General features: G+C 38.0%; 3 protein-coding genes across 8 annotated transcripts; 2 read left to right on the top strand and 1 right to left on the bottom strand.

The window, feature by feature from the left end:
* The first annotated feature begins 18,228 nt into the window (after window positions 1-18,228).
* LOC147849479 (histone H4) lies at window positions 18,229-18,723 on the top strand. Its single transcript, XM_087337485.1, has one exon. It carries the CDS (start codon window positions 18,294-18,296, stop codon window positions 18,603-18,605), a length of 312 nt encoding a protein of 103 aa, XP_087193611.1. The 5' UTR covers window positions 18,229-18,293; the 3' UTR covers window positions 18,606-18,723.
* An 8,477-nt stretch (window positions 18,724-27,200) lies between these two features.
* On the top strand, window positions 27,201-50,567 carry LOC147849478 (UBQ, helicase-c and DEAD-like helicase domain-containing protein). 6 transcript variants are annotated; one of them, XM_087337488.1, is made up of 27 exons: window positions 27,201-27,431; window positions 28,768-29,433; window positions 29,987-30,155; window positions 30,322-30,434; window positions 31,896-32,057; window positions 32,150-32,218; window positions 32,410-32,532; window positions 32,626-32,775; window positions 32,848-32,979; window positions 33,079-33,158; window positions 34,723-34,817; window positions 34,903-34,970; window positions 41,367-41,468; window positions 41,592-41,677; window positions 42,118-42,171; window positions 42,319-42,394; window positions 42,489-42,625; window positions 43,531-43,690; window positions 43,765-43,944; window positions 44,025-44,141; window positions 44,263-44,418; window positions 45,554-45,721; window positions 45,817-45,929; window positions 49,643-49,766; window positions 50,012-50,107; window positions 50,310-50,372; window positions 50,492-50,567. In XM_087337488.1, the coding sequence occupies exons 1-27, from the start codon at window positions 27,255-27,257 to the stop codon at window positions 50,558-50,560; spliced, it is 3,705 nt and encodes a 1,234-aa protein (XP_087193614.1). In that variant the 5' UTR covers window positions 27,201-27,254; the 3' UTR covers window positions 50,561-50,567. The 6 variants fall into 6 exon arrangements, 4 of the variants coding, with proteins under 4 accessions (XP_087193614.1, XP_087193612.1, XP_087193615.1 ...); XM_087337486.1 differs by having other exon boundaries at window positions 42,118-42,225; XM_087337489.1 differs by lacking the exon at window positions 31,896-32,057 and having other exon boundaries at window positions 42,118-42,225.
* A 594-nt stretch (window positions 50,568-51,161) lies between these two features.
* On the bottom strand, window positions 51,162-53,438 carry LOC147849477 (uncharacterized). Its single transcript, XM_087337491.1, has 3 exons — window positions 52,775-53,438; window positions 52,383-52,512; window positions 51,162-52,154 (listed from the first exon to the last, which is right to left on the bottom strand). Exons 1-3 carry the CDS (start codon window positions 52,953-52,955, stop codon window positions 51,236-51,238), a joined length of 1,230 nt encoding a protein of 409 aa, XP_087193617.1. The 5' UTR covers window positions 52,956-53,438; the 3' UTR covers window positions 51,162-51,235.
* Window positions 53,439-72,089: the final 18,651 nt, after the last annotated feature.

The raw sequence follows: 72,089 nt of genomic DNA, 5'->3' as shown, positions 1-72,089 counted from the left end.
TCAAGTATAACCTATGAGACCAAAAATATTACATTTCACATCATATATTTAAAAGTGAGTAGCGACTCTAGATGTTCAAGAACTTTACCAATGAACGTTTCAATAGAGAGTGACACTATTAAGAGAAATTTGTGCAAGGATTGGGTTTGGTCGAAGATGTGTGGAAAGCATAATCAAATGTGATCAAAGGCAGAACATTGTATCGAAGTGTGATACTAATACACCCGAACTTTTTTTAAACAAGTTGCATAGTCGACTTTTTTTAGTAACACTTTTATTACTAGTGGGAAACCTCAAAGTGAGGTGAAAACCCACAAAGAATAAAGAGAAATATACAAGTGTTGATTAGACACTAGAGAGCTTAGAAGCACTCAAAGTAGAGAGTGTAAATTTGTAGTGTGATGTCTGTAAGTTGCAAACAATCAAATAGAGATTGCCTGAGGGATTTCTTAAAGAAGCTAACTTCGTGTAGTTGGTTGCAATCAAAGACCTTATTATTGCGGGCCGTCCAAATGGTCCAGAGTGCCCAAAATCTTGTTCATTGGAGAAAAGAGACATTGTTGGATAGGGTGCACGGAATTTGTCCAAATAGCCAAAAGTGTTTCCCAAAGCTTTGGCCAGAAAATCTGTGAGAAAGAGATGCACTTAGTCTTTGTACAAATGTTGTAGTGAATGAGCAAGTCCATAATAAGTGTGGGATTGTTTCCAATTGTCCACCACATCTTGCAGTATATGGCAAGGCTATCTATCGTTTTTGAAGAATCAACCCTGTCAGGAGCACACCCAATAGGCATCTCCATAGGAATACCCGATGCTTAAGTGGAAGATCATGCTCCATAATCTTGCAAGCCCGTTTTTCCACGAGGATTGTGACTTGTGTAGGTGCCATAATGCAAGTGCATGTTTGTGAAACCACGGGGTTCGTTGCAACAACATATACATTGAATGTGTTGTAACCTTATTCATTGGAATAACAATGTTGCCTTTTTGTAATGTCCAGTCCTGAATCCTACGATCTCCATCTAGAGGTGGCATAGGTACTAAGGAAAGTACGAACTTTGTGACTTGATTCCAGATAACACGATGATGTGGCCCAAGACTATAACGACATGTAACATCCAGTCTTGAATCTTGCGATCTCCATCTAGAGGTGGCATAGGTACTAAGGAAAGTACCAACTCTGTGACTTGATTCCAAATAACACAATGATGTGGTCACAGACTACTACAACATGTCATGTCATTGAAGCCTAATAGGTGACCTTGGTCATTTACCACATCTACAATTGATTTTAGCCCCTTCTTTACTAAAAAATAAGCTATCCCAAGCTCTTGTTCAGCTAGTGACCGTGGGAATATAGCACCCCAATGTAAGCTTTTGAGGCATAAAGAGTTCCCTGATTATGAATTCCTGCCTCTCCATTTTATGTGGTGCAATACTTCCTTCCAATGCTTTAGAAGCTTTGAGCTAAACGGGCAGCCCTTTGATGTGCTCCTCAAGCTTTCCAAACACTACATCCCAATGCCCTAATGCATAGTCAATTACTCTCATCACATGTGCCCCAATGCCCCATCTCACATCGCAATGCATGTAAGCCAAGTTGCATGGAACCAATGGTTCAAATGATAAACAATGGGACAAGCTCTAACATATATTGATGTGTGCAGTTTCCCATTTGTTGAGGTATATGGATTTTATAGTTAGGTGCAACATATGTACCATAATGTCTTAATCGTGAGCCTCCACATTTTTCCCGTGTCATGATACATTGGTTGCAAAAAAACAAGGAAAAATATGTTGTCGAAGAAAATCGAACCCAAGTCATAGGCAGGAATACATACCACTACACTACAATAATGTAATCAAGAATAGAATTTAGACATTAATGATGAGAGAGAGCCCAAATGATGGCATTTAGCACAATGTATGCCATGTAACTTGCCCATTGAAAAATAGAAATCAATTTGGACATATTGGCTCATCTCAAATTTGCATGTGACACCTTATCTCAATACTACTATTTTGCTTCAAGAGTCTCAACTCAAGCTTCGATGCTTACCAATGATGCCCTTATGCCAACTAGTATTACAATAAATTAGAGACATTTTCTTATTATATATCCCCATAGTTGTTGTAGGAACAATGCCATGTCATTAATATATACATTGCATTAAATTGAGTCAGGGAGAGATTTTATGATGATATTTGGAGGTCAAATATGACTAGTGGAACTAAAAGTTGAACATTATGAAGTTAATATATGAGTTTTGACTAGTGGCACTCAATGTCCAAGAATTTTACTAATGAAGATTGCAATTGAAAGTGCACATTATTATTGTGAAAAAATTTGTGGAAGGAGACTACCATATTTAATGGATAAAATGAAAAGTTGAATGTAATTGAAGGTGGAGCGTTATATTTGAATGTAATGCTCATTCAATATACCTACTAACTTGTTCAAGACAAAATATGAAAGCTTATGCCCCAATGCACTACCATCACATCAAAAATAATGTGAGTTCAACTCATATGGAAGCAATGGTGTGGATGATAGTTAAATATATAACATGTATGGGTGAGAGTTATAGTTTGGTGCAACATTTGTAATATAATACATGAAATGTGAGCCTCCATATATTTCCCAAGTTGTGATACATTAAAATCCTCATTCACCAAGGAATATATTGATGTTTCCATCTTCCATACCTTTTCTACATGTCTTGCATCCATCCATAACTTAATATTAAGCTTGCGTTTGTTTTGACGCTTTACTTGCTTCATATTCTGAAATTTTAGGAAGTTGATGTTAGATTTTTTCTAATCTTAGGTGCATATCTAGCAATCCTTTCCATGCCCATGATCTCAATGTGAAGTGATCAAGTCACGAGAGTTGAGAGCATGTATGACATTTGTCTTTTGACTTGAATAGAGAGAGAGAGAGAGAGAGAGAGAGAGAGAGAGAGAGAGATTAACACCTTCTAAGACCAAATTTGGCCCATGAGACCAAAAATGAAACTTTTTTCGTAGTATGTGTGGAATTGAGAGTGATTATCAATATGCAAATATTTTGCTAATGAATATTACAATTGAGACTACAAAATGAATCTTTGTAGGGATTACATTGGATTGACAATGCAACTCAAATGTGGTCAAAAGCAAAACATTGCATCGAAGTGTCATGCTCATGCTCACGAACTTGTTAAGTGGAAAATATGCATAGTCAACATGTGTCTGTCTCTTGTAGACCATTGTGTCGTCCCACATCAAAGAGAATGTCAAGTAAGATGTATTCAGGCAATCATGTGGATGTTGTATAAAGGGATGGACACTAGAATGTCGAAGAAAACAATGATTTCATAGTTTGGTGTAACATGTATAATATAATATGTAAAACAATAGCCTCCACATCTTTAACAAGTTGTGATATGGTTGTATTAGTTGAAAAACCTCCTTCACAATGGAATATATTGATGTATATGAAGCAAGTGTCATGTATCCCATCCTCCAAACCATTTCTTCATATTTTGCATCTATTCAGTATTTTTAATCTTTTTACTTGCTTCCCATGAGATTTTATGAAGTCCATTTAAAGGATCCTTTTTATTCTTAGTCATGTACTCAATAACCCTTTCCATGCCTATGATCTCCATGGAAAGTGATTCAGCCTCGAGAAGTAGAGGCATATACAATATTTGTCTCTTGACTTCCATCAACAGAAAGTCTTTTTGGACATTTTTAAACTCTTTCAAATTGGAGGGTGTTCAACCCCATAGAGGATGGGTTTCATCAAAGTGTCAAAGAGGTACTTATTAAGAAGTGAACTTCAAATTTCTCCTCTATTGCGTATGTTCTCAAATGCAGAATAAGGTTCTTGGTTCCAAGCGTCAAGTTCCACGAGAAGCACGGGACAAAACAATCGTAGCTTTATTAGTCATGTTGTGAAGTGAAGACAAGAAAGTCATTCAACCCCTACATTCCACAATGGCATCTAGTAAACTAAGAAAAATATATAGTCTAATAAGAGGTATGGTAATCAAGCCTCAAAGTCAAGAACTTAAATTGATAGCTAATACCTTACTATTAAGATAACTTAATTACAAAAAAGAAAAGGATAAATAATGTTGGAGCTTAATAAGATGAACATATTTGAGTGAATGTGGTGTGTGTGAATGAATATGCAAACTTCTATCATCAAATGAGTTACTAGGGGTGATTTCATAATGGACCATATTGTTGGAATCACACCAATATTCAATTAAGGAAGTAAAGAATGATATGTATGCATCTATTAGATTGATTCTCATGAATTCTATGGTTTCATAAACTAGATTCACAAGGTTAGCATTTATATCTTTCGAAGAATACCACAAAAAACATTCTAGTGCCATCTTTGTGAATTATCTATAAAATCATCTTATCCTATGGAGATGGGACCTCGATGTCCTCTGAATATTGTATATATTCTTCCAAAGTTATGAAACATAATCTCAAGGACTTTGTAACTCAATGTTTAAAGCCATAATCATGTGTGGGCTTAGTGTACTAAGTGAACATGTGAAGTAATGCATGGTTTTAGGTTCATTTTCCTCAAATCATAGGTAACAAACCGATGTTGGTGTGAAGTGAACTAAGGTATCTGTGTTTCCTATAAAGGGATCTATGATTGTTATTAAGACAATTTTCTTATGAATAATGGAGGGAATATAACTCCATTGTTAATGACCATCTCAAAAGTAAATCTAGGGTTTATATACATTTTGATTTCTTCAAACAAAGGTATTTGATAAGTGCATGTGCAGAAGTATATGTAAGCGCACTCAACTTAGTGGAAGCATGTGTATGTTGCATGCTTAAGTTTTTTCCTATGTGCATTTCATAATTATGCACACAATTATGTGTAATTATGTTGTAGTGGGGTTGCATGCTTGTATAAATGGGAACATGGTCCTTTTCATACATGGAATGAATGCATGTATGTTGTCGATGCACACTCCCATATTTCGTACACTACATGCAAATGTTTTGTTTGGATCCCCTAATGTATGTACACATGTATATAAATTATACATATAGTCATGTGTGTTTGTGATACACACAACACGTAATGAAAACATGATTTAGCGGTAAAGGAACATTATTATCAAAAGACAAAATGGACAAACATATGACAATAATCATTATATGGCCGTGATATATGTGATAAAAAATCAAGATCACGTGGGCTTAGCTAGAGTTAGGAGGCTATTGTAAGAAGACAAAACAATAGAATGGAAATTTCCTATTGGAGAGATAAAGTGTGAGCGTGAATGAGAGAAATTATATTGTTGTTCATCAAAGTCTAGCATAACATGTGGAGTTGTGTCTGCATGTCAAAGAGAAGGCAACTTATTTGAACTTTTGTGTTACTATGTTTTAGTTGTGGTGAGGTAAAGGGGGGTTATGAAATCAATAGTTGAATAATTTTATGAGGCAAATGATTATACGGTGATAAAACATGATGCAAGGTAGTACAAGAATTGAATATGTGCCATGGGTTGGTGTCCAATAAGGTGTTAATATCCAACAAAAACTTAACAAAATTCCTTTGAACACGTTTTGAATTGTCCCAAGAAGCCAATTGCAATATCAAACCTGAATCGTGCAACATTTTAGGTATCAACACAATGCATCAAATCTAAAAGGAAAGGTGGGTTGAGTTAATTGTATCAAATTATGATGACTCAATGTACCACAACAACAAATTGTCATAACTAAAAAGTGAAGGGTTTAGACTACTGGTGTACCTAACCCAAAGGGCATTGTGATGCAATTAAACTTGAATTCGTGGTAGCATATACTTGTGATGGTTAGATGTGACTCATGTTACACTGTTTTTGAATGGATATGGATGAAAAAAAAGAGCCTTGCAAAGTTCTTGAAAGTACTTAAGTAGGTTTCCCAAGAGATATTGTGATGAGATTAGACATCAAATGTAGAAAAAGTTTTCTAAAAAAGACACGGTTCATACTTACAGAAACAATTATCACAAATATTACAGCCACAAGGATATTGATATCACACTATTTCTTCCTCAAAGGTATTTAAATGGGCCTTTTTAATGAGATAACATGCATGAGAGATAACCTAATTTGTCTCAAGCCTAACTGGTTGCTATTCAACTCAATGCGATACATGTATGATGTAATATTGATTCCTCTCCTTTTTTATTTTCTTACATTACTGCCATGAGTGAAGAAATCACTAAAACATTTAACTTGTCAAGCAAAGAGAATAAGATTTTGGAAGAAAAAGTCAAGTTTAGCCATGAGTTGGGTTGCATGGAATCATGTGTGTACCCCCGTTGCATTGAAGGAGAGTAGTCCTACTAAAATTGGAAGATCATATGGTTGCTCAAAGAATTGGCATGTTAAAGAATTCAAGGTTGGTATATAACATCAGAAAACAAGGATTGCTACTTCATGGTGGCATGTTTGTCAACCGTGCTTGGTAATTTAATACTTTGAATTATAGTTTGAGTTGGTCAAGTGGCAACAGTCAAAATGATGACAATATAGTAATATATCTATTGGCGGAGGTACTTGTGTCCATATGACTCCTAATTTACAATGGAAAGGAAATTTTCAAGTCTAAATTCAATTGTGTGACACAAAATGGCTCGATAACCATGCAAATTGTTATTTTAGAATCATATAGGTAGATCCACAACCTGCAAGTCTATATGAAGCAAGTTTCATATACCTCCTTGATATGGTCATATTTGACAAATATTATTTACATTACCAATTCTTGGGGCCTTTGTTCCAAAATAGGTAACAAATGGTCCATGGAAATATTAATTGTTTAAAAGGGCAAAAAGGGAAAAAAACCCACCAATGGCATCCATCATAAGATAATGGAAGGTAAAGAGAGATTAGCAAAGTGGGGAACATTTTGAGTAAAAGGCACATTACTTGTTGTATATGATGGTGGCGTTAGGTTCTTATGCATGATTACTTCTTGTTCTCATCCTCCATTCAGTGCAAAAGTGTTTATTTGGAGCACAATGGGATGGGTTTAAAACATTGACACATTTTAAATAGGACACATTTCGTGTCATACAATGATCGAGGAGAATGGAAAACATAGATTCCTTACATGACTAATTGTTAAAGCCATTCGTGTGGTTGTGTCATAACTTTGGGCATTAGTAATTGGGAAATTTTTATTACCCTTCCCTTTTTGTGGGTTTTTCTTAGCACTTTACCCTCCCCATTTTATAGGTTATGTTTGACTACCTTAAGTAATGGCGATTGTCATATAATTGGAGTATGATAAATGGGTTCTTGTTTTGATGGTCTCCATGGAGTAGCAAAAAAAGCATGTAGGTAAAAAAGAATTTTGTTTTGACAATTTTTGCAACTAAGCATTGTGAGCATCTTGTCATGAGTGGAGTTCCCTTTATGTCACTCAATCTTACAAAACCTTAGAGTTTTTCTTTGTCATAAGATCCTTGCTATTTAGTATTGTAGTAGGGACACGACTTATTCATTTATCACATTAATGTCCATCGTCTAACAATAGGATGATAAGTTGGCGTAATAAACTATTCCATATTGATAATTGACATTACAATCTTTAGCACAATTCCATCAAACTAGTTTGACCTTAAGATTCTTACATGAAAGAGAGATTTTTAACAACACTACTTTGTACATTTCTTAAGTGAGAGAGAGAGAGAGTGATCATTAACATCTACAGGAGATAGACAACCAAAATATGAGGGGGAACACACATAACATTGTATATGAAATTACTTAGACCCAACAATACAAAAAGAACAAATCGATACTTTTTTTCGTTCTCTTCCATTTTTTATTGACCAAACTACCCATTCAATAGAATACACTTTAAAGAAGAATTCCATCCACTCATTCTTTGTTCCTTTGACCCTGGTTTATTCTCGTATAATCGAAACAACAATAAAATTCACCATTTCTTTTGATTTCACAAATTCTCAATTGTCCACCTCGATTGCAACAGTATCTTATAATGAAATGCACGCTTGTCTCTTGTCTTGCAATTTTAATTCTGTTTTGTCTTGTATAGTTGAAATGACTACTTATTCCCAACGTTGTTTCGAAAGGGTGGAAGTGAAAGTAGAAATGGGCTAGCCATAATGAATGCTTTGTCGACCACAAATTGAGTATACATGTATGCCATTCATATCATATTGCATGGCTTGATAGATTATTCTCTTATATCTCATCATATTTAGCGTTCTTAAAGTACCTATCCATAGATTCTTAAACAAATAATTTTACTTTGATTTCACCCTTGCATGCTTTTTTTGGTATGATATACTTTGAAATTACATACATGGGAATCAACAAGGAGTATAGAAGGTTTATCGTACATGGAATTGAAAGTGTCGGATTGTTTCAAATATTTTATAGACTACGCAAACAATCATTAGATCTATTCAACCCTACAAAGTGAGTAAACTTCTCTTGCTTTTCCCCTTTGTGATTATATTCATCCACTAAAGCAACATAATGAAACCCAATAAATACCCCCAATTCTTTGTCATATATTACGAATCACGATCTAGAGAGCACTTGCACATTCAACCAAGAATTCGTGAATAAATAATTTGTATGCAATGTTAAACACTTATCAAACATTTGGGTAATGAAGTGCAACTACTAGGTGAACTACATCGTACACTTAAAACTAGTTATGTTCTTTTAACCATAATGATCAACATTACTTGAACCCACATATATTGAAGCTCACAACTAATTCATCATTTGACTCTAGTTGTCTCTACAACTATCTAACTCTTAAACTCAAGTACCAAATATATTCAGATTGGTAAATATTGATTCTTTTGTTGGCCAAGTATGCCTTTGAACTTAAGAGGATTTCTCTTCGTCGACCTATCCTTAGCAACCTTATTTTTATACTTACCAACAACCCCAAACTTTTTTATTAAGAAGTGCACAAGCATATGCATATTGTATTTCTTCATGCTTAGCATGGAGTAGGATGACCCTACTCGTGTTCCTTATCCAATCAATATGGGGTAGTTGTAGACAGCTCAACACTCTTGATCAATATGGGCTTGCGAAGAAGATATTTAATGTAGCTTCTCCATGATAGAAGCCAAACAGTTCCCAACATATCAACAATAGAGAAATTTTAACCAATAATATAATAAATTTTAATATATGGCAAGAGTAGGAGAGATACCATATGAGAAATGTTGTATATTAAGAAGGATTAAAACGAGAGATTGATATGAGGTTGGCAAAAGATTAATAGAAAGATGAAATGTAGAGTTTAGTTCGCTATATGAGAAACGAGATGATGGGGTACACCGTACCATTATAAGACCCTTAGAGTCTTGATTGTTGATGTACACTACCTTATTGCATGAACTTGTTGATTGCAGCAATACATGATGGACATTTGCAAGGTAAAATGCGTAATCAATACTTCATGGACACCCATTTGTATGCTAACTTTGACATTACAATCACATGGAACCCCCATTGCAATCATTTAGGATTACACCTATATTGTTAAGGGTGTAACAATAGGAATCAACAATTATGAAGCATGAAGGTTAATTTAGGCATTGAATAAAGGATATTGTTGTAGTCTTATGTGATTGTTTAGGATTAAACCTATAATGTTGAGGGTGTGACAATAGGAATAAAAGTCGGCAACGGTTCGGTTTGAACCAAACGGCGAAACCATGGTTTAAACAGTTCGGTTTTAACAGTTAGAAACTGCACTTTAAACGATTTAACGGTTTTTTATTTTTTAATATTAAAAAAAAATTAAACAATCTTTTCATTTTCAAGCCTTATCTCACATTTTAGGAAAATCTTTAAAATTTTAAATAATGAAATATTTTAAAATTTGACCTAAGTTGAAAACTGAAACTGAGCCACAAAATCGCAGTTTTAACGGTTTAATGGTTTAAATATTTGAATTTTTTTTTGCAATTTCGTGATTTGATTTTGTTCAAGTTTCAAAAATTTTAAACGGTTCGGGTTTGACACTGTCAAACTGAACCATTGCCGATTGTTAAATAGGAATCAACAATTATGAAGCATGAAGGTTAATTTAGGCATTGAATAAAGGATATTGTCATTTTCTTATGTGAGAGTTAGAGATTGTTCATGGAAATATCTCATTATATGTAGCTTGCTAGGGGAGAGAGAGAAAGATTTAGCGTCCATAGAGAGACCAATATTGACCCATAGGAAAAAGACATTGTTGTCGGGGATCAAATCCAAGTCACGCATGTGACAAGTGGGAATATTTACCATTATACTGCAACGACTTGATTATTATCATTATTAAAGGTCAATTTTACATAGTTTGTCTGAATTGAGTTGTGACTCTTGATGTTTGAAAATTTGATTGATAAAAGATATGAATAAGAGTTTACATTGATGATGTGGTTTCCATGTTCTAAGAAGAATGTGGTTTTGTAGTTTGATGCAACATACATAATATAATTTGTGAAACAACCTCATATCTTTTCCAAGTTGTGATACATAGGCATCGAAAAAATGCCTCATCTATGGACAAGTCTATTGATGTATCATGAAGTAAATGTTATACATTCCATTTTTCAAACCATTTCTTCAGATCTTCCATAACATGCATACAAAGTCGACATTTTTGCTTTTGCATGTCTTTTGAATATTTTTACTTGCTTTATTATATTTTTGTTAAATCTTTGTACTTGGTTTTTTTTTTTACTTTTTACTTGCTTCTCATTCAATATTAGGTAGTTGATGTGAGAATTTTTTTTAAACCTCTAGTGTGCACTAGATTTTCCATAAGCATGATCTCAATGGGAAGGGATATGGTTTCAAGAAATAGGTGCATGTATGGCGTTTGTGGTTTGTCTTGAAGAAACTCTTTTTAAATAAAGTTTTGGACATTTTCAAACTCTTTCTTAATAGACTTTGGGATGTTACAACCCCGTACTTGATCCTCATAGAGAAGCATTAGTGTTACCAATGTATCAAGTATGTATTTCTTGAAAATCTAGCATTAAATTTCGTCACCATTGGGCATAACCTTTGTTTTGGGATCTATTGACATTCAACTTGCGAAACATACAAAAGTTTTACAATATACTCAAAAGTTTTTGGACATATTCTAAAGCATTTGCAAAAAACGTCATATCATCTACATATTAATAAGCAGGATAACTACATTTTTTATGGTAACTTCTTTAATGCATTCTTACTTCACCATTTTATCAAATTCATCAATTTATGCTCAAACCAAAGAAAGTGGGTGAGAGTGAGCATCCTTACTTAATAGCAATGATGTTAATGAACAATATGAAATTCCATCTCCTATATACACATGGTATATCACATTCCCATAGATTTGAAAAATTGCAAGCATACATTCACTTGGTAGCTTGAATTCTTCCATCTGTCTTAAAGATGCTCACAAGGCACTATCTCAAAAGCTTTCTTGAAGTCTTGCATCAACACTCAAAGAGTGACAAGGTGATTGATAGTGTTGTGTTTCCAAAAACCCACTTGCTATCAACCTCTTATCATTCTTTTTCGTCCATGCACTTTAACTTAGCTTCCATTATGTATGCAAATAACTTTGCCATAAGTTGTTAAGTATCATTTGGACATCTTGAATTCAATGCTCTAAATCAGGGATACAATAAGTACTCTTTGTCGAAGTAGGGTAAGAGAGAGAGAGAGAGAGAGAGAGAGAGAGAGAGAGAGAGAGACTAACATTGTAAATTATATATAAAGGTAATTGTCACAGACATGACACGATTATGTCAAGATTTGAACTCTTGACCTCTTGTATTATAGTCAAGTGTTATATCGTAACCAACATATTGAAGTACATAAATTACATTATATATATCTTCATAGATTATCTATTCACGTTCTAGGAGTTTATAGAAAGTTCTAGAAGGTTCTAGAGGGTTCTAGAATATTCTCCAAAATATTCTCAAGAATATTCTAATGTATGTACTTCAACTCACAATATAAATACTTGTAACCTCCTTGGTCCCTTTCAAGGGATTCAACGCCAGTCACTGACACATCAATCTAGTTTTCCTCGTTTCATTCCATCTTTCATGCACTCATGTTGATCACACCTTCTAGAGTTCCTAGCCTCGTCACTTCTAGCTCCAAGTTCGTAGCCCATCGATCGTAGCCTCGTCATCCATGCTCCGTCGTAGTCCGCGGTTGGTGTGTCTGTGATAGTTTGAATCCCTTCTAACTGGAAGCACCACCCATCTTCGTCATCGCCTTTGCTTCTAGAGTTACCATCATCACCGTCCTTGCTAACGAAGTTACCGTCATCAACATCCTTGTCTTCGACGTCATCATTTTCAACACCTCTTCGCCCAACCATCGTCGTCATCAACACTACTTGTCATCATTTTTAGGTATCGTTTTGCATCACTGTTTTGGTGAGGATTGCTTTCGATTGCTCACCTTCCGAGTTCCGATGGGGTTCACAACCACTCACTTTCCTGGTGGGGATCGGATCATTACTCGCTTGCACTGCATTTTCGTTATAGTTCAAGTCTCGCGGACTTCTGTTGGCGAGGACCGATTTCGATCGCTCACCTTCCCAAATCCGGTGGGGGTCACAACCACTCACTTTCATGTTGGGGATCGCCTGATTTTCTCGCTAGCTCTATCGTTTGTGTCGTGTCTTGGGTCAAACTCGACTATTTACCCTCTCATAATAGAAGAAGTCAAGTTGACTGCTTCACTTGCACTCCTTCGCCCGTTTGTGTTCTAGTTCCCGGTGAGGGCCGCATGGTCGCTCACTCTGGTTTGTGTTCTAGTTCTGATGAGGACCCCGTGGTCGCTCATTCCCATTCATGCTTTAGTTCCCGATGAGGACCCCATGGTCGTTCACTCCCGTTTGTGTTCCAGTTCCTGGTGAGGGCCGCATGGTCGCTCACGCCTGTTCGTGTTTTAGATGAGGACCGCACATGATCGCTCATGTTCCAGTTCTCGATGAGGGCCGCATGGTCTCTCACGACCGCATGTTTTCGATGAGGACCGCATATGGTCACTCACGTTCCGGTTCTCGATGAGGGCCACACATGGTCGCTCACTCCCATTCGTGTTCCAGTCTCCAGTGAGGACTGCACATGGTCACTCACTCCAGTTATTGTTCGTGTTCCAGATCCTGGCGAGGACCGACATGATCGCTCATGGCCGTTGTTGTTCATGTTCAAGTTCCTGGTGAGGACCACACATGGTAGCTCATGCTCGTTGGTGTTCGTGTTCCAGTTCCCGGTGAGGACCACACATGGTAGCTCATGCTCGTTGGTGTTCGTGTTCCAACTCTCAGCGAGGACCGACATGGTCTCTCATGCCCGTTGGTGTTCGTGTTCCCTATGAGGACCGCACATGGTCGCTCACTCCTGCTATTGTTCGTGTTCCAGATCCCGATGAGGACCGATATGGTCACTCATGCCTGTTGTTCTTCATGTTCCAGTTCTCGGTGAGGACCTCACATGGTCACTCACGCCTATTGGTATTCGTGTTCTAGTTCCCAAAGAGGACTCCACATGGTCACTCATGTCAGTTGATGTTCGTGTTTCCAATGAGGACAACACATGGTTTCTCACACCCACCACTTCCCATTCACCCCTACATCGTGCTTTCGAAAAGGCAACCGTAAAAGGGAGGATAATGTAACAGACATGACACAGTTATGTCAAGATTTGAACTCTTGACCTCTTGTATTATAGTCAAGCGTTATATTGTAACCAACATATCCAAGTACATAATCGTGTTATGTATATCTTCATAGATTATCTATTCACATTCTAGGAGTTTTTAGAAAGTTCTAGAAGGTTCTAGAGGGTTCTAGAATATTCTCCAAAATATTCTCAAGAATATTCTAATGCATGTACTTCAACTCACAATATAAATACTTGTAACCTCCTTGGTCCCTTTCAAGGGATTCAACGCCAGTCACTGACACATCAATCTAGTCTTCCTCGTTTCATTCCATCTTGTCTCCTTGATCTTCATATTTGTCTTCATGCACTCATGTTGATCACAATTTCTAGAGTTCCTAGCCTCGTCACTTCTAGCTCCAAGTTTGTAGCCCGTCGATCGTAGCCTCGTGCTCCATGCTCCGTCGTAGTCCACGGTTGGTGTGTCTGTGACAATAATGTATATGAACAAGTGTAAAATGGGTCATAACTATAATTTAGTTAAATGAAGGAAGTATAAAAGTGAAACAATAAACCTTTTGTAGGGTTCATCCTCATTCTAACTCCCTACAACTAAATGTTCCTTGCTTTTTTCATCTAAAGCTTCAAGCCTAATTACTGTAATAAACTTAAAGTTTGTATATAATTAAACAAACATATAAAAGATGGATTGTAATGGTAATTTCTTATTTCTTCTATCAAATCCATGGATTTGTGATAAAGTTTCTTAGTGATTAAATGTTAATGTCTTGTCTTATGAATGTGTTTAGGTCATAGGGCAAAATTCAAGTTTGCTTTAGTGGTTTATTTGAGCATTATTAGCTTGGGAGTGATCAATGCCCTCTCTTACCAGACTTTCCCACAAGGGGTGGATGGTGGTGTGTCCTCGCAAAATGGCCTTGAAATGGTTCTCAAGAAGAACACTTGAGAAAACATAAACTTTCATTACAGATACTTAAAGACATTACATTAGTTCATATTTTACGTCTCCCTCTTTAGGTAAATGTTATATCTAATTTGTACCCCATTTTTTACGCCCTGTCATGTTCAACATGCTCTATAATAGTAAACTTGCTAAGCATTGGGGATTGGTTGATGATCGACATAAACCAACAACCACATTTGACCTAGGAAGTTGTTAACCTTGCCAAATCCTACGCTAGCTTGGATTTATGGGAGCTAGCCTAACTAATTAAGATACACCCTCCATGACTTAACATGGTTTCTTGTTGATATGCAGTTTTGCTTTGTCACTGTTATTTAGAGTTCATGATGGAAGTGTCGAACTGCCAGGGTTATGAACGAGGAGAGTTCATAAAAGAAAGGAAAAGAGACGAGCACAAACAAGAGATGAAGATAATGTAAGATTATAGAAGCAAAACTGAAACAATATATGACAAAAATATGTTCTATTAAATTAAGAATAAAATATTTTATTTGCCAAAGTTACAATATTCAATTAGGAGGGTCAATCATAACACCTCATCTTTGCTAAACTTTGACTTGAATCCATAACTTCAATATTAAGAGATGAGAAACTTTCCCAATATGATATATATTCTAAGGTCTTGATGCTTCAACCCCATCTCCTTAAATAATCTTCAAATAAGAGTGCACATGTGCGCCACGTTGGTTGTTTCTAGCTCACTTACCACCCATACTAGCCATCACTGAAGGGCATTGTTTTTAGCTATAGGTACTTACATTAAGTAGTCAGTCCGAAAGGCATTGTAACTAGTGTCATTTTCTTGAACCTAATCGGAGGGAGATTCCCCGATCTATGTATAAGCCTCCTTGTACAATCTCTTTGTAATAATCCTTCCTAACTAACGGGAAAATAGCTTCATTTTGGAAAGACAAAAATGAGTACACATGTGCGAAAGTGTGTTTTGTTGATCATATGTTAACGTGGGATGCATGATAGCCATGTTGCTCATCTAAGTAAGCATGTATGCAATATTGTGTAACACGTAATTATAATGATGAGAATATGCTTATAGAAATATTTATCCTCATGGTTCACACTTGGTGGTTGATATGTGAGGTTATAGGTTTGAGCCTCGCACATGATACTATAGCACTATTTGAATTTGTTTTCATATTGTGAAGCAATTCTTTCACAACACCACAATTGTTATCTAATGATTAATTAGTTTTGTTCGCCAATCACTTGAATGTGGAATTTGGTTGTCCAAAACATAGTATGAACCATATGTACCATACATGCATTCACATTCGCGTAAGAAAAACACCCTCAGAGAATGATAAATACCATACTTTTGGATTAACTATTTATTATGAAGTAAATAAGCCTAAAAATGAAAAAAAAACATTAAAAAAATGGAGAAAAAACAAAAAAAATAACACAAGAATGTTTGAATAACATTCGCATTCATTTTCCAACGTAGGAAAACGAATGTTATGCTAGATGAACACGAATTTTACGTACTATGGTCCAAAACCATATTTTATCTTTTGACCTACTTGGTTATGCTATCAACAAGGGAATTCATAATATTCATTCTTAACTAATTGATCATTTTATTTTTCCTATTGAGAATAATTTTTACCTCACATTGTTGGGAATGTGTTGCAATTCATCATTTTTGAGCTTTTTGTATGCTTGAAAATATTTCTAGAAAGTTTAGTACCATCACCAACACACTACATGCTTTTATCTTTTATCCTTCATTGGAATTGATACAAAATATTCTCCTCCTTTGACTTATGATCGAAAATTATTGACCACGATTAAAGTGGCATACATCCAACACTTGTATTTTTAAGATCATATATCCTCGTCCATGAAACATGTACCAACAATAAGATACTACTTTTGCTACATTCCAACACTTATATTTCAAAGATCATATTCTTGGTACATGATACATGTCGATTTACTTCCCATTGCCTGCATCAATATAACTCTTTTGCTATATTGATGTGGGCACTGGGCATGTCTCTCATGTTATGATGTCATTGCATGTGCGAATATCTCAACACAAAATGTATAGTACTATGTGTACTATGGGACGCACCTACATCTGTAAGTAGCATAATAGTCTCAACTCAAAGAAAAATGGTACTTGGATCAAGAGTCATCACAATTGAATAGAATATCAAGGTAATCATCCAAACAAGTTGGGATATAAAATACAAATACCTTAATGTCCAATTTGTTCATGCATTGATAACATGGCATTCTCTTCTAAATTAGCACTTAGAAATGAAAGTCAAACAAAGGGAAGAGTCTTTGTACATCATGATGGAATGAAGTTATAGAATACCAATGCACTAAGATCATGTGTTTGCCATTCTTTGCATTTGGCAAGCGTGACATCACCTTCTAAATGATTAATTGGAAAGGAAACAAGTATAAAGAGAAGAGTTTTTGTGTCTTATGAGACAAATGACAAAATAACCAGTCAAAGCATTCATTGACTCTCTTCCCAACAATCCAAAGTTCAAACTATAGGCATCTTCCCTAATGACCTAGCTTTTTCCCAACTAGTAACTTTGGGGGAGGAGGGGTACATATACTCACAAAAGCCATTGTCAATGCATAAACATAATATTGGAATTACCTTAAGCCTTTCATGGTTGCTTAACATTCACAAAAGGTGAACAACATTGGCAAATGGTTGGTTCATTCCATGGAACTTGATACTCTACCACACTGAAACCCTTTGACCTCCCACTTCTTTTCGAGAGGCTTGGATGGAAATGAAAATGGGCCTAGTATAGAGTCATTTCATTTATCGAATATGTTACATCATAACATGTTTTGTACAATACTAGAACTCTTCGAGCTTAAGTTCTATTTTTATTTTTGATGATTGGGTAAATACCCTATTTTTTTGTACACCAATTGTTTCATGGGCCAAATTTGGCCTTAGAAGACTTAAATATATCTTTCTTTTTCTCTCTCCGTCAATCTATATCCAATATCTCTCTCACACCAAAATTTAAAGATAAATCGAGAGGGAAGAACTCAAATGAATATATCTCAATTGGTAACCCATTGAACCCGTATGTTTTGCAATGGGCATCTAGGGAATGGAAGTCCTTTAGGAGTCTCTTGCGAATAGAGACCCAAAGAGACGAGGGGCGAAATTTCGAAACAAGAGGGGTATTTTTCGGGAATTCGAAAACTCAAGGGGTATGTATGTCTCGTTTTTGGTTGTTGAGAGAGGTAGGAAATTTCAAAAGCAAATTTGTTATGTTTTGAAAATGAAACTCGTGACTTTTTTGAAATGGCGCGCGCGTCCCAACGTTTGGGTTTCCCGTAAGGAGCATTCAGGCACCGTTGGATTGACCCTTCAATCGGACGGTTGGGGAGCAGGCAGAGATAGGATCGATCCACTACAATCAACGAGATATTCACCGTTGGATGCTGTTACGAAAATCTACGGTCTCGATGGCTCGCAGAGGTCCTATATAAACGATTTAACGGATGAGTCTGTGTCATTGTCTTCGTCTTCGTCTTCGTCTTCGTCTTCATTCCTTTGGCAGCTATTTTTGAAGAAACAGAGAATACACAGAGAACTTGCTTTCTGTCGCCATGTCTGGACGAGGTAAAGGAGGCAAAGGTCTCGGAAAAGGAGGTGCCAAGCGCCATCGCAAGGTTCTCCGCGACAACATCCAAGGTATCACCAAGCCTGCTATCCGCAGGCTTGCCCGCAGGGGTGGCGTTAAGAGAATCAGTGGTCTCATCTATGAAGAGACTCGAGGTGTGCTCAAGATCTTCCTGGAGAATGTCATCAGAGATGCCGTGACCTATACTGAGCACGCTCGTAGGAAAACCGTGACTGCTATGGATGTTGTTTATGCCCTGAAACGACAGGGAAGAACACTCTATGGTTTTGGCGGCTGATTCTACTTCGCTCTATCTTTGAGTCTCTATGGTGTTTTTCAACACCACCATTGATCTGTTATATGTTCACTCTGTATGATGAATGTAATTGAAAGAAACCGTGGTATGTTTGTATGAATCAGGTATATAGTTGTATGTTCGTTCGATCAAAGAAAGAATGTCGCATTTCTTTGTTTCTCGCAATTTTGTTTAGCGTAAGGGAACGCACAGTTTGGCATTCTCTTTTCAGATGTGCAGGATTAGGGAATACTTCGCGTTGAAAACAAATTGTTGTATCTTCTTGCTAGTAGGATCCAAGGGAAGGAAGTTTTGTAAAACCTACCGTTCCTATTTTCCAATGAATAGGGGGTAGTTAGTGTGAGGAGAGCGCGCCTGAGGGGACAATTTCGGAGATTGGAGCATCATTTGCATTATTTCCATCAACAGAAGATGTGCTTAGAAATTCTTCTGTAAACCCTTCTCCGTAGCCCTCATGAACATACATGCTTATACAAATGACCACATAAGCTTACTAGAACTTATGCAGAACATATTTTTCTGATATTTCAAATACATGAGAAGATCATCCTAACAATAAGAGTGAGAACAAACTCTTAAGAAGATAAAAAACAAAAAGAGGGAAAAAAACTCTTAAAAGAATAAGATAAAAGAATCGCCGCTGCCGGGGATCGAACCCGGGTCACCCGCGTGACAGGCGGGAATACTTACCACTATACTACAACGACTTGATGTTCAGCTTTCCTTAAATACTAATAAATATATTTTATATTTTTTTTACTTTTGATCAGAGATGTCAATCAACACTGGTTGTCTTGTATCTTGTAGTGTCTTCTGGTGATGGTGTTTTGGGTGCCTGTTGCATTGCATATAAATCTTGTTGTTACATCAATGGTTTGTAGATCGCTATGAAGGCATTTACATAAATATCTCATTGTTGCATCAACAATTTATAGATTGCCATGAAGGTAATTTACGTATAAAACTCGTTGTTGCATCAATGATTTATAGATTGTCTTATTGCGGTGGGAGTAGTGTTGAATGTTCATGGCATTGGTGAAAAACCATTGAGAAAAAGAGATCAATAGGTTATAAGAGAACAACTCTTGTCATCGTTTCCTTTGTATTGCAATTCTAGGCTTTTCAAGCTTGAGATTGTGGAAAATAAACCTCTAAAAACCAAATTTATTTATAAGAAAATGGGCCATAACCATTTATGTAACTTTCTCAAACTTGAACATGAGTGTTGAGTTTAATTGTAGGTTGTAGAATGTAAGTGTTACCGCAATATCACATTTAAATTGGCAAATTTTAAAAATTTGCAAGTAATGTCTAAATTGAATGTTTTTTGTTTGGCATGCCAAGATGCATTGGCTTGTTAAATCCATGCTTTCTTATCAAGATTATTATGGTGTTGTAAGGGTGGGCATTTCCAATGTTTCCTTGTGACACATGTTGGCATACATTGTAATGTTTATGATTACTCCTAATATGTAAAGGTGTGTGTAAGTCCAAGGATTGCCTTGTTCGAGATGAACAAAATCGTCAAAAACGGTTTTCTAGCAACACTAATGATGAAGGCTGGATAGAAGGTAGAAGGAAACATGATAGGAAATCCTCGGTGAGGACATCTAGTGGTGTAGGGATAACATCTACCAAAAGATCGCATGCAACGCATGATGATTCACAACTTAACATGACAAATTTACAAATAATTCCTTTTAATAATAATGATATACAACTTGAAAGAGAGGAGGATTACGATATTGTAATTGACTGTGACATTGTCAAATCTATGATGTACAAACCCTTGAAAGGAGGGAATGATCATGAACAAATGACAACCTTTGAGCCTTCCTCATTACAACGTGAGTCTCACATGGAGTTAGCTGTAGTAGAAAAGAATGAAGAGAGTAAAACTGTGATATCTCTTGAGGATGGTCATATGGATGGGTTGTAGTATTCTAGAAGGTTAACTCAGGCTAAAACAAAAGCCTTAACAAGCCATGGTAAGAATGCACATGAACTCATGCTTGGGAAATCGGTTGTGCGGTCATATACTATGGTTATGAATGGAGGTATGATGGTAGAGGGAAAGAATACACTCTCTTCATCAATAAAGAAGGATACATATGCATAAGTTGTGTCTAGGAAATCCTAGAAAGGATTCAAGATTGCCGGGCAAATCAATAAGCCGAAGAAAGCAACGATTGAGGAGAAGAGGATGAAAGGTAAACAACTTTTGTTAGCCTATGGATAATTTTCATATTGTCTCATGGAATGTTCAAGGATTGGGTGGTGCACAAGCACAAAAATTTAAGGCTAGACTTAGGCAAAACTTGCATAAAAGCTTTCTGCGATATGTAGATATGGTTTTTTTTACAAGAACATCATTTGAGTCCATCAAGGGTAGATTCGTATGGATCCTTATTCAGTGGTTCTTGGACCCATTTTTGGAGTCCCGCTATTGACGAATCTTACAATAAAGCTGGTGACTGTATAACATTAGCCCAAAAATGGTCCTCTCATGTGATCGACTATAGGGTTTTAGTGGAAGGAAGAGTGCAAGTTATTATTGTAGAAATCCAAAATCAACAATTGGGTTTTATAAATCTATATGTTCATAATGCATCATCAGATAGGAGGAGGTTGTGGTCTTATCTGTGTGATACTTTGCCACATGTGGATCATTGGTGTATGGTTGGAGATTTTAATATGATTGAGGATAAGATGTATAGAAGTGGAGGTAGCCAAGCTGTTTTATATGGTTCAGAGTTAAGGTTTTGGGAGAGGTTATGCTTTAAGTATGGTTTTCGGGATACTTGGTACCGTTCTTCCTTTACCAAACATGTTGAATCATTGCAATTCTCTAGATCAGATAGACGGTTGTTAGGTACTAATCTAGCTCGGTTAGACAGATTCTATGCTGATGACTTGTTTCTAACATTAGGAGGGTCATTACAGATATTAGCTGGGACAACTTTCTTAGATCGCTCACCTCTTATTGTTACTTTGAAAAAAAGGGGGAAAATGGAAGGCCTTTAGGACACCTATACCTTCCTCGTTGTATGCTGATGTTGTCATTAGACGAGATATCTTAGCAATTTATAAGAATTCATGTGTATCACAAGTGATGGGGTGTATTAGAGTTGCAGATGCAATTGCCAATGTTAGTAAGTGAACTTGTAGTAAAGCAAAGGAAGACCGATCTCAACTAAAAATCAAGATATTGAGTACTAAGTGAGCGATTGTTTCGTTGCAACATTTTTAGCAACGTATGCCGCAGGTAACGTGGGTGATGTCTGAATTGAATAATACAATGGATAAGCTCTCTAAACTACAAGATGCTTGGGCTCAATGCTCTTATAATTCATTTGCTGCAAAGTGGGCACAAGTGGGGGATAAAGTCTCTGCTGATTTTTTCCAAATTGTAAAGGGAAAAAAATCTTGTAATGGGATGAAACAACTTCAAAGGGATGACGGATCCATCACGGAGGATGTTGGGGAAATGAGGGATATTGCTACACAGTTTTATAGCAATCTATTGTCTGCTCAATGTTTTACACTTAATCAATTGGTGACTCGTCAAGGTGTGTGGCAAACCATGCATGCACGGGTTTCACTACATATGGCAATTGTTTTAGTTAAGCCAATTTCAATTTTTGAAGTAAGAGCTGCTCTTGATGCAATTGGCTCCCATGTATGCCCTGGTATTGATGGGCTTTCAACAGATTTTTCTTCGGAATTATTGGGAATTTATTGGGAAGGACATTACTGTTGCATTTCAAGAGGTATTCGATATTGGAAGTATGCCAAGTAAATGGATAGAAGGTATGATATATCTTATTCCTAAGTTGGAAGGGGTAGTGGTTGATATTAGGAAGTGGCGACCTATTACTATATTGAATACTATTTACAAACTATATGCTAAGATGTTGGCTATGAGATTGCAACCCTTTTTAACAGACATCATTCATAACACCCAAACAGGGTTCTTACAAGATAGGAGTATATTGTTAACATTTTCTTATTTTGGGAAGCGGTTGCAAATTCACAAGAAAGGAAAGAGGATTTAGCTATCTTGTTGTTGGACTTTGAAAAGGCTTATGATAGGGTAGATTGGTCTTTTTTGAGGGGCACTATGGAAAAGCTAGGTTTTCCTAATCAATGGTTTGTTTCCACTCTTTACAACTCAGCCATTAGTAGGGTATTAGTAGCTGGAGAGCTAGGCCACGCATTTTCAATTTCAAGGTCAGTGAGACAAGGATGTCCGTTAGCTCCCTTTTTATATTTGATGATTGGAGAAGCTTTTAGTAGTTTTCTTAGAAGTAATGTCGAGAATATAAAAGGACTGCAATGGCCTTGGTTAGAGGAGCAAATTGTGGATTGTCAATTTGCTGATGATACAACCTTGTATTTGCAAGGTTCTCACAATAATTTGTGTAGAGTACAACGAGCTATTGATAGTTTTTGCTATGCTTCAGGAGCTGTTATTAATTGGAATAAGTCAGTGGGATTCTGGGTAAGTACCATAGTAAACCCCTTGTGGTGTCCACAAGAAGGGTTTCAATGGATTCCGCATGGTAAACCTATAAGATACCTAGGATGTCAGATAGGAATTAACCTTGTACCGGAAGATCATATAGCTCCTTTGTTGCTTGCTATAAGGAAGAAATTGTTATATTGTTATATTGCTAAATTGTCATTGGCAGACCGGGTTGTTGTTGCCAATGAAGTATTGTTGGCTTCCATGTGGTACATTTTGTTGGCTTGGTTGTGTGCACGTTCGGCTTTATCACAAGTACAAAGGCTTATTAGAAATTTCCTTTGGGGATCTAAAGATGGTTCATATGTGAGAGCTAAAGTATCTTGGAAAGTCATTACAACTCCAAAGGACGAGGGGGGTCTTGGGTTGATTGATCCTCTATTACAATGTAAGGCTTTTTTGGGAAAATTTATTATAAGAGGCTTGTTGCCAGGTGGGGAGCCCTGGAAAAAAATCTTAAGGGACATAATGGTTAAGGTTATGCCTTCTACAGGTGGCAACTGACAAGGTAGTATTAGATGGTGGTTTTTAAGAGATTTTAATCATTCCATTGATATTTTTCGCCAGGATAAGTTTTTTAGGGGTATCATGAAGGCATGGTGGGATTTGAAACATAACTTGGTCCAATCTCTACCATCATGTATGGAGGAATAGTTGTGACAACCCCCAATAATGAACCCATTATTTCTATCAGAGGAGGGGGCAATGTTAGGGAAAAGAACTAGGTTGAAATGGGTTGATTTTGATAGAGGAGAAGCTAGATCGCGAAGGAATTGGTTGTATTTTTCTTCTTTGACGATTGAAAACAAAACCCAGATTTGTCGCACAATTTGGGGTGGAAACATTATGTATGCAGAAATCGATAGAGTGTTTAAGATGTATTCCTTTCAGGCTTCATTCTATCGTTATGGAAGACGAAGTTGTATCTCAAGGGAGTATGTTGCTTATTCATATATTGTGGAAAAACGATAAAAAATGGATGTTGAATCCACACCCAAATGATATAAACAATTTATCTGAATTGTGGGTCTACGAGAATAAGCCCATTGAAAAACTTTTGTGGGATCCCAATGAACGGAAATGGTGAAGCATATTACCACAAGGAATGTTAGGCAAGCAAATCCCATTTTTTCAGTACGCGGTAAAATTGGGTAGAGAATTGTTAAGGAGGCGTGTGGCTGTTATACCAACAACATGTAAAATTTGGAACTTGGGTAATGTACGTCACTCTTGGTTAAATGCTTATTGGAAATGGCTATGGGCCATGCAAATTCCGAGAAAAGTTGTCTTGTTTAGATGGTTGTTGGTACATTATGGCACCCCTGTGAAGTCATGGATGAAGGGGCATTGCCATGATTTAAAATGTGACAATTGTGGTTTTCCCAATGAAACGGTGCACCATGTTTTATGGGTGTCAGGAATAGTACTAAACAAAGAGAGAATTAGTACTAGAGAAGGGAAGTACTATTAGAACTAAGAGGACGAGATTGCGTAAGACTCCCGAGAGAGGAAGAGAGAAGAGGAGAGAGAGAGAGATAGCGAGGACGAGAGAGAGAGAGAGAGAGAGATGATGATAACAGATTACATATTATTAGAAGAGTAAGTACAAAAGGGCTATGAGGCTAAAGACTAGCGTTGAACCAATTTGGTTCAACATAATGCCGAGTGCCCTCTTTTATAGTGTTCTCAGGAGTAATCCTGAAGCTTCTAGAATGTTCCAGAGAAATATGGAATATACATTAATTTCCTATAATAAAATGTAAATGAAAATAATATCCTACGTATTACAATAGATGATATAATGGTTAAGAGCTCGACCCATATAACCTAAGGTCATGGGTTCGAGTCTTGCCATATCATGACAATGGGTATGTCCTATACCTAGAGCAGTATGGAAAAGAGTGTTGAGAATTTTCCCTATTTATGGTAAACAGGTGTACACATGGGGTTTTGTGAGATGGGGAAGGTTGGTTGAAGAAATACAGAATTATGAAAGGGATTGTGTTGATTTTCTTCTCCTTTCTGATGGAAGACATGTGTTGGAGGCCTCTTATACTACACCAATCCATGGTTTGGTATATTGTGTCTTCTTTAGTAGTTTGGATGTTATGGAAGGCAAGATGTAAGTGTGTATTTCAGAATGTCAAACCGAAATGCGGATGAGTTAGTCAAGGAGATATGGTTGATGCTCCTGCATACTCTAATAGGTCAATATGAGGCAATGCATGGTGAACCTGATGTTGTGTTTCGCAAGCAACAACAATTTCGGGAAATTTGGAAAAAGGCAGAGGTCTTCACCTATTTTGGGGACAGAATAAAATGGAGATATGCTCCACCAAGATGGCTTTTTCCACCCCTTGTCTTGAAAAGACCATGCATGACGGTTTCTGCTACTAGACATGTCGATTCATGTGGGTAGGAGGGTTGTAATAGATTGTATTGATACTTTGTAGCCTTTGGGCATCTTTTCATTAATACCACGGTGAATCTTGGCTTTTAAAAAAGAAAAAGAAAAAGAAAGGTGTGTGTAAGTCAAGAGAAACCTATAATCTCCTACGCCTTGTACGATTTTGTTTGTTTATTTGAATACTTGATAGGGAATGAATAAGACTTGAACTTTGATTGGACAAATAAATTCTTAAGCACGCACACACAAAGATTCTACTAACAACTTTTCAACAAGTTGCACATGATCATTTACTTTGAACATTTTGGTTTTGTTTTAACCATTATATTTGGATGACAAAAACATTAGGTATATATTAATTACAAAAAATCCATTCTTCTTTGTCATCCACATCACTAAATCTATAGTGTTGTGAGTAATATTTTGTTAGTTTATGTGATGTCTAAAGAATCTTTCATTCATATATAAATGCAATGCTTCCACATTTTGTTTGAGCGTGCACTGTGTTGTTTTTCATTGCACCACTATTGATCGTAATTCAACGCCTCCAATGGTTATACAACCATCGATTGAATGACTCAATATTTAAGTTTTCGTAGGTAGATTTTTCTTGAACTAAAGCATTTGTGACCAAAAATCATGCATGACTTCTCCCAATTGAAAGCCTTGCTTTCCATTGCTTTGACCGAATGTTTCCCTATGAAATATACACGTCTACACCATGGATCAAACAATTGAAATAGATAGATAGATATGCTTATATACCATTCATCAATCAAGCAAGTTATGTTGAGAGATGTGCTCCTACACCATTGATGGAATGATAAAGATTGAGGGACTTCTAACTCACAACAACATGAAACGACTTAGATTCATGCTTCTAACATCATTCACTAAAGATTGGACTTCTCACACAACATTGAACAAACCATGTCTATGGAAAAGTTGAGCTTGCAATGCCATCAATGGAATGGCTCCGATCTCGAGCATTGTGCTTCTACATTAGAGATAAACAAGATAGTGCCAATGTTGAATGATGTTCTTCTTACACCATCAAAATGGCTCTCACACCTTTCTGAATAAAAGGATGCTCACGGATCCCTTTGGGACACTTTCAGTGATGCGATGCACGATCATGTTTGAGTTTTTCATTGTTATTCCTGATCTCAATCCCAACTCTTCAATGGGATGACACATTCTACTCAATGAAGTTTCCAGAATGTTGCAGAAGTTTTTCATTGTTATTCTCGATCGAAATCCAGGTGCTTTGACGGGATGACACATTCTATTCGAACAAGGTTTCCAAAATGTTCTAGAAGTTTTCCGTTATTATTCTCGATCGCAATTCGAGAGCTTCAATGCGATGACACATTCGATCAGATGAATCCGGGTGCTTCGATGGGATGACACATTCTATTCGAATGAAGTTTCCAAGATGTTCTAGAAAAGTTTTCTGTTATTATTCTCGATCGCAATCTAGGAGCTTCAATGGGGGTGACACGTTCGATTCGAATGAAGTTTCCAGAATGTTCTAGAAGTTTTCTATTGTTATTCTCGATCGCAATATGGGAGCTTCGATGCGATGACACATTCATTCTATTAGGAAGTTTCCAGAATGTTCTAGACGTTTCGCATGTGGGAGAGAGACCAGAGTGAGAGAGAGGGTTATGCGGAAATCTTCATGTTGTAAGTTGTAACTATGGTGGAGCAGAAGCTGGATGCAGAGACGAAGAAATGTATAGAGGTTCGGAAGGTCGATGGTGAGAGTGTCAGCGTGAGTCTTCGAGCAGAAGATACGGTGGGGGAACTCAGGAAATTGATCCAACAGAAGAAAGATTTTTGTGCACCAAGCCATACTTTCCATCTCTTCCTGAGAGTAGGTTTCTACCCTTTTGTCTCTGCGATTTCTTGCACTAGTCAATATGCAGAATGTACTTTTATGACTGGTAATATCACAAGGGGTCATTTTCTTTGCAAAAGAAGAGAAATGAAACAATATGGACCTACTTGATTAAGTTTGGTAAGAGAAATCACTATTGTTAATTGGACAGGAATTAATCAATTTGTAAATAGTTGATTAGAAAAAGGAAGGCATGTTAATTGGACAGAAAGTAGTGGATGGAAGTTTGGTGGAGAATAGAATTCTTCTGAAACATACATAAATGGAATGGTTTGAGAAAAGAATCACGTTTAATCCGACAGAATGGAACAATATGCAAGAAGTTGATTAGGTTTTGTAAGAGAGAAGTTGTGACGCTAATCGGACAGAATGCAAGGTTTTCTAGAGAAACGAACACACGTTAATTATGATGCAACAAAAGGTAAGTGTATGCTGAATGGTGGCCCCTTTCTTTATCATTGTGAAGTTTGTTAGAGGAAAATACTCATGTTATTTTGACAGAAATAGAACAGTATGCAAATGTATGATGATAATGCAAGGAAGTCCCTCGTAACAAAGCTTTGTAAGCGAATGAAACTGATCTTAATTTCTAATGCAAGTGTAGAAGCTTGTACGCCTAGGTAGTTAATTTCTAAGAGCAATCATATGCTAGTTAATAGCAAATAATAACAGTCGGCTTCTTATTTCTGGATGACCTTTGCAAATGTAATGCTATGCAAGTGGTTGGTAATCAATAAAAGTCTCTATTTGTTCTGGCTAGTCTTCCTTAAGACAAGAGCGCTTGTGTTAATTTGATGGATATAGAACAATATGCAATTGTTTAAGTTTGTAAGGCTAAACATGGACTTTACAACTCTTGTTTATGACTGTGAGAATCATGCTGTTATGCAAATTTAAATTCTAGATGGTAAATTAACCAAATGTAAGTTGTACATGAATTTTATAGCAACAACATATCATGAAATTTTGAAACGTTTCTTCAACCATTTATGCTGTAAAACAGGTTTACCTTTTGCAGGGAAAATGATCAAAATGCTAATCTATTGGTTTAACGGAATTCCTTAAACACCACTCAAGTTTACCAAATTCTCCAAACGGTTCAATTTGTAAAAATGTATTATGTAGCCTGATTGTCTGAAGCCTATTCAATTAGCAAACATAATTATTCTGTGATGTTTTGGGAACTTGAGATAAAATGAATGGCATTTTCTGAAAGATAGTAAATTACAGTTGTGAAATTTGCCCATTAATTGCAAAATTCTATTTCTCATTTGAGCTTTGTTTCCCATTTGTGCTCTAATTTGCTTTGTAGGGATCAAAGCTCAAGTCTGAGAATTCAATTCAATCTCTGGGTTTGAAGGAACATGAATTTATAATATTAGCACCATATGTAAAGAAGACAGAAACGACTTCCATTGCTTACCGAAATGATAGTGATTCATTAGATAACTTCAGATGTAATGATGAACATGTATCTAGTAAAACTGAATTTGAATCAGCAAAGGGCAACGATATCACAACTTTCCAAGAAGCAAATAGGAATCCACAAGAAGGAAGTGTAGCCATGAATTATGCTGATTGTATTTGGGATATGATTGCAGCTGATCTTCCTTTATGGCAAGCTACAATTGACAAAGATGTCAACATTTCTGATGTCAAGAAAGACCTAAAGAGAGAACTAAAGAAAAGGCATTTTTATCAATCGGAAGGTTATTCTAGGGAAGAAGCCATTACTAAGTGCACAAGAGATGGAGCTAGAAAACTGAAGAAAGTTAAGAAGAGCTGGGTTTTCCCATCGGTTTTGGAGAGATATTACCGTATTTTTCAATCTTTGAACCTGGTTTACGGCTTTCTACAAAAGCAACACATACAGGCAACATGGAAAAATATGAAAACAGCAGTTCAACATCTTTATGGAGATGTAGAACAAGAAATCAGTATCTCTGACATAGAGATACTGGCTATACTTTTTCCAAAGGTGATGTTTCTCAAGACTTTTTCTCTCCATCGTTGAGTCTCATAGGCTATTTTGACCTCTTGGAGGCGTATATATCTTTCTTTCTTTCTTTCTTTCTCTCTCTCTCTCTCTCTATATATATATATATATATATATATATATATATATATTTCTCCCTCAAGAATATGGAATACGTATGTGTATACCTTAGCCAAGTGCTTGAAGGATAAACTAGGTATCATAGACAGGTTTACTTATATATTTTTTGATTTGTTCTCCATAGACAACATTTTCAGGTGCAGTCTTGTTAGGTCTCGTAGATCATTTTGGTCTCTTGAATGATTCTATTATATCTTTATTTCTTTCTCCATTATATTTCTATCTAGCTGAATCTGTTTTAACAGTTGTGAATTGCATATGTGGAATGTTAAGTCTCACAGGCCATTGTGGTCTCCATTGGTGGCATAGTCCATTTTAGCCTCTGAAGAGTCGTTAGTTTATCTTTCTTTGCGGCTTTCCTCAATCCAGGTGAAGACTTACTAGCACTTGTGAATGAATGGCATGTGTAAAACAGTTACTTCAAATAAGTAGTCGAGTCGGTGAAGGAGAGTCGGAATCTTTCAATCTCGACTTGTTGGATCCGTCAAATATTCCAGAAGAGGATATTCCTCGGTCCCTCCATGAAGTGATGCCTATCAACCTTCAACAAGGAATTGGTCCATCTGATTTCATGCCAAGTTTAGGTATAGTCTTTATACATAGTGAATAATGACCTGGCCAGAGTAGATGGCAATTTTGATGCATTTTATGCGCAATTAATATAATATAACCCCTGCTTTTGTGTAAAATAAATAAATACATAGCAACAATAATTTATTGATTGTATTGTACAAATTTTGCAACCTAAAGGTGCAGCAGAGATACCTGAAAGCCTCATCAAAAGCTTGGTTCACAGACGCCTTTCTGCATTCGAATCATCAGTGACAACGTTGATGGAACATTTCCAAGAGGAATCTCTAAAGGTTTTCTTCATTTATCTTTGTTAATAGAGAGTTTTCTTGTTGTGCATATGCTTATAATGCATAATCTTATCGTTCCAGAATCCCTGAAAAATTGCAACTCTACATTTTGTTTGAAAGCCTGTAGTGTTTGGATATTGAATTTACCAGCCTAGGATTGTCCTGCTTAAGGTGTGGAAGGAATTTTGATACATTTTTTTGACTTGAGCCTTCAGTGATATATAATATATAACCAATCCAACATTGCAAGCTCCATGATTTAGGAAAAAGAATCTTCAATGCAAATACCAGAAATAATTACAATTTATAGCCCAATATTCAATATAGAATCTGTAATTTCCAAAAATAATTCAAATTCAGAACTAGATCTCTTCTTTGTTCTTTTCGTTTCCAATACTACATGAAAAAGACAAGATAAGCAATGGAGCTCCATAACCTATTACCTATACAATCTGTGTGAGACATAGAAATTAAGCTACCGACTACTCTTGGTTGGGAAGATTCCAACCAATGGATTATTTCTTGGCAATTTTGACGACGGATCCAACTAGATGCTGCGACTTAGTTACATTCCAGTGCACTATTCTGAGTAGGGTTGGTTACTGATATATAACATCATCTATCTTTTGTCAAAAATGTGAACAGCTCATATAATTCTGTATAATTAAGATACATGCTGTGACAGGGAAAGAATATGAACTTGCTAACTGGACATAATCAAATTGTAAATATATGAATTATATAACAAACCCAACCCCTAGGATGAATTGTCCAGGACGTCTTGGCCACACACATGTCAATGTCAACCTCTCATTAGGTCAGCAATGAGGGTGAAGTCAAGCTGGACTTCTAGTATCAGCTTTTTGACCTGCATTAAAGTACAAGTCGGTACAACAGCAGTTCTTGGAATATGCCACAGAATATTCAAACAATAATATTCACTTATAATATGCATCATATGAAAGATTTTAGCTTGTGCCACTACTTTCTTTGTAGTCATCATCTGTATTATGTCATTTCTTTCAGTTTAAAGATTAACAAGATAACTTAATTATGATTATAAAGAGCAACTTGAATTCTGAACCTATTCTTTGCGCTTATACTGGAACATAATGCTTACAAAGTCTCAATTCTCGTCTTGTTTTCTCTATATACTCAACTCTCCTCGCCCCCTTAACACTTGAATGGAAGAATCAAGCTATTGTTAGAAGCCTTAAGCACCCAATCAACCTGAATTATAGGCATACTGTTGTGGAAAAGTTAATAATTAAGGTACTTGGTTTCTCTGAAAAGTGATCCAAATTAAAATTTCAATGTCTCTTTCTTAGTTATCCAATATATAGTTGTTGATTAACCATTTTGGTTGACATCCTGTCATAAGAGATCTGAACTTTCACTTATTTTGTTGAGAAACTTCATTATTGGATGAAGCCATTTTCTTGAAGCACTGAGGCCTTCTTTCAGGAAAAAAAGTCATGCAATGAAGGTGACTTCACATTAGACGATTTGTTGCAGTTTGTAAGTAAGTCACTAAATTCAAACTTGAAGAAGGAGTTGGGTATGGAGCTTCATGATGTGCCATTACCACGACCACCACGTTTGCATAAGAAGTTAATTCGGTGCATGGTCCTGAGTTTATTTTCTAGTGTGGTTTGTGTCAAGTTTTTGATGTGTGTCAAATTTGACTTTTTATCTTACGCATCCTTATGTTTGTACAGGATACGGCAGAGTTTTCTGCTGCAGATATGGTTGAGCATCTAAAACAAGGATTTGGATCCCTTGGCCAGGTATTCTGAGATGTCTATGATTTGTTTTTCATTTTGTCTGGGGGATGGGCTACATGTGATTTATTTTTTAAGGCATTAATCACCTCTTAGGAGGATTTCTATGCAGGAAACAAATGGTGTCTATTTGAGTTGTAGGGTTCTATACTCAATCTGTCTGGCATAGTATCAAAATTTCTAATAATGCATTGCAGATGGTACACTGTGAGGTTATAAAGCAACAAGAAGCAGAGTATGGTCGACTTCTAATTCCATTATCTGATTCTACAGTTGCCGCTCTACAAAGATTGCATATTTCAAAATTTTACACACATCAAGTCAGACCATTCCATATGTTTTCAAATTGAAATTTCTAAGGTTTATGATCAAAATTTAGGCTATGTTCTCTCATTTTGTTCATTGTTTATCAGGCAGAAGCAATAAATGCAGCAATTGGCAAACACAATGTTATAATTGCTACATCCACTTCAAGTGGCAAGTCAATTTGTTATAATGTACCAGTCCTAGAACACTTGCTTGCAAATGCAGAGTCATGTGCACTCTACCTTTTCCCGACAAAGGTACATTAGGTTCTGAAAATTTTTCATTATCTCAAATATTCATGCTTTTTGATTTCTGGATATGGAATGCAGGCATTAGCTCAGGATCAGTACAGGGTTCTGCTTGAAATGACCTCTGCATTGGACGCTATCATCACAATAGGAGTATATGATGGTGATAGTCCGCAGTATCAACGACGACATCTTCGAGATAATGCTCGCCTTGTAAGCATAGAAGTTTACAAGTTTCAATGAACAAAATACTTGGCAAATTAATTTTCCAATTTAGCAATCAATTGATTATTAAGAATTGTGTTAAAACAGCTAATTACAAATCCAGACATGCTGCATATGTCGATTTTGCCATCTCACAAACAATTTGAGCGCATACTTTCCAATCTAAGGTACTTATTGCAATAATTTCTTGCTCCAATTCCTGGGGCGGCCAACTTAGGTTATATGAGAACCATCAGTTAAATGCTGTGATACCTTACAATTTTTGAAGTAGGTAGCCTGTGTGAGGTCTTATAACAAACTTGAGTTAGGCTATGGCTGAGGAGATAAAGGTTTCCCTGCATCATCACTGCTTCACTGTTAAACTAACTTGTCCTGTTGTAGCCTCTAGTTCAGTCTCATAAGACATTGTGGCCATCCTTACATTTCGGATTCTCTGATGTAAACTTCTTCACCAATGATAAAAGTACTAAAAAAATGATGTTTTATTGACTTCCTGAATTTAAGATTTGAGATTTGGTGCATCATAAGTACTACACAAGCAAAGACATTTAATTGACATTCTGAATGTAAGATTAGAGATATTGACATACAATAGTGGATCTTACTTCTAATATAGGAATAGGTGAGGCCTTGGAAAATGTTAGGTTTTCTTATGGAGTATGGCATTATTAAATCTCCAGATAGCTGTATGCTAGGATATATGTTTTGTGAAGCTTTATCATTTTAAATCTTTGTTACGAAAGTTACATAATTGATTTTATTGGACACGTTTTTCAGGAGTCAAGGTATGTGATAGAAATGAAGTGTCCAAATGTTTGGGTGTCCCAATGCATCTGATGTGAGATTTCAATTGGGTGATAGGCCTCTCCATGTTAATATATTATTATTTGAGGTCACATGAATGCTGGATTGCTTTTTAATGTTAGGGGAAACGCCATTTTGGTTTTCATGGTCAGTTATATTCTATTACTTGCATTGAGAAAATGTAGAACAACATCTGAATAGATTAGAGATAGTTTCTAAGATTGACGTTATTACAAATTTTCACCCTACTCCTTCAGTTCTCCTTCCTGACCTGTTGCCAGTTGGATTCATTCAAGATCTTGGTGGAATTAAGAACTGGTTGGATGCCTTTAGAGATGTATGGGTCTGACAACTCATTGCTGTTTTAGTTATTTTCTTAGCATTTCTGGCTTATATTTTCGCATTGTATGCCTGCATATTTGTGAGTATTAATTCTCTGAGTAGGGATTCTGTGTCTTTTTATAGCATGATGAACATCAACGATTTTGCATCTGTGGAGGTGTTCACTCAAGAGATGAGATTATCTGTATAACTTGCAACTTTTTGAACTACTTATAATCTTCTGTTCATGAAATTTATATCTGAATTGAAATTAATTCTTAGAAAAGAACATTCTGTGGCAATGCTGAATCCCATGGAACTTGATGAACATCTTCATGATTACCAACATAAACCACAACATGAACAAATAGTGGAGTCTTATCTGCAAACATAAATAGAACCCATTGCTTAGTGCATATGCACATAGAGGGTAGAAAATGAATGTTTCGGCTATTGCAGCTGCAATTGTCATCTTCGCATAGCACATCTTCCTACATCAGTGCTTTCCTATTAGCCTTCAACATTTTGGCATATATTGTCTTAAATTTAAGATTTAGGCTTTCTGAGGTTTATTGCAGATAACCCGTGTTATATTTGGTACCATAGGTATGTTATAGTTGATGAAGCACATGCTTACAGAGGGGCATTTGGCTGCCACACATCATTGATTCTAAGACGCTTACGTCGACTGTGTTGTCACTGTATGTACGCTTAGTTTTTGAGTAAACTCTTTTTCAAACAGAAGTCTCGTATCCAAAATTGATGAACCATAAATTTCTTGTTCAGTACATGGCGTAGAGCCAACATTCATTGTGAGCAGTGCAACTGTTGCAAATCCTCGTGAGCATGCAATGGTACCATCCTTTTTTTCCACAGTTATTTGTTTAATTTTTCTCTCAAATTCAGGTTTTTTGAATAAAGATGCAGCTTTTAATTCTGGGTCTGATATGCCGAAGTTCAGACTCCATCATATTCACTTGGCTTATTTAATTGCATGGACTTAAATTCTGCTTTGTGGAGTAAAATCAGTTTGAATTTTCTACATTTCTTACAACTGACTCAATTTGACTGCATTGATCCTCAAGAAAGGAAGGAAGGAAGAAAGAAATATATACTAACCTCTTTTACGAGGCCAAACTGGCCGATGAGATCGAATGAGAGATTAAATCTTAAAATGTTTTCTCGTCTTTGAGAACAACAAACCAAAATACATATAACTAAATTCATAGAACTGTCTAAGGTACCAGATCTAGTTAGCTAAGCACTTAGCATTCTGAACTTAGATGGACTGAAAATTCTGCTTGCGAAAGATCTCCAACATGGGCTGATCCAAGATCGAGAGGTCTCCACAGCCAGTGAAATGCTTTCAATGTCAAGTGGTAATGGCCTTTAGATATCGACGACAAGGGTGACAGGTCATGATCTAGATGGATGTAGTCTATGTGCACAAACAATTGCTATTGCCCTATCTATTGTAACCCTTATATTCCATTTTGTTTGGTCTTATAGGCCATTTTGGCCTCTTAAAAGAAGTTAATATATCTTTTCTCTATGGTAAGTCTTGGTAAGTTGTCACTGGAGGTGTGGGCATATGGAAGAAGTCAGCGCTGTGCAATTGTTGCATCCTGCGTGGTTACGTTAATATATCTTTTTTCTATGGTAAGTCTTGGCAAGTTGTCACTGGAGGTGTGGGCCTATGGAGGAAGTCAGTGCTGTGCGATTGTTGCATCCTGCGTGTGTGGTTAATCGAAGGTTTGATTTGCAATGATTTTGATGCTTGAGCAAGTGTTGGCCAAAGTGCTAGGGGTCAGTCTTCTCCATCATCTGTGAATGGTGAAGTCATAGAGGGTGGCATACTTCTTTCTGATGTGCTTATAAGCTTTGCTTTTGTACCAAGATGTTCTTTGGTCTCAATCTCTCCTTCATGTAATTAGCAATCTCTTTTGGCTCTAGATATGTGTAGTTTTCATTCTACGTAGATCTCTGGCTGAATATTTGTGCACCTTTCTAGAGTTCTTTCGAGCCTTAAGAAATGTAGAAGTCTGTTCAACAGGTTGTATTTGGAGCCCTTGATAAGTGCAATCTTTTAATAACTTAGATTCTTGCGTTTTTTTTTGTCTTTACATCATGTTGGTCCTCTATTATTATGGACATAACTGTAGGGACCAATTCTAAATGTTAATTTTAATGCTTTAAGGGTAGGATACGTGAGAAACTGACAATTCTAGGACATGGTACACAGCCTTAAGAACCTGTAACACAAGGGGACATGTGGGAGTTGAGTTATATAAATGAGGCTAGCTATCCCATTTGTTACGATGTTGTAACGTTTATTATTGGTGTGTTGGAATCTCTGGAGTTATGAATAAGGAGAGACAAAGAGAGAAAGAAAGAAAGAGAGAAAGAAAGAAAGAGAGAAAGAAAGAAAGAAAGAAAGAAAGAAAGAAAGAAAGAAAGAAAGATATATTAACGTCTTTTAAGAGGCCAAAATGGCCTATAAGACCAAATAAGAGATTACATCTTAAGTGTTGTCTCGTCTTTGAAAATAAAATAAATATTACACAGTAAATATAAAAGTAAATAACATGAAAAGAAAAGAAATGAGGGAATCTGATTTTTGGCACATGTGAGATCCTCAAGTTAGGTATATTGTAGCTTTTGTCTTCGAAAGATCTCTAGCATAGGTCGATCCAGAATGGAAATTTCTCTGAAGTGAGAGAAGCACCTACGATGGCGGGAGATAATGGCTTTTATCTGTCGATGACAAGGGTGTCGAGGTCGTGGTCCATGGGGCCGAGGCCTACGTGCACGGCAAATTGCCATTGCCCGATCAATTGTAACCCCTTTGTTATGTCCTGGTCTGAAGCCCATTTGTGTATCCCGGGGTTGACTTCTAGCATTAGGAGTGATGGGGCTAAAGAAAGTTGTGATTGTTCTTCGTGGATGAGCTTGTGTGGCTGTATTCTTCAACAACTTTTCCCGATGTCTCTTGAGCTCTAGCAAGAAAAGTCCTAGGCATCGTCGGTCCTCATATTCCATTACCTTGCGTAGTGGGCCAAAGCCTTGTTTAAAGAGGCAATGGTATCTCCCTCTGATTTCATAAAAGACACTACAATGACAAACATAGTGTTCTTCAGATTCCACTCCTTGATGACACAATTGGCAAATTCTCTCTTCTAGAGGTAGTCGTGTATATCTGCCTACCTCAATCTGTAGCTGATGTGATGAAGTTCGCAGCTGCCCTATCACACTACGCAGCACATAGGATAGATGTATGTCCATATAAGGTGGCCTGATGACAAATCCATCCTCCAATGTATGTAAGAAGTGTGTCTTATAGTGGGCCATCTTTGTACCAAGTGGTATTTTGGGGCTGATCCATGTTATCTTGTTTTCCAAGTTAATAATATCAGTTCGGATCACTCTATTCTTTTCCAGTTTGGTCATATTTAGATGGGGACAGTCCAAGCTATATTAGAGAGAAAATGAATTAGATAGATTGAGAGGAATTTGGATGAGAAAGAGATATAGAAAGAAAGAAAGAAAGAAATATTAAGAGGCCAAAATGGCCGAAAAGACCAAACAAGAAATCACATCTTAAAATGTTCTCTTGTGTTTGAAAACAAACCAAATAAAATGTAAGTAGGCAAAAAAGTAAATAGAAAGTGACTAAGAGATGACCAAAGAATCTTGTCATCTATAAATGTAAGATTCTCAAATCAGATAAACTGTAATTTTTGTATTCGAAAAATCTCTATCATAGCACGATGTAGAATGGAGAGGTCTCCAAAGTGAGGAAAGCACTACTAATGGTGGGTGGTAATGGTCTTTATCTGTTGGTTACAATAAAAAATAGTACAATGACAAACATAGTGTTCTTCAGATTCCACTCCTTGATGACACAATTGGCAAATTCTTTCTTCTAGAGGTATTCGTACATATCTGCTACCTCAATCTCTAACTGATGTGAAGAAGTTCACAACTTCCCTATCACATAGAACAACGCAAATCTCTGTCGTACAAGAGGGCCTGATGATGAATCGATCCTCTGATGAGTGTAAAAAGTGTCTTATTATGGGCCATCTTCTTAACAACAGATTTGGGGCTGATCCATGTTATTTTGTTTTCCAAGTTGATAATATCAGTTTGGATCACTCTATTCTTTTCCACTTTGGTCTTGTTTAGATGGGGACAAGCCAAGCTATTTGGGTACTGCATTTATGCTTATGCCATGTGACTCTTGACCATTGTTGCTTTTCAGAATATCTTCGTGTTCAGCAAGTTGTTTTGAGGAAATAAGTGCTATCCTTGAGTACCTTTGTTTAGAGATCTCCCAAAGCCATTGGATATTGGTCCGATGATTATTGGGTCTGCTTTCATGTTTGCTTGGATTATATCATGGGGCACTGATGCTTTGCTTCTTATCATGCAGGCAATCATTGAGACTAAAGGTCTCTCTAAATCTTTCTAGTTATTTTTTCTTGTTAATCTTGGTCCATAGGTTTCCATGCCATAGAGAAGAGTTGATGTGGCAAGTTTACCAAATAGCCACAATTTAGTTCGTGGCTCTTCGTACTGTAAATGTGCACATTGTCATTCAAGAGCACCAAGGGCTGCATATCAATGAGAAAGTCGAGCACAAGCAGCCTCCTGTAAGGAGGATTGAGGCCATGCAAATGTTACTTCTAGGTATGAGTAAGATCATGTGTATGGCACCTTTTCCTCTCCCAATAAGGATTTTGTTACGCCATCACTTTAGTTATATCTATGTCTATTGACAAACTTTTGTCTGTACAAATACCTTTTAAGGCATTTACATGTCTTCGTAGTCCCTCCAGAGTGTTGGAGATGAGCACAATATCATCAGCATACCTGCTAGGCATGCTCCTGAACCTCTGAATCTCTCTATGTAATGTGATACCCCATCTATATAGACACCGAAGAGAGTGGGTGATAGTGAACATCCTTGTTTTACTCCAATTGTGCTAGCCACAGCCTCTGACAACCCATTGGGAGGCCACACCTTTGTTGACATGTATTCACACAGCAGATAAATTCCCCATTGCTGGACATCGAGGGCTTCTAGCCTCTTCATGAGCTGAGTGTATGGTACAGTGTCAAAAGCTTTTTGAAATCCACAAAGCAGCAATAAATCTTCTTATTATGGGCTCCGACATCCTTGATAAGAGTTCAGAGGGTCAATATGTGATCTAAAGTTCTGAATCCCTTTTGAAAGCCTGCTTGTGCAGCTGAACGGCAGCCACTTGTCTCTGCCCACATTCTCAATTTGGACTCTAGGATTGAGCTGTATAGTTTCGCCAAGTAATGGCCAATCATGATTGTCCTATAACTGCTTGGCATCATGGGGTCTCCACTTTTGAAGATTGGTACTATGGTACTGTCCAGCTATTAGGGAAACCTTCACATATGACTATCAAAGATTTGTGCTAGCAATTGGAGCAAGATGTCATGGATATATATAAAGTGCTCACCAACCAATCCATCATGATCTTGGGCCTTCCTGAATTGTAATGGATCAATGGTGTTTCTTACCTTTTCTGGAATAAAAAGGTGGATTCATTTGGCTTCAGCCATGTGGTGTGGGGGTTGCCCAATGATATCATATAACACCTTTTCATATTCATGCCACACCTGAGGTGAGGTCAGTTGTGTGGTAGGTAGACTCTCATTAAACATTTTCCAATGTAAGTAGATAGGTAATGTTAGAAAACAAATGGATTGCGTAGATGCTTAATCGATATGTAAGTACAATATAGGGTACTGAAATCCTAACCCTACATATTCAAAACCTCAAATACAGCTTATAATAGTAGAGTCATAGCTCTTCTTGAACCAGTTGATCGATTTCCCCTTTTTCTGCTCCCTTTACAATTGGCTTGAGAGTGTATATATACCCGCAAACGACTCTTTGCATGTAATTACATGCTGCCACATATTTCGCTGCATGGCATGCATACAAAGTACCAATGTTAAGCATGTAAATTCATGTCCATCGATCTTTCAATAGAGTTTACAAGGGTTCAATGTGGATGTATCATACACATTCAATATCCAATGCTTGTACCACACATTGGAGATTCAAACCTTTGCTCCTATAGAGCTAACTATCTTCAAGTCAAACATTTGTTCTTTTAATTGTAATTTCTATTCATGAAGTAAATGCTTCATGACAACGACATCTCTTAGACATTATTGAGATTCTATTGGTGAGGCAAAGCTCTTATTTTATGACTTGTATTCATCTCAACTATCAAGATATAACATAAGTTTATATTCAGTGGTATGGGATACCAATGGGATTTTATGTTCGTCTCTTGTTCTTTGCTCGGGGATGGTTGGTGCGATTGATCACCCTTAAATACCATTAATTCTCTTAATCATTAGTAATTGATTTATAATATCTATTAGTGCAGGGCAGGCTTTAGCGTAAGTCTTATTCATCTTTCCATTCTGCTGGAGCATTTCTTTTGTACAAATGTGGTAGTACTGAAACAAACGTGGTAACGTTTGGGTGTCAGATTATGTGGGTTCATAAGAGACAATTTGATCACTCGATTTATTCACATACAAGCTAACCTGCAGCCATCAACTTATTCTGTACCATAGCATTGTAGAAGTCTTAGTATGCAAACATTTGTGTCTTATGGAACCTGTCTACTATCTAGCATTCTGTTGTAATTCCACATTTTATATGTTGGTTTGAATTTTTTATGTTTACACTAACTAGCATTTAATGGTATCGAATGTGTCTGTTGACTATGTGTATGCATTAAATCCAAAAGACAAAATGCAAGTACTTCGAAATTTGATCTCAAAAATATTGTGAGATCTTACTGTAACTGGCAGAAACCTTAGCTGTAGAGTGTTCCTGATGTAAATCTTGCTCAATTGCAAGTTTGTAGTTCTTGCACCCAATCGAGATTGCATAAATTTTTTATCACTAGGTAACACATGAGTCTGTCTGGCCTTTGACCCTGATGACATGCACATAGCACAAATTATATACATGGCATATGCTGTGCAATTCTCAAAGCCATAGAGTTTTACCGATGAAAATCTTGCTTAATTCCAAGTTTTGAGGCTCTTGCAGCCTGTCAGTTTGCTTAAAATTATTATACACTAGGGAACAGCCGAAGGTGACGTGTACATAGAATAGAATTTCTGTGCACTTCTCACAGCTGCTACATGATTGTTTTTCTCAAGTATAACATCTACCAGACGTTTCATAGGAATTGATTGGCTTGAAGTCCATACAAGTTGTTGATGAAGATGGAAGTCCTCGTGGATTGAAGTACTTTCTTCTCTGGGATCCTCCACTTTATTACACTTCTGTAAGTCTTGGCCATATATTTGCAATATAGCATGATAAATATTCTGCCAAGAGCTTTTATACATTTAATTGTGAACTTGTATTGTGCAAAGCAACATTATGCAAGCTCAATGTGATTTCTCAGAAAGAACCTCGGAAAGCACAAGATAATGCACAGAAAAATAAATATAAGAAGGGAACAGAAAAACAATTATACCCGAAGCGTTCCAGGTAAGCCACTTTCTGTTTAAGTTGTTTCAATTGTAGATTATGATTAAAATTGGTTTGGAAAAATAGGTTAAAATGTTGCAATATTTCTCTACAACATTTTTGCATCCCTGCATTGTAACAATAGGCAAGATTGAATTTTCCTTTAAATAGCCTTCAGTGAAATATTGCAGTGAAAAGTCCCCCCGTGCAAAGATGTCACATGTAAAGCGGTAAATTGAATAATTTCTTGAATGACGAACTCTCTCTTCTAGGCTTTTCTTGTGCAAAATGTCAACAGCCTATGGTTTGGCTTATTTTATTTACATACTGTTTTCTTGCGCCCTTTTTAGGAAGCCCCAACTGTGTCAAAGTGCTTCATGAACATTGTGCTCACAATGCTTCCACATTTCATCTTACTCTTTTGTATCCTAAGAATTATGACATTACTTTTATTTTTGTAGTTCCATTGTGGAAGTGTCATCACTCTTGTCAGAGATGGTACAACATAACTTGCGGTGCATATCCTTCTGCAACACACGGAAACTCAGTGAACTTATTCTGAATTACACGTTCGACACAATGAATCTTTTTTATGCAACTCTTTGTCTGATGAAGTTTGGGACTTTTCACTTACTAATACTTGTCCATTGATGTTGTTTTAGGCGTGAAACCTTAAAGGAAACATCCCCAGGACTTATTGACTCAATACGGGCATATCGAGCAGGCTATACTGCCCATGTTAGTTTTTTTTCCTTTGTAGAAGTATCTCTCAATCTTGGGAGATCGGGGAAAAGCCACGACTCAAAAGAATCCATTTCTGTTGGTGGATTAGGATAGGAGGAACATTGAGGGTGAACTTTTCTCTGGGAAGTTACGTGCTGTTTCAGCCACAAATGCATTGGAGCTTGGTGTTGATATTGGCAGCATTGATGCAACCATTCATTTAGGTTTTCCTGGAACTATAGCCAGGTACGATTTTGCTGTTTGTTGAATAGTCTTAGAACATTCTTAATTGTTCATTATGATGTTGTGTAAATGCTGCATATGTAATTTAGTGCTACACAAAATATTTGCAATATAATGGTAATACATAGTAGTTAACCATGTTAGAAAATAGAGAATTTTAATGTTAAAATAAAAAGAGAAATTTGAAAAAACAGATTTCTTAGCAAATCTAATATAGTCACTAGATTATTATGATTTATTTGATAGCATCTGGTGCTAATGGTTAAATTGCCTATCTGTAGCTCAGTTTATTACTGCATTAACCGTGAAATCCCAATATTTCTCACATGTACAGATTGGGGTTTGAGACCTCTCAAATTATGTGTTTGTTGCAATCCCACTATTGCTATAGTGGCCACCTTGAAATGACGTTCAAGCCCTAGCTTGATTCAAGGACCCAAAAGAAGACTCTTATTTCAATCAAAATTTCCTGAAACGGACAACTTGCTACAACATTTTGCAGAATGAAACTCAGCTCAAAAAACGAAATTCAGGTCCTGGCCCAAAAAATGTTTTCAGCCGACACAAACACCTTTCTCTATCTTCTTCTTTTTACATAATGTGCTTTGTGCAAATAATGGAAACATTTTATTAAACGGGGTTTGACAATTTGTCGTTGCGTGCCATATATTATCTCAACTGCAATTCTGGTGGCATATCTCTGTTCTGCAACTCAGCCATTGTAGATATGAACTGTTGCATGCTGAATAGTTCGTTATAATTTGTTGTCTTGATTGGTAAACACATGTATTTAGGTTATGCCTGCTCTAATTGATAACATTGTAATGTGATTACCATAATTTTGGTTGTTCATGGTGTCAAATAATGTTGAATATATCTTAAACAAAATGATTAAAATATCTTTATAGCTTGTGGCAGCAAGCTGGAAGGGCAGGAAGAAGGGAAAAGCCATCCTTATCAATTTATGTGGCTTTTGGAGGTCCTCTTGATCAATACTTTATGAAACATCCTCAGAAATTATTTTCTCGAGCCATCGAACATGCGCAAATAGATTCTTCTAATCCTCAGGCAGGCATTTCTTTCTAATAGTACGTTGTACTTTCGGAGTTATCATGTACTAACACTTTCCTGGGATTATGTAGGTATTGGATGAACATCTAGGCTGTGCGGCATTGGAATACCCTTTGGATGTACGATATGATACAGATTTTTTTGGTTCTGGATTGCAAACCAGTATGATGAGGCTTGTGGAGAAGGGGATTTTGGGTCGTGAACCAAGGAGCCATGCCACTAACGATAGTTTATATTATATTGGGCAAGAGGTAAGTGAGACTTTGGCTATCTTGGACATGAAATCAAAATTTTCACACTGATCCTAATGTTATCCCTTGGTTTCCTGCAGAGATCACCAGCACAATCCGTGAGCATTCGAGCAATAGATCCGGAAAAGTATACCATAATAAATCAAGCAACCAATAAAGTAATCGAGGAGGTAGAAGATGGAAAAGCATTCTTTGAGGTGATGTATATATCTCTCTGTTGATTTCACAAACTATATTCCAGTCCTATGATATACAGTGTTTTTCGTATTAGAGCCTGGTTTCTATTATATATGGCATTGAAGTCAGATTTTATCATAGGTATATGAAGGTGCTGTGTATATTAATCAAGGACGAACTTATCTTGTGAAGAAATTGGATCTTGCCGCCAAGGTAGCTGTTTGCCAGGAAGCAGACGTGAAGTACTACACTAAAACCCGTGACTTGACAGATGTACATATCTTGGGTGGCCAATTTGTAAGTCTTGGCTACCTTTCTTATTTAAATGTGTTGATTGATTTAAGGTAACCTATTCATTTGTATTTTCATTAGTATAGGAAAATTTGATTGCTATCAGTAACCTGGGGTTCTTATATTCTTGCACAAAGTATCCAGACTAAAGAGTTTCCTCAATGTAGCGTTGAATCCTAAGAGCCACAATTGATCATAGTAACTGTGAATAATCAAAGGTTTATGAAAAACAAGGGTCCAATGCTAAGATTTTTACAGCAGAAGCTATAGTGATTTTTCAGTAAGCTCCATAGACAATTAGTGAATACAAGGATAGTAACGATGAACTAGTCTCAGTTCCAAGTATTGAAATTGAGATTTGTTTCAACATTCAGAATATGTTTCTATGATAATTGTCCAGATAAGGTTTTAGTTTTTCTTACTTTGCCTTTAAATCCTCAATGCTATCTCTTTAATGATTCAAGCAAGTATGAAAATTAACGAATCAAATTTACAATCCTGGATGTTTGGAAACATTAGTTTATAAGCTTCAAAATAGCATATTGACGTTGTGAAGTTCTCTATTTTGATATTTCTTCCACCATGCATCCTCAAAAAGGAGGGTATGTGGAAATGTGGAGTAAAGTTTCTTGGGTAAATTTTCTTTACTATTATAAAAGAAGTCAACTTTCCTGGAATATCTCAAATAAAGGGCTATGAAATGTACCCATTTAGATAGGTAAAATATATGAACTTAATAGTTATTAAAGTGGCCATGAGTTGTCTAGACACAAGATGTCCACATTATCCACTGCAGAGTTTAATTGCATGCCCACAGAAATTTGGACTGTCTTTTTGAAAATTCATAGTATTTTCCCTGCTCTCTTAGCCTCAATCACAAGTTATTCTGATTGTTGTTGCAAATATACTACCATATATATCTTTCCTCCTGGGATTGTAACTCCACCACAGGTTTCTTGTTAAAAAGAATGAGAGGCACCTTTATTGTACGATATAAATATAAGATTGAACCATCAGACTATAACTGATGAAAGTCATTCATTTGAAAGTATTGCTTCCAAGCTATTTCTTAGACATATTAACTTATGACTAATATCAAAAGGTATGATTCTAAGGCTACTTTGAATGATGATTGTGGTAGGCATATCCGAGGGCAGTTGTCAGCCATAAATCCTTACCAACTACAGCACAAGCTAGCATATGTAGAGTGACAACACAATGGGTTGGGTTCCGTCGTATTTGGCAAGGAACCAATGAAACATTTGATTCTGTTGAACTTTTCCTGCCAAGTTATTCATACGAGTCACAGGTTAGGTATCTATCCTGGCTCTAGTGTGAATGATTGGTGAAATGTTTTTATCTGTTTCGGTTTTCCCTATTTTATTGTGAGTCTTCTATTTATAGGCTGCATGGATAAGAGTACCTCATACGGTTAAGGAAGAGCTTGAAAAGAAGGAACTTCCATTTAGGGCTGGCATTCATGCAGCATCACATGCTCTTTTGAACGTGATACCTTTGTAAGCATGTCTTATTTCTCATGTTGGTGTTTTCATTTATTTCTTAAACATTCATCTATATGCCGATGATGTTTTGTTCTCATATACTTTGATGATATGCAACACTTAATGTGTTGGCCACATTCTGTCTAATCAGTGAGCTGACTGTTGTTAACATGGACAAAAGAAAACATATTGCAATAAAGGCAATCAACAAGACACTACCCTGCTTTTCCATACAAGCGAAAAATGATACAAGTGGTGCAAAGCTTCAAATAGGTGGAATGTATGCTATGAGTCTAGACTTCATTCGGTTTGGAATAGTTATTATATGTTTGAGAATCAATGTGATACTTAAGGATGGGAAGTGAGATTGATGCTATTCAATGCTATGGTGGTATTGCTTTATGGAGTGGAAGTGTGGGGTGGCAAGATCTCATTTAGTGCATGGAATATAATAGAGAAAATCCAAAAATGTTCTTATGTAGACAATTGGGGGTAAAATCCTCAACATCCTATCCTATCATGTGATTGACCCATAGAGAGACTAACCATGCAACGAGTATACAAGTATATCACAAGAGTCGAGGATATGCCTGATTGTAGACGATCAGAACAAGCTCGGAACATAGTATGCTAATAAGAGCAAAATCCTCTCATTTGGTTGGTTGCTTGACATTATGAAATGGTTTAAGAGATGGAGAGTAAAAGATCTATTGGAGCTCTCAGTGTATGCCATGAAGTATATGAATCATTGAGGATAGGTTACTAGAGCCTCTAAGGATAGATTACTAGTGGTAAAGTTCGAAAATTCAAAATTGGATTGTTACACTGCAAACATTAACCCCAAATGTTGGCCTCAATACAAGGTAACAATGTCAGAACTTATTCAATCACATCTCACTACCCCATGAGCTTTGGCTGTTGAAGATGCTCAACACTTCTTTGAACTCGCTCATACAAGTTAAGTGTGGAGGTAGCATCATTGCATCATTACCCAAATAATGAAGATATGCAAGGTATGCATGAAAGCCTAGTGGAGGATGAATATCACCTACTTATTGCATGCTGAGTGTAAAAGGTAAATCGTGAGAAATACAATGACTTATTAGGCGGGTATGATAATGTAACTGTCATACTCAGATGTCCACCAAGAAGGGTGAGCACATATGTGTGTGCATTATATTCTCATAGAGATTTTTTACTGTAGTGTAGTAACCCTCTTTCTTAGGAAGGAGACACACACAATATGTTATGTTGATTCAGTCCCATAGATCAAAATTGGGCTCCCCATGGATGATAAAACATCTACTCTGTTCTATTCTATTCTAGAAGGGAGGTGGTTGAAAATGCATGAAGTATGCAAATTTGTTTCTTTGAATAATGTTGCTGGTTATTAGGATTTGGAACAAACCCATATGGACCTATGACACATGGGAACACATTGTGGTCTGGAAGCCAGTGTTGAGCTATATAAAGGGAACTATCTACCCCCTTAATAATAACATCTCTAGATGCTCTCTACAATATTGATGAGGCCGGGCTTTCTTCTTAGAATTTTTTTATTTAATGGTATTTTATGTTTGTCTTTATATCCTTTGCTCAGAGGTGGTCAGTGTGGTTAAGTGCCCTTCATCCGTTCTTCTTGTTAATCTCTTATTTTGTGCTTACCATTAGTTCGATCTGTAATATTTGGTATCATAAAGTTAACTTATCTTCATTGAATTAAGACCTGATCTTTTTTATCAACTTTAGGGGAAATACCTTGAATGCCAATGTTTTAAAAAAACACTAGATGAGAGCAAAATCTGGTAAAGATGCAACTAAAATCACCATACCCTTAAAGTTTATCTTTCAAATTTCTAAGGTCTACTCTATTGTAATGGGGAGGTTTGTGTTCTAGATCTCCCTCAAGTAAAGAAGAAAATTCCTTCCGAGTATCATGATACACCCTTAGCCGATCACCTTGGAATACATTGAACACTTGTTCTAAACTTTTTCTGGCCTACATGCATAATTATATTATCGAATGTATTCTTAACCATGGTAAAAAAGTCTCCTTACGAGTACCTCCTAATTCTGAAACTTTGGTGTGCGAAATTAGCTCCATGTTGTTATGGAAGTTTCACAATCCTAAAGCATATTGTTCATTTGCATATCGTCTTGATCATCTTGATGGTTTCGATGTTCATCTTGTTTTCTATGTTAAGTCACATCAAAGAACTTATCGGTTTGGATGACAATATAGTAACCATAAAAGATCTGGTAACTCATTAGGATTTATCTTCTAAACCTCATTTGGCAAAAAACAAATTTGATTCTCGAACTAAACAAATTCAAGAATTCAAAATTAAATGGTTGGATCAAATGGTACATGATGCCACTTGGGAGAAAGAGTATGTGCTTAAATCTAACTTGAGCTAACCCATATGGAATTATGACACATAGGAACACGTGGTGATGTAAGAGTCTTAAATGTTGAGCTATATTAAGGGGTCTAACTACCCCCTTCATTATGATAACTTGAGATGCTATTGAGACTCTATTGATGAAGCTAAACTCTCTTCCTCAGATTCATTATTCAACCACCAACGTAGTTTACATCCACCAATCATTATTTCATAAATGACCAAGATCGTCCATTTTCAGTTCATCTTTTAAAACCTTATCGTATTTGTAATATGCTGGATGAGGAAGTAACTAGCTATTTTTTTTTTTGCGTGAGTGGGTGGAGAGCATGGAGATTTCCAGCTCTCCAGCCACGTTCTCCACACACGCATGGCTATACCTATAAGGAAGGCAACTACATCCAATAGGATTCGAACCTATACTTAAGGTTTAGAAGACCTCTCGTCTCCACAGAGAACCTCATCTAGCATATCCTTCCTTTACTACTCACTTAGTGAGAGAAAAGTACTCTACTTCCCTCCGAGGGGGAATCCTAGGCGTATTCCAATGGCTGAATCCTCTCAGTCTCGTCTCTGGATATATCTTCACTAGGGAGTGAATCCCTCACTAAGCAGACCAACTAGTCTGTTTCTGCAACGCAACAATGCGACGAAACCAATCATTATTTCATAAATGACCAAGATCATCCATTTTCAGTTCATCTTTTAAAACCTTATCGTATTTGTAATATTCAGTAATACAATTATTTTGTTGGTTTCGATTAGCTGGAATGCTACTTGATTTAAGACAATCTTTAGTTAGTATGGAAGTTTGTGTTAAGGACTTATATGTTGTATAGGAGCTTGTATTACTAATTAAGGATTTTTTTGGTGAGTGAGGTTTATTAGAGTAGATTAATAATGTCAGTAAGCCATCTTTTCTACACTCTTTTGAAAAGATCAAAGCCATTGATCCTAGCTATGGAATGCATAATTCAGATATTAATACATGCTCTCTTGGCTTCTTCCCCGTCATCATTTGACCTTTTAACTATGTATCTCCAGTGTCTAACTAGTTTAATCAATGATCTCTGGTTCCTGAAAATGCTGATTAAAGGGATTAAAAGATGTTCCAGCAACCCTGTTTCAGTTCAATGTTTACATTTTAGGTCTGTGAATCAAGGGGCACTCATTTCTCGAGCTCCCATAAAACGTTTAGCAAGGAATACTCATTTCTTCTTTTCCTGAGCACATTTTTTAGCTAGGGCTTCTCTATTTCCTAGTTTAATGAAGTTGTTGAGTATATCCTTACCAATTTATTCTTAATATGAATGTTTTTCAACCCAGATATATATTATGCAACTCCTCGGATCTGGGTACAGAATGTGCAAATCCTCATGATACAAGATATTTTCCGGAGCGGCTCCTTGTGTTTGACCGGCATCGAGGAGGTATTGGAATTTCAGCACAGGTAATCCTATTCACGGTTACAATACTTTTCCTTTCTCTTCTAATTGAGGATTTGCACTAAAAAAACTTATAAAAAATGACAACAGTGAGTACATTGTCTAACAGGCTTAAATTTTACTTGTGTAACAAGAAATGCATGCTTTTCCATGCGAGACAACATCAAAGACAAAGGATATTTTCTTTATATTTTAACATGCTTAAATATGCTATAATATTCAAGACCTTGTTAACATCCCAAAAGTACAGGCACAGCTTTTATTTGCAGAACTATTGCAGGCTGCATTAGACCTAATTCTTTCATGTGAATGTGCATTTGATGAGGGCTGTCCATGTTGTGTCCAGGTGCGTTTGTACTCTTTTAACTTAGAGATCTGTATGCATAAATAAAGGTTGAATTTAACGTTGAATTATCTGTTGAAATTGTGTGATCATCATAAAATGATCTCTACATGTAAAAGTCAAAAGCTGAAATTCACATTTTTTATTTGTCAAAATTTTCAATCATCACAAAAAAAAGTAAAAACGTGGCTTTCTGGATTTGCAGTACTTCACATGCAGTGAGTATAATGAGGTATTAAATAAGCCTTCAGCAATAGCAATACTTAAGGTTAGATTGTATAGATAAATCTTATCTCTCACACTGTTAAATCTGAATTTATTGTGATTTCAAAACTGTGATGTTAATCTCAAAATTCATTTATGGTTTCAAATTTTCTCAACTTACAGGGTGTTATTGATTATGAGGATGTGTATCGGCAACAAAAGATTTTGTGCAGAGATGTTCCAAAAGAGTAGCACTTGGGCAATGTTTTCGCAATCTTATTTTTTCAGGAATCCAGAAGGGATGATGTATGTGGGTCTAATTGAAAAGCTACTCGAAGTTACATTATGTCCAGTCCAGCAAAATATATTGGTAGGATATTTGATTTGGAGATTCTACGTGTAAAAAATAAGAATCTTCTCACAGAGTTAATGTTAAACATTCAAAGAAGTTTTCCCACTTGAGAACAATATGATGGTCCATGTATATATTTTTTGTTCCATTGCAGTGTAAAATAATCAGATGAACAATTATTTTCACATGCAAGAATTTTGGCAATTTTTGAAAAAGAAAACCATTTCAACCCAAGAGTTTTTGACTGTGTCTAAAAAACTTGCAAAGTCATACCTGTGGAAAAAGAAAGCCTTGTAATCTGGAAGTCTTTCCAATCCTAAACTGCTAGAATTCTTGTGATAAGGGACGCTTCATCTTTCTTGTTTTGAGAGGTATAGAATTTTCAGTTTTATAATCGTTTGAACGTCATCTAAGATCTATTATAGAACTATGAAAGTTTTGTAGCCGATTGTATATATATTTACGATTAAAATTATGGAACGAGGATTTTCAATCTACACATCCTTAAAAGAACTTATTCTTGACTGATGAAGTACAGTTGGAGATGTAGGGTTTGAATTAAGATGTGTGTTGAATTAAGATTTGCTTGGAGCATGGCTAAGCAGTCTTAGTAAAGTAGCCCAGTAATCTTTAATGTTATCTTCACATGACACTAGGCTAGGTATAAGACTTGACATCAAATCAGAAGCAGCTGGACTATTATCGATTGGCAGTGATTGATTAATACTTTCCTCGCTTCTCATGCTAGTAGTGCATTGATAATCCGGTGTTGTGACTGTACTTGTATTATTATAATTAGTTGAAGTAGAGCCACTGCAGCTATTCATCTGCAACGAATCCATTTCACAGGATTGTTGATTAGGTGCTGGAATTATAGATTGCGTTTGATCATTCGATAGCAATCGGGTGCCACATATATTGTCTAAATCGAATTGATTGTGGTTAATTATATTGTCTGGATCAGATCCTTGAATGGAACGATGAATGATTGATGGGCATAGACCTGTAGGAGATTGTTCGTGACTAATCTCAGAATCCCAAGCGTGGCTAGAATTGTGAGTACTCAAATTTTGTAACACCTGGATTGTCACTGTATTTGAATTTGGATTGGGTGATGCATGGGTGGAGGAGTGATGAAAGATGGGCTCATGCTGCGGTGCCTGATGATGGAGACCTGTTGAGGATTGATGATGATATGGACCATCACTTGTGGTGGAGTTGGCAGTGGATGCCAGCTTGGACTCTGCTTCCAGCCTAACAAGTTCCCATTGGAGCATGTGGCTGATAGCTGAAGGGTCCAGTTGGTTCCTACTCGCTACAATGTTTTCTCGCGTTTGTTGGCACGCAGAAGGCCAAGTTCTCATGCTGCTGATGGGTTTGTGGGTCTCCGGATCAATGCCGGCCCGCAGAAGCCGCTTCTTCAAGTGTGTGTTCCAGTGATTCTTCACATCATTATCTGTTCGCCCCGACAAATGAGAAGCAATGCCGGACCACCTGCTCAAGTTGAATCAATCAATCCTAATAAGATCATGCTTATAAGAATACATGACTAAATCATGACTTTGGCGAAGGAAAGGAATCAAGCATAGGTGGAGTAGTAGGTCAATAATAAAGTAGGAGGAGGTTTTAAGCTATAGCTTATATTAGTTATGAATGCAATGCAAATGCAAATGCATGAATGAATTGGGGGTGAAAATGAGTTGTGTTTCTTTTCTTATGCACCTGTTGCCCAATAAGCTGTGGAGATGGATGATGGTGCGCTCCTCGGCCAACGAGAAGCCGCATCGCCGAATGTCGGGCCTCAGGTAATTGGTCCACCTCAGTCTGCAGCTCTTCCCACATCTCTGCAACCCTACACATTATTCCTATATTCTTGTCATTATAACTATTATTATTATTATATTTGGGATCAATCATCAAATGACTTAGAAATGGAGATTTAGATTGGGATTCAGATGGATTTTTAGAAAAATCAAAGCAATGAATGAGCCTGGTTTATATTCCTATAATTTAGATTGAAGATTGATGGGTTTAATACATACATATAGATAGATATGTATATAGAGATAGATAGATGGATAGATATAAGTTGAATTGAGTAGTAAGTGACATACCAGCTAATTTAGGGAGGGTTTTCCAGGTGCCATGACCATGGTGTTTTTGGATGAAAGAAATGAGCTTCTCATCCTCTTCACTTGTCCAAGCACCCCTTTTCACCATCACCTCCTCCTCCTCTTCTGCTTCAACTACTGCTTTCTTCTTCGTGGATTCACGACTCAATGGAGATCTTCCCATAAATCTTTCCTCTAGATACTCTTTCTTAAATTCTACCTTATACCCCTTATTAGTACACACTCACATATGTATATGATAGACTCTCCACTAACTTAGTAAACCACAAAAAATGTTCTTTGGTTACTAGGAACCATACATCATCAACACCTATAATGACACACACATAAGTTTCATGTACATTCTCATCATCATCCTTGTCCTTGTCCTCATCATCACCATCACAAGCAATTGTATGCCTTTCTTGTTTGTTACATCCTAATGGCGCTTATCCTTACATTTGCCTTGGCCTTTGTGGGCTAGAGCAACATTCCAGATGGAGGGGGTATCTTCAATTTCTATGGGTTGGTCTAGATTCTTCTATGTATTGATCACTTGATTGTTCAATTCACACATTCTCTACTATATCTCTCTCTAGATGCAAATATCCAACCAATGTTTTGGTAAGGTCTATCTAGGTTACTTATCCTCGACAAAATGCACATCTTCTCTTGTAAAGCCCTTTATATAATAATGCATAGATCAAAGTCGGTTCACGCTTGCTCTCACCCTTTTATTTGCATTAAAAGAATATACGTGTCTCATTTAGGTCTTCTATTTATTTTTTCTTGCAATATATGTTACCTTTTCGGAGCACGACATATTTCACTTCTGTACAAGCTGTCCAATTTTCACGAGCCATCTTGTGCCTTTATCATGTTGCTGGCATTGACAAATCGATGCCCTCTCATTCTCACCTCACATGCATCCATAGTACCATAATATACATCGTGATCATACAAAATGTGGCCTTAAGACACTCGATCCATAACGACTATAGATAGCTTGTCCACATTGTGTACTTAAAACTTTAAAGGAAAAAACAAAACTCAAAGAGAAAGTGTGGATTGTTTTTATTTTGTGTCACTGGCATCACAACTTTTTTGAGCATTCATCTTCAATGCCAACAATCATTGCATTTATGAGATGGTCTAGAATCTTGGCTCCCTTGGTCAAGAAAAGTACTTGGCTACTAAGTCTAGATTATAGTCACAATGTACATACACATCTCATTATATTGACATATAGAAAACAAAAAGTTACTAACATTGTAGGTCTAGGTGTGAGAAAAGGCGAGTTATACTGCGAGATCTATGGAAACTATTGAATCATTTTAACCTATTGAATCATTTTAGAGGTTAATGGTGCATAAGTGAAGTAATATAGAAGAAATAAACTCTTACTTACTGTGTGATGTGTGTGGGTCTAGGATGGAACATAAAATATTGCAATTCAACTAGTGTTATATCTGTAGATAAACATGTGTGGCTTCGTGGAGGACAGAATTTGACGTGGATTAGGCAATGTTTAACATTGGTGGCGTTGATTTTCAATCAAGAGAGTTGACCCTACAACAATGATATACAATAAATGGGTAGAGTTGACCCTACATCATTAGCTACCCATAAACAACCACTTTTACGTCTCCCATTATGACATTGTTATGTACTACTTTCTTGGTAGTTTCATGTTAACTAACTTATCTAACAAGATAAATTGTTTAGTTGTCAATAACAACGAGTTTTGGAATTTGTTTCACATTAATATCCTATGCCCATTGTCTGATGATGTGATGATATTGTTTATAAGCTCTTAAATAGAAAATTATACATACATGAAGACTGGAGTCAACTTATTAATACATTATCACAAGAATATTTGAAGACACAACTCAACAAGTTATATGGTTTTACATAAAAACATATCTCAAGTAGTTATTAAGTGGTTTTCTAATAAGGTCTTGTGATCAAAGAACACACGACCATTGTAAATACCCTAATCTAAAACCAAGTGTTTGATCAATGAATGAAACCTTTATAAACCTTCATAAAAATTGCAACGAAATCATTTGTAAGAATTGTTTCATTTTCTTCAAGCCTAACCTAGTTCTTGTGTGCATGCATGTCGATGACATGCATAACCTCAAATAGCAGTGTCAAAAGCATGGGCCAATTGAACATTCCTTTTTGTGAGATATATATAGGAATAGTGGATGTTGAGTGACCTTGTGTTGTAGTTTCATTAATTGAAATAGTTAGATGACTTTATGAATTGACTTGTATAACCCTCAATCACAAATAATTAGAGATTGGTCATGTTATAGGCATGTGCCATGAATGTTTTACAAGCACTATGGGAGCGCCTTTCCTTTACCCTTTGATCTATTCGTTAATTGAATATGCTTAGATATGCATGCATGCTTACAAATCTCACAAGATAATGTTTTTTCTATAATTGATGATAGACCTATGAGTCTATGACATATCTCAAGACTTTAAGTTTTTGACCTTGAACTTAATGTAGCTATGATGTGGATGTGTATGTGTTCGCCTAATCATAAAAATTGATCTCTATAAACATGAATCAAAACTAGGGGGGTATCAAAATTGCTTAAGCTTTGGTCACTTTTGTTTTTTGGTTGGACCACCCTTCTCCCACATGATTAATACTTGCAAGTTGAACACCACTCTTCTAACCAACATGAGCGTCAATCTATGATCACAAAAGAATGATTCCAAGTTGAGGGAGTGGTGATTCAGAAACATCATTACATTATGGTTCTATTCCTCAAGGAAGGATTAATTGAGTGTTCTAATGGGCTGTTTATAACAAGTTGAACAACCCTTGCAAACATATATGCCTATATTGAATAATTGAATCCACAACCCAATGGGTAGAAACCATAACTTGAAAAGTTTTATTTTTTATTTTGTATATATTTTGGAACAAACTTAAATTGTTTTATGAGCTCATTAGTCACTCACTTTTCATCAAACACACTCACCTATATGGTTACATTAAAAGTTAATTCCATTAAGAATTGATGCTCTCACATTGCTCTATCAACACTAGAGAATACACATGAGGGAGAAAGTAGGAATTGTTAACCTTCCATTTGCACCCATTCAGCATCTAGTAGTGAAGAAGAAGGAAAGTATGTGATGCATGACTTCATCTTTGAATGTCATCAATGCAAGTAGGCAACAAAATGAATAATCATGTATTCCATTAGAAAACCACTCGACAATACATGCATTAGGAAGGAAGCCAACATATACAAATATTATGAGAAATTGGCCACTTTACTCACAACTACATTTATATAAAGGTCGAATGAGGAGAGACTAAAGACAACATATGAAACTAAACAAGTAATTCTAGAAGGCAAAACCAAAGCCAAGGAAGATATTCAAGAGTTTAACGAAACTTTAGAAAACAATGTACAAGGAAACATAGAGTAGTCCCCTCTTTCTATCTCTTGGCATATTTTCTCTACAAGTACATTTTGAATGTAGTGACAACTGTTATAAAGCCTTACATAGCCCTTGACTGCGCCAACCATCATAAGAGCCATGTGGAATGACTCACAAGACAAGGTTTACCTATTGTACCTTCAATGTATCTATGGACACAAGTTTTGCGTCATTTGTTCATGTGTATGTTAACTAGTCTTATATTTTCCATTTATAATAACTTTCTTGGAAATAATGTCTCCTCAAACAATAGTCCCGAAGTCAAGCCTAAAGTAGCTCAATGTACATTGTAAAGCCATGCTTTGAAACTAACACACGAACACTACCTTTAACACATATGTTCATCAAATGATGTGGATGGTAGCATTGTAATTTGTGTGGACAACATCGATCCCATATGCAAATATTATTATATGAAGAAGTGAACAATTACAATGATAATTTCTGCACTAGTGTGAAGTAATGATGTGAAATGAATACACATTGACAAGAGGTTTTAAATGCATGTTAACAATATAATGATGGTATTGTTTCATTTTAATGTGTTCTTTTATTGTAATAAAATTATATTATGTGAGCTATGAAAAAGAAGCATTTATATGTGGAACTAATGTTCTTTTTGGTTTATGACAATTTGATAGGCGAAATTTAAGTTGCTTGAAGTAAAATAACAGCATGTGACAACACATAAACTAAATGATTGACATTCATATTCATTGATTATTTGTAAACGATATGAGATTTAAAGCTTGATGTAAAGTAACGACATCCGGTCAATACATAAACTTGGGGATTAAACATGCATCTTTATTTATTATTTGCATACCGACTATTGGATTCCATTGCTTAATATTTATGCCTTTATTTTATTACCATATGTTTGTTACTTCTTCATTAGGTGTCCCTTGCGCAATTGGATTGTTTTCGACCATTTCGACTATGAAAATTATCAAATTATAATGCCATGCTCTAAAAAGAAACTATATGTTTGCAATGCTCCAAGGACTTATGCAAACACGTGAAGTGTATTTGAAACAATAATGAACTTATTTGGTCGGAATCCATGAGTCATGAGTGCAAGGCTACAACCTCTTGGATTACCTCTTCAAACCATTATTTAGAAACGATAAATACTATATTCCACCACCACCTAGTGATTTGTTTTTGGTAAAATGTGCGACATTGTGTCTATGCATCTAGAAATAATCCTTTGCATTAATACATCCAATATAGGAATGCATACTTTCTTGTAGCAATACATATATTATTAGCGGGAAACCTCAATGTGAAGTAAAAACCCACAAAAAATGTACAAACTTTCAATGCACAAAGGAACTCGAAATAATGGTGAAATGTTTGTAGAAGAGAATCTTGCAAATTGAAGACAATCATAAAGCTATTGTCTCAAAGAGAACTTAAAAGAAGCAAGAGCCAACAATAGACAATTGCCCAAATATTATATGATTTGGGTTTCGGCCTACTAAACTGGTCCAAAATGCCCAAAATCTAAGCCAATGGAAAAAAGGGCCTCATCTTGCAACATATTAGGAAGTAACGTTTAGATATGATGATCCAATACCTCTCCTTATTTGCCAATCACAAAACCTATTCAATGCCCCTAGCGATGGCACAATGATATAAATGGTTCTACTTGTTCATAGTTGTTCAGTTATTCTTGATTAGATATTTTGTATGCATGTATATTTGTGTGTGTGAGAGACGATGTAGATTAGATAGATATAGATATGTGTGAGTGTTATTAATTTAGCAAAAAAGCAATGCTCTCACCTTATGCTTTGGCATGCATCTCTTGCTTGCTATGCGTTCAATTTAGGAGAACTCATTTGGCATTAAATGTGTAAGAAATAACATTGGGTGTCTTTTTAGTACATTATTAGCATTTCCTTGTAACATTATATTTTTTATACACACTCTCCATGAATTCAATATTATTGTTGATGTTATTAGTTTATCGTCATCAGAGATAAACAATATGACCTATGAGACTTATTATGACATTTCACGTAACCCACGTGCAAGTGAGTTATGACTCTCAATGTTCAAGAACTTTACCAATGAATGTTACAATCGAGAGTGCACATTGTGATTGTGATAGAAATTCACGTAGGATTGGGAATGCAATGGAGAGTTGTGCATACTCTACAAAATCACAATCAAAGAAGCAAAATCTTTCTCATCAAAATCAAGCTTTCTAAGATGACGATAGAAGGGATAAAAAAAGTAAATAGTGATGATGGCAACATATGAAGGGATCAAATGAGAATAACAAATGATTGAAGGTAAATTTGATTGGTAAACAAGTGAGCAAAGAGCATTGAGCACATACACTTTGAGGAATGCATGGTAGAAGGAAGACACACATCAAGGTCAATTCATAGAAAATCGGCACAATGGATAATGGAAGGGAACATAGAGGTCAAAGGGTGAGATTGGGAGTAAATGAAAAGGTGTTTTCAAGACTTTAATATTTTTCATAGAAAGGGAAAGCGAAGGATAAAAATAAATGGGAGAGATCACGACAAGAGAGAGCTTTTGAGAGATTGGGACTTCAAAAGGTTACCACTTCATAGTGAAAATGGCTCTTTTGAAAAAAGTGGGCGTGTTTGAATGCAGAAATGTCGATTTTATTTAAAAAGCCAAACACAAGGAACCAAAGGTGGACACTCCTGACCTTCACATGTTGATGAAATAAGATGTGTAGACAAGGAGTCGCCCACTCAAAAACCTTTGTTTACACACACACACACTCTCTTTCTCTCTAGATGTGTGTGTGTGTGTACATACACTTTGTGCACTCCTTATGGCAATAAGTGACATTTGCATACAACCTTTAAAGCTCTAATCAGCCATAATGAATTAGAGGTATATTGTTCTGCCACATTGTGGATCAATATATACAAACATAAATCACTTATATTTTATTTGTATTGTTTCTACACAATTGAATGTTAATGTAGCTTGAATGACGTTGGTTGATGGGTGTTTAAGGCTTTTAACGCGCCCAATAGACACCATATAATAATTCTGATGTGGAGGAGCACGTTTGAGTTGTTTGTGCTATACTTAGCTGATGCCTTGCCATAGGTATGTTGCTCTTTGTCTGTGCCTTAGGTTTCTGTCTTGTAAATAGGTGACGAAAACAAATGAACTGGAATAGTGAATTATGCAAAGTATTGATAAGACATTCAAGATTGGTGAATTTTAGATTTTAATAGACCGTTAAAATTGATAGAAATGTACATAGAACTCACACACACATTACTAGAAAGTGACAAACAACGTTCTATACGAAATATGTCAAATGGAAGTATAAATAGAATGGACAAATAATAATGCCCCCCTCCATCCTCCAAACTATGGATGACATCACAAACAATTGTAGATATTCTTCTTCATCAATGGTTACTTCTTGCAATTGGTGGAAACTATGGATATTTGAATAATTGCCGGAAAGTGAGGAACTCATTAGATTGCCGTTTTTTTTTTCCATATTTTTACTTGCATTATGCAAAAATGGCAGAATATTTGGGAATTCTAAAAATAGGAAACACCAACCATTCAATATATATGAGATGAGAAGTATATAGTTAGTGTATTATGATAAATTTTCTGCCATTCTCGGTGTTACTTCAATGTAGATGAAAATTGTACCTTTAATGCATGGCCTTGTTTAAAGTAGACATTGCATATTACACTAAGTTGGCATGAACTTTGTAGTCTCGCCATATTATTTTTAAAACTTGCCCACTAGTTAAAGGAATCTAAATAAGGCTACCTAAAAGTTGGTGGATACATAATGCATTCCATGTGACTGAACCTTCTTTAAACATTTGTGGAGATAAACTATAGGATACACTACTTTAATATAAACCTAAAACGAAGAAATGTATGGAATTCATGTTCCTAAATAAATTTAGGTGAACAAACTAGTAGACAAAAAGAGACATATATTACTAGATGATGGTTGGTGAAACTTGTTTAAGAATTATTTACAAATGGATGCAAGGTGCGATGGGAGGGAAAGCATTTAAAACTTTACTCAGAGACCTTTATTAGAACCCACCTCGACTTAACTAAGCTCAATAAAACCACCTTCTAGAGCTATTTACAAATGGATGGAAGGCGTGATGGGATTATTTGATGCTCAACAAGAGGCATCCATTTGTTTTCCAAGAGAAATAAAGCAATAGGGTTGGCACCACTTAACTTTGTTCAAGCATATTTCATAAACATTGTCCATGTAAATGCAAGATGTATCACAAATATGTTGATTTGTCCAAGTTATGATCCACTAGCTACACACTATCATCTGATGTCATTAGGTAACATATATTATAGGCATGTCATTGAGGTTGGGTATGTCACATGAATATATTAATTACTTTTGTTTCCAGTTCAAGAAATTATTAATAAAGACTCATCGGGCCAAAGAACACTTGAAATCGGGTAGTGAAGAAATTGCATGGCTAGAGTGAAATGGCTTATGGCCAAATGGCCCCTAAACAAGAGCAACCTCATAGGCCCCACATCCGATTGTAAAGTTGTGCCACCTTATAAACTCGCTTTAAAGTCAGGGGTTAGTCCCTCCATAAAGTCACTTAATAAAGTACAAGAGCATGATCAGTTATAGGGATTGGATAGGTGAGTAGATATAGATATTATGAAGACATGAACATTTATATGTGTGATCAGGATTAGTGGGCCTAGATATTTTTGAAGAGTTGAACACATGGCAACATGTAATGAGACTTGCCTTATCCAATTGAACCTCTTTTGCTATAGAATTAAAAAGATCAAATTGGGGGTTGATGGAGAGATAATCATAAGTTTGGATTTTTTTAATAGAAAAGTATGATGAAATTGCTATATTATCTACCATGGTCACTAGAGAGTGCTCTCAAAGCTCCACATGCCCATACCATCCAAATAGTTATACATCTTCCGACTTTGTTACGCCATATGATTGAGACTTGCTTTATTCAAGCAAACATTTTTTATGTGGAGCTCAAAAAGCAAATTATGGGTTAATGGAGACAAATTTCAGCGCTAAGTTTTGGAAAAAAATTTGATGAAATTGTTGTGCTATTGGCGGTAGTTAATGAAGACGAGCTAGATGATTCAAATATTAGCTTTAAATTAGTGCACTTTCCCACACCTTCCAAATAATTGTACCACCTCAAAGCTTGTTTGAGGTTCAAATGATCTCATCATTGTTACCTAGCCAAGAAAGGAAAATCGAGTAAAGCTTCTAATGGTGATTAAGATCCAAAACAAATGAACATGCATATCTTATTCACAATAATGGCAACTTCATGACAATGTGGATGGGGGGTTGTCAAATTATGGTGTCAAGTGTTTGTATGAACAAACTTGGACAACACACTTTGTTTTATAATAACCCTTGCTTTTTGCTCAAAAACCAAATTCATATAGAAAATACAAAGATCCCCATGTCCACATATCCACTAAATGTGTGTCCCAATCCTCTACCCTACATTTTAATTACAAGACTTTCTTTAAAACCAAATGTGTGGCATGTTTTCTACACACTTCTAACATTAAGAAGAGTCGATTATAAGCTAACCACAACGATTTGTCACTTACAAGCTAAATGATGAGAAATGGTTCAACTTATAATGAGAAAGTCTACATGTTTTACTACATTACTAATGTTATGAAAAAATTCCAAAATATCTCCTGGGTTTTGCTTTATCTTCCCAAATGCCTTTGAAATTTCATACTTCCTCATATGCCCTTGGTAAAAGCAGAAGTGGATGAGTTGAGTATATAGCTATCCAATAACACATATACTTGAGAAGAAGGGGATGCATTAAGCACATATTGCTCAAATAACACAAGTAATTACTCTTTCTAGGGTTGACTGAAGGTGTTTGGTAGAATTGTTGGCATAAAAGGCGGACTCCTTCCACTTTGTATCCTTAGTGTGAACACATTCTCAAGTTAGGGCTTGAGTATATAAACCTAACTGTAACATTGTAAAACAGAGAGAGTTTTATAGAAGAGAATAACAGAGCTTCCATTAGAGCTTACATCGTCTATCTTGCTTCTTAGTTCTTGTCTACTATGCATACTCTGTCTTTTTGTCGTGTACATGTTGTTTGCTTGACACATTAACTTGTAGGTCCTCACATCTTGTTCTATATATTATATACAAGTGGTATCAGAGCGACCTTGCTGTTTGGCAGTAATGAATAGTAGAAAGCTGAAAAAGAAGCTATCCGGCTGAGAGAAAGGATTAGGTCAACAACATCTACTTTCAGAAAATGGCGACACAATCCAACATGAATGTGGAAATCCAAAAGTTCAACCGAAAGAACTTTGCCCTTTGGAACGAGATGATACCGGATGTTCTTATCATCCGTCGACAAGTTGAAGCCATACGGCACAATACCAAACCAACTTCAATATATGCTGAAGAATGGTGATCTATGGATGAGATAGCCAGATCGACCATTTAGATGCATCTGGTCGAGAATGTCTATTTCAGCATGGAAAAGGAGACGACACCATTCTCTTTGTGGGACAAACTCTAGGCTATGTATGAGAAAAAGTTCTCCTCATTGAAGCTAATATTGATTCGACAGTTATTCAACATGAAGATGAGAGAGATGGATCCAACGACCTCCCATATGAACACCTTCAACCGGGTGTTGTCTGAACTCTCCTCTCAAGGGATTAACTTCAACGAAGAAGTTAAAGCCCTTGCCCTCCTTTCGAGCTTGCCAATGAGTTGGGAGGTATTTTGCATGACATTTGCCAATAGTTGTCCAAATCTCAATTTGGACGAGACAATCAGACAAGTCCTCACTGAGGAAATTCAACGAAAATTGATGAATAGAAAAAAGCCCACTACTCGATTAAGTCGATTGGACGAACCAACCGATCGAGAGAACAAGCCAAAAGAACCGGTCGAAACACTAGTCGACCGAGAAGGAGGGAAGATCGACAATGATCAAAGTTGAGGAATAGTCGATCAAGTGATTTTTGCACTCATTGCAGGAAGATTGGTCACAAAGTTTTCGACTGTTAGTAGATAAAGAGAAAGGAGAAAGGTTGGCGATTTGATCAAACAGAAGGAGAATCCAACTCGAACCATTCTCTAGTCGGCAACCAAATCAATGTTGTTGACTTTTGATCAGGAGAAATCCTCTCCTTGGAAGACTTGATGATCAATGAAGTCCTTTACAATGTGCAGGACACACGAACGTGGTTGTTGGATTCCGGTGTCACAGTTCACGTGACCCCAAATATCGAAAGGTTTTCGGACTATTCAATCGGAGCCGATGGCACTGGCTGACTCGACAATGGGCAGGAATGCAAAATCGCTGGAATCGGCGAAGTACCAATTCGATTACCAAACGGCAATATGATCGTCCTACACCATGTCTGGCATGTACCCATGCTAAAAAGGAATTTGGTCTCCATCGGCATGCTAGGCGAAGACGAGTACCAAATGACTCTAAATGAATTGACATGGATGATCAACCGGGGGAACGGGAAAATTGGATGCGGATACAAGCACAATAACTTGTACCCACTAATGGCGATCAGTTCAGAAGAGATCGTGAATGTAGCTGAATCGTCAGATTCGAACTTATGGCATGGCCGACTCCAAGGCGGACTAGACCGCCTAATGGCGATCAACTACATCCTGAAACTCCAAACAAAAACGGACTTTCGCGAGCATTGTTGTTACGGTGTTGTGGAAATCTGCTCGCATGAGTTGGATCAAGCGGGACCACCAGGGTCACAGATTGGGGAGAGATGGATATTGGAAGACTGTTTTCTCTGGGGTCGATTACACCAATTGTGGCACCAACCAGGACGATTCCGGAAGTCTGCCGGAAGGAACCTGTTCAAACAGATCCGGATGCGACCGGATGGGTCCGGATGTGTTCCGGAAGCAACCAGAATGAAGATAGGGAGAGCACATGCACACACACCGGCTCATGCACCCTCTTATGTACAGAAATGGAAGAGCAGAAATCACGCGGCCCGAACGGGACCCGATATATACAAGACGACGAGTCTCCAGACTGAAAAGAGGAGACACGCCGCGACATGGAACAACTCATCATACACACATCACAAGCGCATCCGGACATGACGAAAACCCAAAGACACTGACACTGACATATGCACACCAAAGTTTTCTCATATATATTTACAAGGGACACAAGTTACAATGTCGGCCTCAAGCCGGTCCGATTCTAAAGGGGCACAAGGGTTGTCTATAGGCAAGCTCCAGTCGGGGACCACTCCAGGGTTCGCCTACACGAGTGGACGCCTTGCACTGGAGACAGTCCTCATACTAGAACACCACAACTACCTGCCAAGGTACTAGTCAGGGAGCACGCTGCTCGCCGTGCTGAGTGGGGTCTTGCATAGGAGACAAAATTGCGAAACAGAACCCTCAGAATACAGGAACTCTGAACCACGCAACCCTAACAGAAAGGAAACACCGAACCCTAGTATACAAAGCTAACAAGGCTCCACTCAAAAAGGGAAACCCAACCCACATAATGACAAAGAAGAAGACCTAAATGAAATCCTAAAAGAAAGTAAGAAGAAGAGAAACTACCATACCTCAAATGTAGCGGTATACCCTCCTAACTCAAAATGGGCAACCCCTTCATAAGAGACCCCTCCCTCCTTTTATAGTCCAAGGAGGGAAGGACATTACAATGTGGGATAAATATTCCCTATTATTTTATATACATTTCCTAATGTACATGCGCACAAGTTGCACATGGACGACTTTGCCCATTCCGTTCGGTTTTCTCACCGTAGCCGGAAATCATCACGACATCCACCCCCACCAAACCACACATCCACCGGAATGTGCCTAGAAAGGGAAAGAAGGTGAGAGAATTTTGGCAACGGTGATCAATCGGGTTCTCAGCCATTCCGGCACCCGACTACTGTGCCGGCCTCTACCGGTCCCGAACTGTCAATTTTTGGACCGACCTAATCCCCGTCCAAGAGCTCACCTTCATTGTTGTCCTCGACTCTCCACTTCAAGCTCGTCCGGCCTCTCCACCCTAACCACCGGTCCCATCTGATCCACCATGCTCATCGGTGCTCATCGAACCTCTGACACCATCTGAACCGCCACATCCAGTTTCCGGATTTGTCCCTTCCTTCGGTCGGAGCAGATATCCCGAACGCTTGTCTCGACCCGACCCAACTTCCTTCGTTCTCTGTGTGCAGCATGGGTCCTCGTTCTTCCCGACCACATGTCGGATATCGCACCTTCTCTGTGCCTGTTTCGATTCGACTGCTTCCTTGATCCGTCATCGTCGCACGCCGAAATCCTTCCAGCTCCTCATCATTGTTCTCCTTCGTGCTCGTCACTCAGCCCCTACGCGGCCACAATGCACATCCCTCGCTTTGCACTTCTTCTGTGTGTACCCTTTCGGTAGGGTACACTACTACCTCGACATCCGTGTCAACGCACTCCGTTTCGGTGTCCTTTGTAGTGTCTGATATCGTCGCTCCGATCCGAGGAACACCTTTGTTGTCCGATCGGCCCGCATGGCCTTTGTGACACTCTGCCTAACTTCTTCGGTTCCTTCGTTTGCTACGATCTTCGTCCCCTCGCCACCACCTTCCGTATCCTCGGTCTTACGTTGATCTGCAACTGCCGAAGTCTCTAGGTTAGGTGTGGAGGATCCCTCTTGGGTGTTCTTTTCGTGGCCATTGACCTCGCTCAATCCCTTCTCCGCGCTCACCAGTCTTCGCTTCTACGACCCCCAATCCGACCGGTTCGACTCATGTCCGGCTCGGTTATCTGAAACTCGGCATTCCTAGCTCCTCTACCGATCGGCTCGTACTTCCTGTTCGCCTCAGTTCTTGTCTCGGGCCAGTTTCGGTCGAACGATCCATGTCTGGATCGTGCTCCACCCGAATCTGAATGTCAACCGGATCAGCTCCCGGTCGGGTCGATTTTTGACTCCACTTCTTTCGGCTCCGCCTCTCGCCTCTATACTTCGCTCTACTGCAACTTCCTCCTTGGCCTCCTCGCAGGCCATCTTCCATCCATCTTTGTTGGCAACGTACTAGGACTCTTCACTGTTTTCTTCCATCTCTTTGGTCTTACGTTGCCATGTCGGCTGAACTACTGAATGTGGTTTCGTCTTTGGCCGCCTCGCCGGCCTCATCCTCCCTTTCACGCACATTGGCCTCGGGCCATGTCCTCTCACCACCTATTATTTTATTTTATATAGATTTCCTAATGTAGATGTGCACATGTTGCACATCGACGACTTTGCCCATTCCAAATGGTTTTCTCATCGTAGCCGGAAATCTTCACGACAACTCTACACGTACCCGAAGTTGACACTCTCTCCACTACGGGACGGTATGACAACCCCTAAAGCTCATGCACACCGACATTTGTGGGACGATGCTCACGATACTTCATCGCCTTCGTCAATGATTGTACATGGAAGGTCTGGGACTACTCGATTAGGTCGAAAGACGAAGCATTCGAGGTCTTCTCATGTTGGTGGTTAGCCGAAGTTAAAAACCGATTAGGACACTGAGTGAAGAAACTCCGGTCCGACAACGGAGGGGAATACACCTTCCGAGCCTTCACGCAGTACTTGTCCAAAAATGGGATCCGACATCAGAAAATCGTTCCCTATACCCCCATGCAAAAATGGTGTGGTGGAACGGGTCAACTGAACGATCCAAGAGAGGGTGACAACAATGCTCTAACAATCCAGATTGAAGTTGGAATTTTGGGCCGAAGCATTGCAGACGGCAGTATACCTGATAAATCTTTCACCATTGAGAGCAATCCGGCTCATAGTGCCAGATGCAATATGGCTAGGCAAACAACAGACCTAGGATAGACTATGTATATTCGGATGCGAAGCCTACACCTTCATACCCAGGGATTAAAGGACCAAGCTGGCACCCCATGCACTTAAGTGTATATTTCTTGGTTATGGAACCAACGAGGATTTCGGCTATCGGCTATGGAATCTAGAGAACGGGAAATTGATCCGGAGTAGTGACGTAGTCTTCTATGAAGACTCGATTCTCTGTGAACGGAACCAACCGAAAAGGGTTGGCAAAAAGGTCTCCTTCGACATCAATAGAGATATCGTAGAAGGACTGACCCATCAGGCCGAATCGGAGATTCAACATACAACTGAAATCGACTGAGCTAACAACCCCCCCTACCGAACTCGAATTGGTAAGAAGTCCACTAGTCGAAATCGATTCGACTAGAAGATTGACAAGAGCCGAAAAGGATAGAGTTCAATCGATCGACTCGCCAAAACAGACTAAGGTGCCAAAAGGCCGAGCCGAACCAGTCAAGGCACCTATCTCTCTATCAATCAATCCCGAAGAAGGGGAGGATGATTCAAAAACGCCAAATCCCATTGCAGGGGCGAGTCATCCAAAAGGACTCCTGAAGATGGTTCAGGTAATGCCGATCAGACAACAATGTTGATTGAAGGATTTGAACCAATCAAGTCAGCAACTAGAAGATCCAGACGAGTCAAAAGGCCAATAGAGTTTTATCAACCAGGCCTCGACTACGTCAACTACACGGACGCAGACAAACCAAGCTCCTAGGAAGAAGCGATAGGTGCGTCGGATGTCAACACATGGCTACAAGCCATGAGATCCAAGATGGACTCAATACATACGAACAAGAGACGGGAGCTGGTTGAACTACCAGCTAGAAGGAACCCGTTGCCCTGCAAATGGGTCTTCAGATACAAATATGTATCTGATTCGAAGAAGACCAAATATAAATCTTGGCTCATTGCCAAGGGATTCAAACAAGAGTATGGGGTCGACTAACAATCGACAACGGTTCGGTTTGAATGGAACTTAACCACGAAACTGCAACTTAACGACTTAACGGTTTAAACGGTTTGGTTTTAGTTTGGTTTCAACAGTCAGAAACCTTGGTTTAAACGGTTAAACGGTTTTTTATTTTATTTTTTAAATTAAAAAATAAAATAAAATAATAAAAAAAATTTTAAACAATCTTTTTTTTGGACCATATTCTCACATTTTAGGAACATCTTTAAAATTTTAAAAACCGAACCATGAAACCGCGGTTTTAATGGTTCGGTTCAGGTTTTTTAAAATTTAAACAGTTTGGTTCCAAACCGGTTCGTTTTTTACCCTCTCAAACCGAACCGAACCATTGCCGATTGTTATGGTCGACTACGATGAGATCTTCTCACCGGTAGTCAAGATGACCACTCTTTGACTCTTACTCGGGATTGTGGCGATTGAGGACCTCAAGCTCGAGCAACTGGACATAAAGATGACATTCCTACATGGAGATATTGACGAAGACATTTACATGTCTCAACTAGCAAGGTCACCTCGTCTCCAAACTGAAGAAGAGCCTATACATCCTCAAGCAAGCGCCGAGAATGTGGTATCAAAAGTTTGACACCTACATCTAGCAGCTCGACTACAACCGATTCAACTCCGACCCATGTATGTACATTCTACAAATGGCCGATGAGTCCCGAATCTACTTGATCCTGTATGTCGACGATATGATGATTGCAGCGAAGACTAAAGCGGAGCCTTCATGAAAAATTCGCGATGAAGGAACCCAGACAAACCCGGCACATCTTGGGCATGAGGTTCGAGCGACATCGGATGAAGAAGACTCTCCTCTCCGGCTTTCCTAGTCTGATTATATCCGGAAGGTGCTAAAACGGTTTAACATGCAGAACGCAAAGTCAGCACTAACTCCGCTTCCTACGTCGACACGATTGACAAGCAGGGACTCTCCTTCGATCGACAAGGAGAAAGAGCTCAATGGAAAGATACCCTACTCATCGCCTGTAGGAAGTATCATATACGCAATGTGTTATTCTCTTAGCCGGACAAGGCCTAACACAAGGTGTCACGGAGACACTTCACCAAAGGGTGATTACGGCATAGGATTAAGATTCAACGATTACACCGACTTACGTAGGTTACACGATTAGATTGCTTTGGTTAATTACACGCGTAAGATATAACAGTAATTACAGAACGGAAATCAAGACAGAAATACAAACATCATAAGCTCTATTAATTATCCGCTGTCATTACAATGGGGTCCGGGCCTTTAAATAGGTTTCCGGCCCGTATTACAAAACGGTGTCTCTCGCACCTATTCGGGATCCGTCCGGATCTGGAACGGCATACCGTTTCCAGTCCGTCCGTCCACACTATGCTCATTTACAACCATCTAATTAATTCCGTATTTTGGACTCCTTGCCGGCTGGTAACACATGGCACGCCCGTGGGACAGTACCTTGTACGTCGAACCCTTCTCGGCCCCTTCATTGTTCACCCAAATTGTCCAAAATACTTGGTTCAAGAATTTCCGCTTGTTCTTTCGGTTGTGGTTGTTGCGGCTGTGCTTGCTGCTGCTGCTGTGATTGCGGTTGTGACTGAGGTTGCTCCGGCTGCTCTGCTTGCTGCTGGTGCCCCATTTGTTTCTCTGGCTCCGGCATCTCCGTTTGACTGCTTCCGGTCCGGTCTCCTTCCAGTAACGGTTCCTCATCACTGAGGTTGACCGTAACTGGTTCTCGTTCTTTCTCTCCCCGGATCCGGGACCTCTCGTAGCTTTCAAACTGGATCTGCGCCTCCAGCCTGTCGTCGTCCAGCTGAGCTACAAGTTGCCGGACTTGCTCTAATTGGTCTTCTGCCAAGGCTTGAAAGTCTTCGGCCAGCTCATCTCTTATGCCGGTGAAGTCTTCGGAAGTCAGCATATAGCAATCATCTGCCTCCTTCCGCCGGTTCTCTACGTCAGCCCGGAGTAATTGGAGTTCCGCCGCGTTCGTGGCCCACTTGGTCCACCATTTGACTGAACTGTTGTCAATCAAGCTCTTGGTCTGGTTCAACCAGGCCCGCATTATATCTTGGATGCGACTTGCTCCCATCTGTGCTCTGCTTTCCACCACTTGTCGCTCCTCCTTCAACTGCTTGATGAGGTTTGCCGTATCCTCCGCCTGCTCCCTGTAGCGCGTCAGCTGCCCTTGATATGTCGTTTGCAGCCTCTGCAGTACCTCCGCCGCTCTTTCTTTTTCCGCCTGCTGTTGCCTGAGGAGCTCTGTCCGAACCTTCTCCGCCTCTTCCAACCGTCTTCTGTTTTCCGCTTGTTCCTTGGCGAATGCGGTTGCGGTCCGATCAACGGCTTGCCGGAGCTCATCCGTTCGTTCCTTGTGCTCCGTTTGCAACCGTTTATACTCCCGGTGCAATTGCTCAAATTCCTCCGTTTTTTGTTTGAGCTTGCCGTTGATTTGGCGATGGTTCCGGTCCTCCCGGTCCTTTACCTGCCGGAGTTCCTCTTTCAGGCCCTCTACTTCTGTTTCGGCGTTCCTCCGGAGCTTGTCCTTCTCTTGCAGCATTTTCTCCTTTTCCTCCTTGAGCCGGTCGTATGCTTGATGGCCTTTCCGTAAGCTCTCCTCGGCACGGCGTAGATTCTCAGCAGTCTTTTTGAGTTCTGCCTCCGCTGCCGTCTTCAATTCTCTTTCGCGGCTCCTCAGCGCTTCTTGGGCAGCTAGCTCATCCTTTAAATCCGCAAGCTCTTGGGCTTGTGCCGCATTTCTCTCCGGAACGGTTTCCGTTGCCGGGGTCTGATTGCTATGTACAGGTTGATTTGATACTTTATTCTGTACATTGCCCGGAGTCACCGGTGCTTGGACTTGTGTTTCCCTTGTGACCCTGTCCAAGTCTTGTTCAAGGCTCCGGATTCTGGACCGGGCCGTCTCTAGATCTACGGTTGTGACGAGCAACCGTTCCTGGTGCGTTCTCTCTTCCGCCTCTATATACTCCACCACTCCGGCGATTTGCTCGCCTACCCATCGTAGCCACATGCTACTGGTGCCTTGTTGCTGTACTGGCCGGGTCGGCTCATTCCCTGTGGACTTGTCTGGCCTGAGTGCCTGCATATGCCGTTCTGGTTCTACTCCTTGGCCGCCGTGTGTGCTGGCTGTGCTCGCCGGCTGTTGCGTTCCGGTTCCCGCCGTCTCCGCAGCCGTTGGCATGACTTCTTCTATAGAAGTCGCCAAGACCGGTTCCCTATGCACCGGTTCCGGTTCTTCCCTTGTGGTTTGCTCAGGTTGAGTTGGGGGCGTTTCTGCCTCTCGCGGGTACGACCGCTCCCCTCCTGTCTCGGCGGTCCTACTTCTCGACCGTCGTTGGAGGTGCTCTTCTGGCTCCTCCGTTTCCTCTTCCTGTGTCACGGCATGTTTCTGTGCCGTCAAGGGTTCCGGTTCCTTCTGTCCTGGTCTCCGTAAGGTTATCTTGACGGGTCGGACCGGTGACACCTCCTCCGGTTCTGGGACCCGTTTCTTCCCTTTCGTCGCCTTCGACGCCAGCAGCTGCTGTCGTTTGGACGCCGGCTTCGAGGTGCTTCCTTCCGATACTCTTGGCCGCTTCTTTGGCTGGGCGGTCTCGACCGGCGGCACGAGCAATGTTATCCATTGAGCTACGGCGTGCCACAGCTTCCGGCCCTCCTTGCCGTCCTTCCCTCGTACCATGTCGATTGCCATGCACAACCCGTCTGCAATCAACACCGGCCAGTCCACCTTGACCCCTTCATAGGTGGCTATGATCATCCCTGCCCGATTTTTTGGCATGACAGGGGGTCGGGGGTACACGTGACCGTACTCATGGAGCACTCGAGCTATCTCCCTGAATAGCGGATCTTCGCCGCCCTGCGTCCGATAGCCTTTGCCGGCAACAGAGTACTCACCGAAATATCGGGTGAGTTGCTCCGAGGTTGGGTTATCGATCTGAAAGATTCCTCCCTCCGGAAGGC

The sequence above is a fragment of the Azolla caroliniana genome, unplaced genomic scaffold, assembly GCF_043228905.1.
Source record: "Azolla caroliniana isolate FFs.n. ecotype wild unplaced genomic scaffold, voAzoCaro1.0.p SCAF_49, whole genome shotgun sequence".
Lineage (NCBI taxonomy): Eukaryota > Viridiplantae > Streptophyta > Polypodiopsida > Salviniales > Salviniaceae > Azolla > Azolla caroliniana.
The sequence above is the reverse complement of the archived record's forward strand: the minus strand, read 5'-3'. Positions and strand labels throughout refer to the sequence as shown.

Bases quoted from the DNA above. Each gene is read 5' to 3' on its own strand.
- LOC147849479 (XM_087337485.1), top strand. From the start codon at position 18,294: ATGTCTGGACGAGGTAAAGGAGGCAAAGGTCTCGGAAAAGGAGGTGCC.
- LOC147849478 (XM_087337486.1), top strand. From the start codon at position 27,255: ATGGTGGAGCAGAAGCTGGATGCAGAGACGAAGAAATGTATAGAGGTT. The intron at 43,691-43,764 runs GCAGGCATTTCT...GGGATTATGTAG, and splicing joins TAGATTCTTCTAATCCTCAG to GTATTGGATGAACATCTAGG. The intron at 43,945-44,024 runs GTAAGTGAGACT...GGTTTCCTGCAG, and splicing joins TATATTATATTGGGCAAGAG to AGATCACCAGCACAATCCGT.
- LOC147849477 (XM_087337491.1), bottom strand. From the start codon at position 52,955: ATGGGAAGATCTCCATTGAGTCGTGAATCCACGAAGAAGAAAGCAGTA. The intron at 52,513-52,774 runs GTATGTCACTTA...AATAATGTGTAG, and splicing joins AACCCTCCCTAAATTAGCTG to GGTTGCAGAGATGTGGGAAG. The intron at 52,155-52,382 runs GTGCATAAGAAA...CAACTTGAGCAG, and splicing joins CACAGCTTATTGGGCAACAG to GTGGTCCGGCATTGCTTCTC.